Source organism: Euprymna scolopes, chromosome 4 (genome assembly GCF_053919585.1).
Source record: "Euprymna scolopes isolate OS-2025 chromosome 4, ASM5391958v1, whole genome shotgun sequence".
Classification (NCBI taxonomy): Eukaryota; Metazoa; Mollusca; class Cephalopoda; order Sepiida; family Sepiolidae; genus Euprymna; species Euprymna scolopes.
This window is the reverse complement of record NC_136485.1, coordinates 175346800-175418888: the sequence shown is the minus strand read 5'-3', so window position 1 is coordinate 175418888 and position 72089 is coordinate 175346800. Positions and strand designations below refer to the sequence as shown.

Here is a 72089-nt window from a genome sequence, read left to right as displayed (position 1 = left end):
AAATTCGTTTTTGAATATTGCTATTACTTAATATAGAGTTAGAAAATTAAAACATGAAGACAACTCAGCGGTGAGCCGCACGAAAGTGGCTTTTAAGCCCGGCCAAACTCAAGCATTCTCTGGCACAAATGGTGCAGACACAAGCGCCACAAGCAGCACGTGCTGGACAATCACTTCTTCCAATAGTCGATGTCCATTGACATACATTTCCTCGTAGTAGTATGATGATGACTGGGACCGGGTTGTGGTGCCCTGAGACACCTGCCAGGCCAGACCCTGGAAGTTCCAGAGCCCTTATTGCCATTGACATTCATATCTGTATTAGCCTTCACTGAATGTTTGTTTTCCGTTTTAGACTTCAGCCAGCCTTTTTATCGAGATAAACACTTATTACAAAGTGTGTATTCCATTGCATATCAAGTAATGCCTGTGCTTGAAGATTTTTATAGTGAGGAAAGACTTTGTACCGAGCGAATCCCACTCTCTGAAAAAATGCAACATTGAATCAGAAAGAACAATTCAACATCATTGGGTGCAGCAGACGCTGCAGGTTTTATATCAGGGTTTTCCTTCTACTAGAGAGGTTATCTTCACCATGGCTTACAGGAGCCCTCTCCTGCCCTCCCCCCTCCATACCATTAAATCCATGACTGGGTCATTTGGTTGCTGGGCAACAGAGTATACTCCACATGCCGGTGGGTCATGTATGACGCAGTTGACAGGGTCTAAGGTGAGGTAACTCTAACAGAAACCTCCAGCTTCTGTTAGGGTTACCTCACCCTTAGCCTTTGATTAAAAGAACATTGACCTACAAGGGGTGGGTGTCCAGTTATATGGTACATGACACTCGACATTCATCAGAGCCCCATCTGCATGGCATTGGTCACGATGTGCACGTGGGGTTGATTTGTCTGGGAGAAGCACAGTATCACGCTAAGACATCAGTGTGCTTTTAACATATGTCCATACCAGACCTTGACCACCAGTATATATATATATATATATATATATATATATATATATTACAGCCACTACCCTATCTTGCCATATACCTTGTAAGCTCTAGCTGAATTTATTTTCATTTATAAAAACATAAATATGACTTAAGACAAATTTTAGTTAATTAATAAAACGAAAATAATTGATTTGAGAATTAATTAAAAAAATAAAAAAAATTTCCAAAAATAAAAATCCAACAACTTACAATAATTAACATTACATATGAAACCAACATTTTAAGATGCTTAATATGATGAGATGTTCGTCCATCAGGACGATGAAGGTTATCTGATCATCCTGGCTGCATGATGGATAACATGTGCAAGGGTTGTGTAATCACTAGGGCTAGGACAACAGCATATTCTTTTCATTGTTTTGACTCTCGGGTGTGTATTCCTGGATATCATATATGTTTTTAGATAGAGCGATGTGGTTCTCGGTTGATTAACTGTGTCTAACTGTGTTGGATATATACTCGAGAGTCAAAACAATGAAAAGAATATGCTGTTGTCCTAGCCCTAATAATCAGTAACCACTCTTCTTCTGAGTTGATATTGCTTGATTCCAGTTGTAAGGAATCCAGGACTACTGGAAACAATACTGAGATAGGCTGAAAGTACATATACGGCATCAGATATTCCCAAATGGTCACCCAATTTAGTATTGATTAGACTCAACGTTGCTTAGCTTCTATAAGGGAATCGGTGAGTTGCCGTGATTATGTAACATGACGTGATAATGTAATAAAATTTATCTTGCAGGACTAAGTCTGCTGTTAATTGTTAACATCTCTCTCTCTCTCACTCTCTTATATATATATATATATATATATATATATATATATATATATATATATATATATATATATGGTTGTTGTTGGTGTTGTTATTGATTTTTTAAACGATATTAAGGCTCGGAGATCCAATGTTTTTCTCATAAAGTCGCTCATTTTTTATTTGGACGTATTTTTTATTTATTTATTTATTTATTATTTATTTATTTATAGATTATTTTATATATATATATATATATATATATATATATATATATATATATATATATATTTCTATGGAAATATATTTTCTTATAATATATACCAATCCTTGTTTAAGAAGCTCAATGTAATTACAGACCAATATAGTGAATACCGGTTCTACTACTTCCAACATAGGCACCCACTACCATGTCTCCTTCTCCAACATCAGGGGTCTATGTTCTAACCTTCCAGAGGTTGAAACCCAATTACAGGAGACTAAACCAGACCTTTTATTTTTAAGTGAAACTGGCATTGGACAAGCTATTTTCCTAGAAGAGTTCGCAATTAAAGGATACTCTAACATAACTTCTAAATCTGACCCCCAAGATCGCCATGGGCATGGAATATGTGCCTATATTAAAGATGACTTTCCATGTGGTAGGGACATCTCCAGAGAAGATCCTAACTTACCCTATATGTGCTTCCGGGTTGCATTAGCTCACACTACTGCATTTATATTTACTCTTTATCGCCCCCACAACAGCGGAGTTACTATCTTTAAAAGCATATTTGAGAAAATTGACCAAGTCCTATCTGCTTATCCATGTTGCAGACCAGGATATAAATACCCTAAACTCGCTACAAGAAAAAATAATGAAACAAATTGAATGAAGGAAACAAAGAACTCAAATGCTGGAATAAAATAAACATGTCGTTTATTTTATGTTGAGAAATGAAAGTCTTGGGTGTACACATGTTCATTCGGCCATTGACGACTACACGCGTGGAAGGAAAGGGGAATGCAATAGAGAAATGCAAAGTGGCAAGCCGGCTTGTAGAAAGAGAGGGTTAAGCTCAGTAGAGAGTCGCGCACATGTCTGTTTTGATGGATCAAAGCTGAAGGGGAGATAGAGTGAGAAAGTCAATCCAGTTCATGGAGAGAGAAAGCGTATAAAGTGTGCGTGTGCTTATCCTACATTACAGTAGCAGGGAAAGTGACGTTAGGGCGCGTGGTCGGTTCGTCGACTCAACAGGTCAAACGCTGGTCCGGACGAAAAAAGGGAAGTTGACAGGTTTTGTTGACTTTTATACTGGAGTTAGTGTTCTGGGTGCACATGTCCGGTTTTCACTTAAAAGGAAGTGACGTCACAGCTCAGGTGTGTGTATGAGGCTGTGTATATGCATGCGTGTGTGCGTGCGTATGTGCGTGCGTACATGTGGGTGTGTATATGTGTGGGAAAACATGTTCGAACATCCTTCAGCTAACATTCACGTACGTGGAGACTTCAATGTTCACAACGTGGAATGGTTGACCCACTCAAACAAGACCGATGATGAGGGGAGGTTCTGTCATGATTTCTCCATTGCTTATGACCTCACTCAGATTGTTCACGAACCCACCCGTGTGCCCGACAATGACGGCCAGTATGCAAGTCTACTAGACCTTTTTCTCACAACTTGCACTGAACTCTGTTCAGTTTCTGTTCTGTCTCCTCTTGGATCTTCTGATCACTCTATCAATTAAGATAAAGATGAAATGTAATAAGTCCCCACACGTATCTCTCCATTGTACATATCGATACACTAAGGCTGACTGGGATAGCTTCCGTACATTTATATTGGATCTACCTCTGCATTCCATGTTTAAAAAGGATGTGTCCTCTATAGTATCAGACTGTTAATTGCAGGTATAGACCGTTTCATACCCTCAAAAAAGTTCCAGCAAAAACCTAACAGCCAGCCATGGTTCTCTCCAGAATGTGCTGCTGCCATTACACACAGAAATCACTTTTTCCACTGCTTCCAATGTAATAGATGTATGGAAACTAAAGCCGCTTTCAGGACTGCCAGCAACCATTGTAAGAAAGTAATAAAGAACACAAGAGAGTTGTATGCTCAGTCTGTCAAGTCCAAAGTAGCTGAGCAGCGGCTTGGTTCCCACCAGTTTTGGCAAATTGCAAACAGAATCCTGAACAGAAGCGTGTGCTCTATCCCAACTATCATCAATGGACCTGAGTTAATCTCGTCAGCATCAGACAAAGTCAAACTCTTTGCCAAGAACTTTGCAGCTAATTCTACCCTTTGCAACCAAGGCCGCCAACCCCCAATATTTCCTCCTGTATCAGAAAACACGCTATGTGATATGCATATATCTGTATGTGATGTGGCCAAGCTAATCAAAAACCTTGATTCCAGTAAAGCAACTGGCCCTGACGGTATTCCAATTATAGTACTCAAAAAACTTCAACCAGAACTAGCGCCCATACTTACAAAACTATTTAAGTGCTGCCTTAAGGAGAAGTGCTTTCCGACTCCCTGGAAGACGTCATCAGTTTGCCCTGTATTTAAGAATTCAGGTGATAAGTCATCTCCCTCTCAGTACAAGCCAATAAGTCTCCTGTGCATCATGAGTGGCTGGAATCTGTGTTTAATATAGAAGTAATCAACCATCTCAACAAAAATAACCTTCTTAGTGATACTCAATATGGTTTCTGTTCTTCTAGATCTACAGAAGATGTGCTTAGAATTATATCTAATTGGATTAGCAAATCTCATGACAGAGGCAACCTTTCTAGGGCAATTGCCCTTGACATATCTAAGGCCTTTGTAGGGTATGGCATAAAGGTTTACTTCACAAGATCTCAAGCTATGGTATAGCTGGAAATATCTCCTCAATTATTAAATCATTTCTTTCTGATAATAGTTGAAAGGCAAAAATCAGAAGCTCACAGTATTAATGCTGGAGTCCCTCAAGGGTCCATCCTGGGCCCAACTCTATTCCTGATCTACATTAATGATCTTCCAAATCACATCCTTACATCATTTGTAGATATTTATGCTGATGACACTACCATTTATGGTAGCACATCTAAGACAGTAAACGACCGAGTTCTCTCCGATTCTCTCTCCTTTGATCTTGAGCACATGGTACAATGGGGAAAGGAGTGGTTGGTTACTGCATCTAAAACCAAGCTTCTCTCTTTACATCATCAACACTCTGATCCACATCTGGCATCAATTGAAATGAATGGCTCTCGTCTTCAGGAGGCCTCAAGTTTTGACAAGCTTCTGGGCTTGACCATTACTCCTGATCTTAAATGGAACACGTACATTAAATCTGTTGACAAGGCCGCTGGAAAAATGGTGGGATCTTTCTATCGATCCAGTAGATATCTCACTGCTGATGCTATTCTCTATTTATATAAGAGCCAGGTACATCCAAGGATGGAATACTGTTGCCACATCTGGGCAGGAGCTGCTAGAAAAGACTTGTCCTGCCTTGATAGAGTTCAAAATAGACTTTGTAGCCTTGTAGGAGATGTCCTTTTATCTTCGCTGCAACCTCTATCTCACAGAAGAGATGTTGCGAGTTTGTCTCTGATGTATCGTTATTTTCATGGAAAGTGTTCGACTGAGCTTCAGTCTATGGTCCCCCCTCACCAAACTTTCACAAGAAACACTCGTCTAGCTGAAAACGCTATCAATAATTCCCCTGACTCTTTATCTGTGCCTAAACCTAAACGTAGATTCCATGAACAAAGCTTCTTTCTCAGAACTGCACGCCTGTGGAATTGTCTTCCGTATTCCTGCTTTCCGGCTGACTACAATATGGTTGTCTTCAAGTCTAACGTAAACAAGTTTTTGATGAGGCTTTCCATATAAGTTAACAAATTTACAGAATTGATTACTATATTGTCCAATTTCTACTGTACACTCTTTAACCCTTACCCTCGAGTGGCCTCTTGGCCTTGATAAGTGGTGATGCCTGTGTAAAAAAAAAGGCTATATTCCAAATTCATGATGTTGACGATCTTATAATTTATTCCCTTAATTCAGTTGACATTTACAATTCTTGACACTATCTGTTTCGTTGCGCAAAATCAATCACTTAATTATTATATCAATCAGGGAATCTGTCATGCCCTTTATTCATCAGAAGAAATAGCAAACATCAATCTAAAGTGCGTTTGGACATGATTAAAATCCAAAAATTGGAAGAGAATTGTATATACCTTATATGTTTCCATTACGCCATTTTGAATTTTTTAATTTATATATATATATATATATATATATATATATTTTTATAATATAAAGCTGAATGTGTGTGTGTGTATGTGTGTGTGTGTGTGTGTGTGGTCACGAATAGGCTCCTATATGGTCGACTATTTTAAAAAACTGATTACATATAATGATAGAAGATGTATCGAGGCACAGGAATGGGTATGTTTGATCTGGCAGAATGGTGGTTCATTTAAACCTCCATAGAATGGAAATAGGCACAAACTTTAATAAAGACTTTTCATATCTATCTGCGTAAGTATACTTCCATAATTATGTTTCAGTTTGAAGAAATATGGTATAATAAAATTATGAGGTGTTCGTTCACACCTGACCTCCATAGAATGGAAATATGTCACAAAGTTTAACAAGGTTTTTTAATATAGATCGACAAAATATTGTGATAAGTGTTTCAGTGTGAACAGGTATGGTATAATAAATTATGGGGTTTATCTATTTTATTTTTACTTTCATCATATTTTGCTTTGGTTTTGATACCCCCAAATTCGAAGCTATCTCTTTACAACCCTTCCTTTTCATAACCTATCATAAATCAGAGTCCATTTTCTGTAAGCTGTTTTTGAACCCAGTCAACAACGGGTAATTTTGCTAGTATATATATATATATTCCAGATGAAAACGGATTAAAATATTTTCCCCATGTCTGAATATTTTAGATACATTTCAAATTTGTCGATCAAAATTTCATTGAGTATATAGGTTGAGAAGCGTTCTCACACATGCACATTCTCACTTTTATAGATATATAGATATCTATATAGATATATAGATAAAACTGAAAAATATGATGTAAGAGATTATTGCAGTCATTTTTAATGAAAGGAAAAATATACATTTTTTATTGAATTAGGGTGTTGTTGGCTTGTTGCCAATTCCACTTATAGTTTATATTTGAGTAAAATTGGATTGGTTTCAACAGAAAAGAGGGAATCAACTAATGAGCTTCAAAATCAGAAAGAATTTGGTTCAGCTAGGATTTGGCACCGCTTGTCTGTGACACACTAATAAAGTATGATCCTATCACAAGATACTGTTGGGCCACTATGGGTTAGGTGAGATGGGGATAGGATTACAAACCCCCACGCCTGATCCCAGGTCCATCATATCATCATGGTTTTGTTAGAACCCTAGCATTTTACATATAACTAACTGCACCTACCCGATGTTGTCTGGGAGTCATTTTCTTGCAATATTTTGGGCATTGTAAGAGGGTGTGACCACAAAGATTTAGGCGATTATATTTATAACCATGGGTAATAATGTCATATATCCACTGCAACTGATCGTCAAATGTGTTTTTAAGTCTATTTAATTTCTAAGAAATTCAACCTTTGTTATTTCTTGATATGTACACTTGTTGGCGATAATAAAATACACATAGCTGGTTATAAAAATATTTTGTTTATTCAAAATAACCTTTTCCATTTTCGAATGTCAGTTTTGACATTAATGACAACATGCGGAAAGGGGTTGATATATGGAGAAAAACGTGGCCGTCATGGTTGCTCTTCTCTCTCTGTTGTCTGCTATCTCTTTTACTGGCCCAGATGACGTCAACATTCTAACATGCATTGTCTTGAAAATCTAGGTCAATCTCGCTGACCCAGTCTCAGAGTATTCTACGTCTCACATTTTGACCTCATTTGACGTCACTCCCGGGCATTCATCCAGGCTGCTAATCAACTTTCCTTTTGATGTAAATCTGAGGGAAGTTGATTATCCAACAATAAAAAAACGAACCAATCAGACGGCAGAATAGCTTTATAAAATATACTGAATTCTTCAGTGATAGTTTTCCGTCTTGACTCTGCTGATCTTGACTGGATTAATATTTTATCTGGAAAAGCTTCTCTGACTGGATTTATGCTGCCATGTTTTTTTTTGTTTTTGTTTTTTTTTTGCTTGGGGCAACTACATATTTTTTTTATTACAGGAATGGCTTTACACTCATTTTACTTTAAATTTTTTTTATTTTGTTCTATTTTTTCTTTTTTTCTTTTTTTTTTTGTGCTGATTCAAATAAATCATTATGACATTCTGCTTCAGATATTTAAATGCTCCAGATTTGATCAGAAGATATCAGAAAGGTCATTCTCACAAAGGAGACATAAAATAAATTTTAGCCCAAGGCTGTAGCCCTGATATAAACGAGGTAGTTTTGTATTCTCTCGGTCTCATCTTGTGACATAGATACAAAAATTAGGCATTGGACGCTGGGATTTTACCTCCAAGTGACTATCTATTATCTTTATTACCTTGTTTTAGTCAGTTGTGAAGAATCTTTAGGAATCATTTCTTTTTTTTACAAAGGAGTCACTACTTATCAAAGCCCAGAGGCCACTCGAGGATAAGGGTTAATAAGTGTACAGTGGTCAATGGGACAATGTCGTAGTAATTTTTAGTAGTGGAAATTTGGTAAATTAGATTACTTAAGAGGAACTTGTTTACATTGGACTTGAAGACGACCATATTATAGTCAGCCAGAAAGCAGGCAAATGAAAGAGAGTTCCACAGGCGTGCAGTTCTAAGAAAGAAGCTTTGTTCATGGAATCTACGTTTAGGTTTAGGCACAGATAAAGAGTGGGGGAAATTATTGATAGTATTTTCAGCTAGACGAGTGTTTCTTGTGAAAGTTTGGAAATTTGGGACCATAGATTGGAGCTCAGACGAGCATTTACCATGAAAATAATGATAAAGCAGAGACAGACTCGCTTCAGATATTTATATGTCTCTTCTGTGAGAAAGAGGTTGCAAGGAAGAGAAAAGGGCATCCCCCACTAGGCTACAAAGTCTATTTTGAACCTTGTCAAGGTAAGATGAGGTCTTTATAGAAACTCCTGCCCAGATGTGGCAACAGTACCCCATCTGTGGCCGTACCTGGCTCTTATATAGGTAGAGAATTGCATCAGCAATGAGCTATCTACTTGATCGATAGAAGGAACCCACCATTTTCCCAATGAATTTGGCAACAGATTTAATGTACATGTTCCATTTCAGATCAGGAGTAATGGTCAAGCCCAGGAGCGTGTCAAAACATGGAGCCTCCCCAAGATGAGAGCCATTCATTTCAATTGATACTAGATGTTTTTTTAACTTAATGATCAAACGATGTTGAAAGGATTAGATTTTGTTTTCAAAACTCCTACTAAAGAAAGAAAGAAATTGATTATATGCAAAACAAAAATGAAAAGACTCAGATAACACCATGTACAACTACTGAATGAAAATATTGTCTATCAATATTAGAGTGCATTATTCGGACTACTTTTCTCATTTTACATGTGGCCCAATGGATATACATACTGATTGATAATCAGTTCTAAGTGACACTCTTCTGGAGGTTGATGGTTCAATCTGCAGTGCAGGTGATACTAAGAATACAAATTAATTAAAAACTTTTACCGAGTTATGATTGACAGAACAAGGGCAAGTTACCACTATGGATTAAATAAAAGATTCCATTCAAAATTCCATACAAATTCTCAGATTCGACATAAAGATTCCTGAGTTTTACAGGACACACCTGAAGAAGGTCGGAGGTTACATTGGCCGAAACGTTGTGAGAATAACATTTATATTCAAACTATATTAATTGTCGGTGTGGTTGTTATACACAAAGATCCTATCATCATTTAAAATGGCCTTTACCAAAGCCAAGGACCACGTTACATCTGCACTAGTTATAAACATTGACATTTGTTTTCATTTAGCAAAGATCAGTCCTATCACATGATAACCAATCAGGGTATAAAAATTTCGACCAAACCTTTTAGAGGCTCCATTCATCAGTTTGCAGAGAAATCAAGGAGCTATGAGACCACCATGAAGAAAAACGTAGATATTCTCTTCTGATTGGATAAACACTGAATGCAGCTATTTTCACTTGGACATACTGCTCCAATAAAAGCTTTTCAGCAGTTCGTACTTATAAACTTTATTTCTTTCAATTTACTGTCCTCGTTACTAGCAAGCTACACCAAAATGTGTATACCCTATAAATAAATTTATACTAGATTTTTAAAAAACGGGCAACATGTCAAATTGATGGTTGAATATGGTTTAATTTGTGCTCATTTTTGCATTAAATACTAATCCCTATTAATCCCCATTAATATCTACTAATCCCTACCTGTGCATTGAACACCATTATACTTAGTTCACTACACCTTAGCATAACAAAGGTCCATATAAAATGTCAGCCAGATCGGTCCAGTAGTTTCCAAGAAAACTTCTAAGATAAATGTGATATTGTGGTAACTAATCCATATTAATCTCTACTCAACCCTTGCCACGATTTCAACCAAAAGACACCACTCATCAAAAACAGGATCCCAATTCAAAACCACAGCCGACGGCCCTTTCGACAAGCACTTCGACGTAAATAATGATCCTGTGGAACTCTGAATAGTCCCGTTAGAATAATATTCACAACTTTCCCAGCTTCAATTTGATATGACACATAAATATAAACCTCAAACAGATGACTCCATAAAGTATGTTAAAAACACAAAAACAAACACAAATCAAGAACAAACATGACAACCAGCACCGCAAGCAGCTTTCGTCTACAATTACGTCCACTGGACAAGTATAAATACAGCAACTTTTTTTTAACAAGCGGTCAGTCAAGGCTAGATCGCCGCACAGCGAGGTTGGGCTGTCAGCGGCCCAACCCAACTCAGCAGCAGCAGCAGTCATGTCCACACAGAATGGTTTAGACTACCTCCTCGACAACAGCCGAACCCAGTAACAGCAGCAGCAGCGACCACTCACCATTGACTCGCTTGATTTCCAGCAGCCCAGCATCCCAAGTTAGCACATATGATCTGTAGCCACTGGAGATGACCTCAGAGCTGTTCCAGTTCAAATACCAGCTGGACTCCAACTCTCAGCCTGAGATCTCCTACCACCATTCAGTTTCTTTTTGGAAAATAAACCTGAATGAATTTATATTCTGTTCACGACAGTACCTACTGCGTTTGCCATCTCTTCTTTGCCATTGTCGTTTTTCATCTTTTTCTTGCCTGTGTCGTCTTTTCGTTGTAGGGTCGATTGCCACCCACATTCGGCCCCGCAACACCATAACTGTACAGCAAACAAATACCATAATACTTAGTTCGCTGAACCTTATAACAAGGATCCATACAAATTTTCAACCAAATTGGTCGAGTAGTTTCTGAGAAAAATGGAGCACAGACAGATGAAGAGAATTTTATATAAACAGAAACATTCTTTCTGTACAGATTGTTATAAGAATAGTGTGAGATGTGAAGATTAGCTCCTATAAACCTCCAACTTTCATTGTATTACACAAACTTTCTCTTTAAATGGTTGAAGTTTTGACAAAAACTTAAAAATAAAAACTAAAGTAAAATGGTGGTAAAAACTCACCTGATAAATGTCATGGTAACATTTATTGGGTGGGTTTTTATCACCATTTAGCATTATTTTTATTTTTAAATCTTTGTCAAAACTTCAAAACTGTCGCAGCCAATTTTTTCTTGTTGGCTCATAGCTCTTAACACGACGTGTTTTTTGAACCGAATAAATATTTTACATTAAATAAAAGCACTAAAAACTTATTCAGTTAGGTAGAAAAGTAACTTATCTTGCCTTTGATTACATTTATTTGTTATATATTTGAACTTTTTCGTACCTCTGTGGACTGTAAAACAAACCCTAGTTCCATACACAGAGAGATAAATTTAATGACAGCTTGTAGCAAAATATGATTTGTTTAAACATGACTATAACAATAGCATTTTTGAAAACACAGTTTCAAATTTTCACCTTTATTATTTTTAGGATTTTAGCATCACTTCTATTTATTACTAAACAATTTAAAATAAAATTCCATCCTGATAACACATGCTATAGCTCCACAGTCTACGTGAACATTTTTACTGTTTGTTGAAATATCAAAAGTACATTAAATAAAAATATACTTCCCCCAGGAAATTTCTCTATATTTTTGATAAAGCTATTTTCAAATTTTGACGTTTATATTGTAAACTTTCGTGTTTTGGTCGCCCACAATAATAACAAATAATATTTGTCTTTTTCTAGGGGGAAATGATTGTTCTTTAATTAGTTGAGATTTTTATTCAGAGGAAAATTGTAATTTGATTTCATCGTTTTTTTGGTGAGCATTTTTGAATTTTATGATGTTCATAGATTCTTTATTTTCCTTGACCATTTTTTTTAGGTTTCTTCATAGCATTTTAGTGCTACTGTGAATTGACTGAAAATAAAAGGTTTATCTGTTTGGTTATTACAGTTATAAACGCTTTAAAGTCGACAGGTAGTCCTTTCAGAACCATGAAACTCAATAGACTATCATTTATTATTTCACAAGAAAGTTATTAATGCATTTGTTCATAGTGTGAATTTGCAGGAGCAAACACACAAAACAAATACAAAAAATAAAAAATCCAGGTCGACATTTTTTTTTTTTAGTAAAAACATTAATTACTGTTACTCTTTTGTCTCAACATCACTTTCTAAGTTTCTCGCTGCCACATGCCCATCTAACCTGAAATGCATTTCTCTTTTTTCTGACCGCATGCTGGCCCCATTATTGCCTCCACTTTACACGTCTGTCTCCTTTGGCATTGACTTTTTTCTTTCTGATCACGCGGTGTCCTTTTTTTCTTTTTCTTTGGACACAAGCCTGAGCACACTTACCAATTTGCATACGCGTTCAAACGCTGCTCCTGCTGCTAATACAATTGCTTGTCATCCATCTCTTGCTGTGCCTAAATCTAAACACAGATTCAATGAACAAAGCTTTTCTCCCAGAACTGCCTGTGAAACACTATTCTGCTGTTCTGCTTTCCAGTTGAATACAACATAGTAGCCTTCAAATCCAATGTAAACAAATTTCTGTTGAGCCGTCCTCATAAATAATCCAATTCTACCCAATCTACACCATTAATGATTACTAAACTACCACCTTACGTTCATTAACTCTTATCCCCAAAACGGCCTTCAGGCCTTGATAAGTGGTGACTCCCAAGTAAAAAAAAAAGGAGATGCAAGTAAACTTTAGCTAAAACAAAAAACGAAGAACAAACACATTTTTTCATCTTCCATTCATTTAACGCCATTTTTCTCTTGTTCTGATATCAGACATTTTCCGATATTTTGCATGATCACTTCTCAGTTCTTATAACTCAGCGGGTCAGTTGTCACTAAATGAAAGACTTATACCCAAGCTATTGCTAAGGTTACTGGAAAAATGGTTGCATCATTCTATCGCTCCAGAAAGTACCCGATTCCTAATGTAATCCTCCCATCTCTGTCCTATCCGACAATCGACAAAATCAATGGGAAAAATATTCTTTTATGTTTTCTACAACTCCCCCACCCATAAATAACACAGCTAGTCTTTTTCTACTCTATCGTTATTTCCATTTAACAAACACATTGAGGTAATTGCCAAGACTGCTGAGAGGAAAGTGGGTTCTCTCTACCCTGCTAAAAGGCTACTCACCCATGAGAGTATCCTGTATCTCTATAAGGCCATGATTCACCCATGAGAGTATCCTGTATCTCTATAAGGCCACGATTCACCCATGCATGGAGTATTGTTGGGGTCAAAAAAAGAATCGCCAACCTAATAGGTCCTGCACTATCAACTAAACTCCAACCTCTGTCTCATCGCTGAAACGTGACATCTTTGTCCCTAATTGGGACCAGATTTGCAGGGATACTATTTAGGGAGTTGGGAAGTGAGATGTCTGTTCACATTACACTTGAATTTCTGCAATAAAGGCAGAGAAGCAGGGGCCCGGGACGGAAATTCCAAAGTGCAGCAGTCTGCGGAAAAAAGTTTTTGAGTAGAACGCTTTACGGCATCTAGGGATCTCTACAGTGTAGGGGTAGGATTTTGTTGTTTGTTAGGTTTGTCACGAGCATTGTCGGCGAGGGGTACTAGGATTAGAGTTTCTCAAAAAAACAGGCATAAGAATGTCACATTTCGGTGATGAGACAGAAGTTGTAGTTTAGTTGATAGTTCAGGACCTATTAGGTTGGCGAGATTTTTTTTAACCCTGTCTAGGAGCGAGAGACTAGTCGCAGATGCACCATCCCAAATGTGACAACAATACTTCATGCATGGACGAACCATAGCGTTGTAGGACTACAGGATACTCTCAGGTTTGAGTAGCTTGTTATTGTTGGCATTCGTTCCACTGATATCTTTCTAGTTAGAATTACAGGGTTTTGCAGCTTGTGTTGTTGTTGAGCATCATTTATTTTTTATGGATCAGTTGATTATTGTTGCATTTGTTTACCTGATATTTTTCTTGTCTGTGAAACAAACTGGATTCAAACTTGGCACTAGTATTGGGACGATTAATTGGAATTAGAATCAGGAATCGGAAAAATCAGAACTTTTGTGGATATCAGATTTGGAAAAAAATGTGCCAATTTTCCAATGCAAAAAACGATTCTTTTAATTTTCTTTTTTATTTGATTTTGCTTAAAGAAAAATCTTCCGCTGCTGATAGTTATAATAAAATAAATATTTATTGATTTTAAAACTAAAATCTATAGATCTTCCATTCCCTCTGAAGTGTGTTTCTACATTTAAGAAAATATCTGCCCATTTGATGTGTGTTTTTACGGTAATCAAGCAAAAATAACAACTCTATAGCTAAATATTTAGAAATTTATAAAGAATCAGAATCAGTAATTGTATCAGAATCGGAAAAATATTGGAATCCCCTCACTACTTGGCACACTAAGATTATCAGCCCTTGTTGTTAACCACTTAGTTATCATCACCTCTCTGATGATGATGACGACGACAACTACGACGACGGCGACGACGTCGTTATTCATTTATTTCAAACAAATCGAATGATTATTATTGACATTTTTTCCCCTGATATCTTTCTAGAAAGACATTTTGCCTGGCATGCAACTTGCTTCTATCCTTGACCACATGGTGTATGTTTTCTCCTTTTCTTGTGATGCAAGCTCGTGTACACTTGCTAATTTACATACATGCTTTAACGGCTGCTGTTACAACTAATATTTTTGCTAGCTAGCTATTCTACAGCTGCTGCTGATGTTCTCACACGCACTTATAAATGCTCTGTTACACAAGTAAAAACTCTAGTTGAACAAGATTACTTATAAGTGCTCTGTTACACAAGTAAAAACTCTAGTTGAACAAGATTACTGTTTCACAGCTAGACAAATTACAAACGTTCTTAACATTTCTAAATATAGGGTTCTGGGTAATGTTCGTTTATCATGATATCATTGTTACAGTGTCTGTACACAACTCCGATGTTTACAAATCTTACAAGATTCAAACACGCTTTCTTTAAAAGCATAGATGAACGATACATCTCAACACCAATACAATATATGCAATTTTGTTCTGCAAACTTACTTGCAAACCTTGTACATCTTACTGCGACCATAGTGTATCACTGATCTTCGTAATTGAAGTTTTGTTCATTAACTTCAAAACATGAATGACACAATTAACAATCTGCAGACTCGTGCAGACACATTTGCCCTCACTCATCATGTGCACTTAATCGTGCAGATTCACGTGCACCATTGATTTCATCTACGCTGCAGACACACTTGCACTCATCATTCTGAAAATCTTTGCCGATAAATTTTTCATGCCTCTGCTTTGCTTCATACAACTCTTAACCATATTGTTGTGTTTAATTTATTATAATCAATTTGCAGGGAAACCTGAAGTCGCCCGGGATTAAATGATAATCAATGAATGTTTCATTGAAATCGGTGAAATCGCCCATTTTTCAATGAAATCAACTGATTGCCTGCTCTAGTTCGGAACCCTAACCTGGTGTACCGTGAGGAAGCGTCACATGCCTCCCCGGAGTGATTTAGTCCACAATACATTGTAGTTTACTGTACAGAACCTACTGTGGATTAAAAGAAATAGTTTTATATATATAATGACTTGAATTTAAGTTTAAAATGCAAAAGTCAAGTATTATGGTTCTATTATGCTCTAAATAAAAGCATTCATTTCAAACGCGCCCCTGTCATATCAAAGAACCTATTTTTGATTTTAGATACCAGACCTTTCTGCTTGTGCGGTAATAAAACTTCTCCAATACACTAGTAATGTTAGGCTATATAAGATGTTAACTTTGGGCAAAGTCACCTGTTCCTTCTCTCATCATATTTTTTCTATTATCAATGATTGATACTTATCAAAGACATTCCAATACAGAACCTATCTAAGAATACTGCCAAATACATGAAGTACATTTGTGTGAAATTTTATGAAACTTGGCCCTGCCATTTCGGAGTCTATAGGGGAAAAAATCTCTCTCTCTCACACACACACACATATAAACACAAACTTCCTTTTATACTATAGTAGAGATTATCAAGAGAGAAGGTTTCGTTGCAGTGTCTGTACACCACTGCAATGTTTACAACCATTGCAAAATTCAAGAACACTTTCTTCAGAAGCGTAGGCATTAAGCCATGCTCATCCCCCCCCCACAAAAAATTTCCATGGAAAAGTATACGACTACTGCAGCTTAACAGAACAGTACAAGGTTGTTCGTTCTTCTGAAAAATCACAAACGTCCATACGTTATGACTTTAACATCCTTTTTTAACACTAAATCAAAACATTTGACTCCAAGATTTTTGTAAAGACAGTAAAATTACCCCACAGAAATTTTTTTTACCGCAATAAAAGTATTTAGTTCTTTCCCACTGCAAGAACTGTGACACCAAGGTTGGAAAGTGGAATTGAGAAGTCCCCCCCCTCCTCCGAGGAGGGGCACTCTGACCTGTAAGGAGTGCCTGGGCAGCCCCGTCAGCATTCACAGTAAGGGGAATTAGCAATAAACGAACCTTTTCTCAAAAAGAGAAGGCAAAGCTTGGGAGGGTGGTGGACCTCCTAGAACTACACAGAACCAGCATTACACCACAATCAACAGGGACTAGGTCATTACAGGAATAGCCTAATCTCTGCTGATTTTGGCGGCCGAGGATAAAAATTCAGCCATGAATTATTTACAGTTATCTGTTATCTAAACCCACCAAACATGCTCCTCCAGCAATACATTCATCAGTTTCTTCTTCAATCCAGAGCTACAGCTGAAAATTTTTCCCTCGGCGCGAGTACCATCAAAATCTAGGCTATTGTTGTAATCACTTTTCCTCTGTTGACAGCGGTATGTTGTTTATCTTGTGCAGTTCTAAGAGGTCTACTCGCTCAAGCTTTGCCTTCTTCCTTTGAGAAGAAGTTAGTTTACAGCTAATCACTTGAGGCTCTTCTACCAGGGAATGTCGACAGGGCTGCCCAGGCATTTTTTGTAGGACAAAGTTCTCTTCCTCTAGAATGCTGGCTCTTCAATCCCACATTTCAACCCTTGTGTCACATCTTCCCACATTGGGAGTGGAAATTAACGAGGAACTGCAGCAAAAGGGTTTTCTCTTGGACTCAAAGCCACTAGAGTTTGGGTCACTGTTGAAATAGTGTATTCCTTGTTGGCTAAATTTAAGGCATGGCTGATTGGTCTTATGCAATTCTAGAACGTAACCTTCTCTTGGCCTTGCCACTCATCATTGCTTGCTGCCTAAGGCGTGTGGAGATCAGAGTTAATGATCTGTAGAGAGCATCAGTATTTCGTAGAAGCTGTTACGTTGAAGGTCGAAAGTCGCTACTTGTTGAGATATACATTTTGCATGATCAAAAAAACAGTCAACAATAAAGACCAAGTTTACTGAGTACATTTAAAGAAGAGAAACCAAAAAGAAACATGTTAAAGCAGAGTTACATATTTACATATGAGGAATATTTATTTACAGAGAAAAGTTATGAACAGTACAGAGTGGGATGTATGCATATGTATTTTGGCAAAGAACGTGTTAGTACGAATGGTTGGGTTTAGTGACTTTATTTCTAAAATTCAAAATGGCGTAATGGAAACATATTATAAGGTATTTACAGCTTCTCTTCCAATTTTCGGATTTTAATCATGTCAAAACGCATTTTATTTCCTTTTGATGGATTGCTTGTTGCTATTTCTTCTGATGACTTAAGGGCATAATAGATTCATATATACCGGATTAAAGGTATTCAAGAATAATAATTAATGAATTTAACAAAGTTATTAAGAGTGCTCAATAAAAGAAGAGCAAGATGCATTTTTATTAATATAAACAAATTTACATTGCTAATAATTCAGACAAATGGTCAATTAAAACTACTATGTTTATATTAATAATATATATACTTGAAAATGGATGAGCTCATAAAGAATCAATGGTAATTGTCAATGACCATTCATCCTTTATGACGTCATTTTGCTTAAAAATGGATGGCACCAAAACTTTGTGCTTTAGAGATGTGAGATGCAACTTTATATATATACTAGCAAAAGTACCCGTCATTGACTGGGTTCAAAAACAGCCTACAGAAAATGGACTCTGATTTATGAAAGTATGATAGGTTATGAAAAAGAAGGGTTGTAAATTTGGGTTAAATTTGGGGGTATCAAAACCAAAGCAAAATATGATGAAAGTAAAAATAAAATAGATAAACCTCATAATTCATTATACCATACCTGTTCACAGTGAAACACTTATCACAATATTCTGTGGATCTATATTAAAAAACCTTGTTAAACTTTGTGACATATGTCCATTCTATGGAGGTCAGGTGCGAACGAACACCCCATAATTTTATTATACCATATTTCTTCAAACTCAAACATAATTATCAAAGTATACTTACGCAGATAGATATGAAAAGTCTTTATTAAAGTTTGTGCCTATTTCCATTCTATGGAGGCCAGGCGCGAACGCAGACCCCACAATTTTATTATACCATCCCTATTTAAGTTAAAACATATTTATCAAAGTATTCTTATGTATATCTATATCAAAAACACTTGTAAACGTTTTTTTTTAATTTTTAAATTTTTTATTTCCATACTTTGTGGACCAGGCGCGAACGCAGACCCCACAATTTTAATGAACCACCGTTCTTCCAGATCAAACATACCTATTCCTGTGTCTCGATACATCTTCTATCATTATATGTAATTAGTTTTTTAAAATGGTCAAATAGTCAATCATATAGGAGCCTATTCGTGACCAGACACACACATGCACACGCACACGCACACGCACACGCACGCACACAAACACACACACACATTCAGCTTTATATTATAGATATATTTTTTTAACTCATGTTCACCTCTAACAAGGTATATTACCACTTGGACATAAGGGGTTACTATTTGGGATCATGCCTAGGAAAGATTAACAAAATGTTGGTTTGCGTTACATTTAAACTCCTGCATATCAATACAGTCAAGGAAGCAGGTAGTAGGAAAGGAATTCCAAAATCTAGTTGTTCGAGGGAAGAAACTATTAGAGTAGAAAACTTTTTGGCATTTAGAGACCTGAACAGTGAAGGGGTAAGATTTTGTTGGCAAGTGGGTTTGTCGTAGATATGTACGTCGAGGGAGCACAAGTGCAATGAGTTCATCAGAGCACATTCCACTAAAATATCTGTAAAACAGGCACAGCGATGCAGCATTGCAGTGATGGGACAGGGCCTGGAGCTTAGTAGACAAAGTGGGACCTATTAGATTGATATTAATAATAAATGAAAACGTAGCATGGAAAGAAAAGGAAAAAGCTTCTTTTAAAACAACGAAACAGTTTATTTTCATTGCAGAAATTTGGACAGTTATCGAGTGAAGAAAGTTGAAAGTTATTTGAACAGTTGCAAGCTGATAGCAGTTTTCTTCTGTGGAGATCGTCAATGCTGGAGCGTCCAGTGAACAGAGACAAGAGAGAGAAAGAGAGAGAGAGAGAGAGAGAGAGAGAGAGAGAGAGAGAGAGAGAGAGGGGGGGTGTCTTTCTCAATGTTTTTTGAGTAACCATGATTCCTACAGAGCAAGAAGAAGTTCCTTAGGAAGCAGATGAAATCAATCCGACCTGCAAGCTGATTGGTCAGTGTGTGGTCAAATCATGGCATTTATTATCAGGTAAAAATTAGGTTGATTAGAAAGTTCTTGCAAAATTTTAAATTTTGATTTCAAATGATGAATTTTCAAATAAGTTGCGTTATATGACCTTTAATTTATATACCATTTTAAAAAGCGTTTTTTGCTCTATGTAATCATTTAAATTACAATCGTTTTAAAACAATTATGACTTCTTTTCAAAACGTTGAATATAAGATGGAAGAAAGCAAATTTGCACAATTTTCTTATTTCAATTCAAGCTAGGTTAAAAAGCTGCCAAAACAGCTCACGATATCAATGAAGCATTTGGCCCAGGAACCACTACTGAACGCACAGCACAGTGTTGGTTTAAGAAATTTCATGGTGGGAACAAGAGTGTTGAAGATGATGAGTGTAGTGGTCGGCTATCGGATGCTGACAACGATCAATTACGAACCTTAGTCAAAGCCAATCCATGCACAGCTGTTCAAAAATTTGCTTCTGAATTAGATGTAACGTATACAATGATTTCCAACCACTCGAGAGAGATTGGAAAGACAAAAAGACTTGATAAATGGTTGCCTCATGCATTAAACGACAATGAAAAGAAGCACTGTTATGAAGTGTCATCTATTATTCTTTTACGCAACAAGAATGACACATTTCTCAACTGGATTGTGACTTGCGATGAAAAATGGGTTCTTTATGACAACCAATACGCTCAGCTCAGTGGTTAGATACCGTTGAAGCTCCACAACACTTCCTGAAGCTAGAGTTGCACCAAAAGAAGGTCATGCTGATTGTTTGGTGGTCTGCGACCGATCTCATCCATTACAGTTTTTTTTAATGCAGGTGAAATAATTACGGCAGAGAAGTACTGTCTACAAATGGGTGAAATGCATCAGAAACTTTGACAACAACATCCAGCATTAATCAACAGAATCAGAAAAGGCCCAATTCTCCTCAACGATAATGCCCGATCACACATTGCTAAATTGACTCTGCAGAAGTTGAATGAATTAGGCTATGAAACTTTGCCTCATCCGCTATGCTCTCCAGATCTCTCACTTATTGACTACCACTTTTTCAAGCATCTCAACAACTTCCTGCATGAGAAATGCTTTAAAAACATAAGCGATATCAAAAACGCCTTATCGACTTCATCGCCACCAGAACGCAAGATTTTTACGTTACTAGCATAAATACACTTGCTGTATGCAAGCAAAAGTGATGATTGATTCTGATGGTGCAAAAATATAATGATCAGTTAATGGCAAAGTTAAGAATTTATAATTAAAAAAAAAAGGTAATAATAATAATAATAATAATAATAATAATAATAATAATAATAATAATAATAATAATATATATATATATATTAGGTACCTTCGATGCGAGACGCAGATTTAACCCTTGTATATATAAACGCTATAATTGTAATTTAATTTAGGTACTCTTGCATAATTTGACCCGAATTCTCGTGAATTCCCGAGATCAGCAATCATCGGTGTCAGCCGAGAGCGCGTTGTACAAATGTTGAAATGCTAATTCAACTTTTTATTTTATTTATTCAATTTTTTTTTCTGTTATGTTTTTAGTAATTTTTAAGGTGATATTAAGGGGGCGGGGGTGACTTTTTATTTCCTGATTAGTTACTTATTTATTATTATTTTTTAATTGAATTTTAAGAGTTTGATTAGCCAATGAAAAAGCGCTATCTAAATGGAAGCAGACGACATTCCAATTGGAAGAAAGCAACTAAACCAAAAAACCAAAAAAATAAATAAAAATGCTGACAAACAAATATATTTTAAAACTCGCCAAACAGGAAAATGACAGGCAAGAGAATAAATCTATACATGTTAGAAAAAGAAATGAAAACATCGATGCAGGCAATCTCATTATCAGGAGAAGAAATTGCTGTCCCAAAAAATGAGTTGCAACAATTGTAAACACAAATGTTTACTTAAAGAAAGATCGTGTATAAAGGATGGTTTCTCCTGGAGATGTACAAATCGACAGTGCCGCCAAAAGAACTTGACTCTAACAACAAGCCTTGAAAATAAAAATACAAAACAAGAAAAAAATACGGTTACAAAAAAAAAAAAAAAAAAGAAAAAAGAAAACAAACAAACAAAAACAACTCGTACTTACACCTAACAATTATACGGTTAAAAAATATTTGAGAAAAAAACAAACTTTCTGTTGATAAATATTTTGCAAAAAATAAACAAATAAATAAATAAAATACTAAAATGAAATAAACATATTTTCATTTTTCAAGATAGATTTTTTTGTTATTTTTTATTATTTGCATTTGTATTTTTTCCGCTTTGTTTAAAAAAATTTTTTTTTTATTATTAGTCTGCGTCTGTTACGACGCTCGGGCTCGGCTGACACCGATAATTGCCGGTCTCGCCCGATCCATGCTTGACGGGAATTCAAGAGAATTCGGGTCAAATTATGCAAGAGTACCTTAATTTAATATTATCATCATAACTTACTATTTAAAACAAGAAACGTCAAATAAACTAGTAATTTTCATTTAATTTTAATTTTTATTTTTACAGCGTGACCCAAATCGTGTTTACATTATCAGCGCCTTAAAACAACGTCCCTATGTAGTGATTATTTTGAAGCCGTAAACCCACCCATGTTCTAAAATAAATCTAGCAAAAATCAACTAATGGTCAAATTTTCATGAAATTTTCGATATATATTCAATTTTAAAGTAACTTATAAATTAAAAAAGAAGTTTCCGTTAAATATGTAACGGGAAATAATTTTGTTTTTAGGTGTTATAATCTCATAAAATAGTTATTTACGGACACACACCTATATAACAAATGCTGACAAAACGAATTACGAATGGTCTCGTTACTTCTAAAATTGTCTGTAAGGAAGAACTTATCGGCAGTCCTCTGAGTCTTCTTTTTGCGGAGGTAATGGTAATGCTTGGGAGGATTTTCTGTCTCGCGTCTAAGATTACGCAAAAGACGCAGCCAATCGGATCGTTTCGTTTTTGAACCAGTCGCCGCGTAAGCAGCCAATGAGATTGCGTATCACGCGGTGACGTCATAGCGTATATAAAAACGTCGGCTGTTGGTGGAAAAAAAGCAGAGGTGAACAAAGAAGCAGAAAGGAGAGAAGTAAGAGAAAGTGTCCAGTGACCGTAGGGTCGCGTTATTAACATCTTAAGTGTAACATCAAACAGCCATGTCCGACACTGAGAAACAACCGGAGGCTGAAGTCGAGACTACCGAGGAGAGGCCTGCAACCATTGCAAAGAAAATAATAGGTAAAAAAATATATGAGTAATAAATCTTTTATGGAAAAGTCATTTTATTTGAGTAAAAAAAAAATCATTTCGTTGCGTTCTCGATTCTGAACTAGGTCACCGCGTGGTTAAGTTTTTTTTAAATTAACGAAATTAATATTAAACTTAAAATATTTAGTTTGACTTATAATTAGAAACTTAATCTATTATTTACTTGTATAACTGTAAATAGCTAATTGAATAATAGACCTCTCTTATTAGTAATAATGAAAGCTACTGTATGACGTTGATTGACGTACGTGACATTGTGAAATTGAGTCTATTAAAAATGGAGGAATTAAAAATAAAAATTGTTTATTTATTTTAATAAATCGAAACGTTGTTTATTTTTTTCCAGCCTCCAAAGTATCAGGGACAGTAAAATGGTTCAACGTAAAGAGCGGATATGGCTTTATAAATCGGTTAGTATTTCTATTTCTATCTAAATTTGTACCAGTTTTAAAGAGAAAAACACGTTTATAGACACCAATAAATATTAAAATAACTATACAATTTTTTATATACATATATATAATCTTTTCTTGGTGACTTTTCTGAAATCCATAACACTATCGTTGAATGGGTGTTATCAAAGAATTTTTTTATTTTGGAAATTTCAAATCTCTTATTTCTAATATTACGTGCAACTTGTGTATTTCTATAAGATGATCATTGTGCACTTATGTTACCGTGCTATTTTTAAAAATCGTATATTTTCAAGGTAAATTATCGTTTTACGATATCGTTATTAAATTGTTAGGTGAAAGTACAGAATAGTTACAAAACTCTCCTCCCATGTTAAGAATGGCTTTTTAAATGTTATGTTTAGCACGGTTAACATAAGTACATAAGTACCAAAAATTCAAAATTAAGTTTCATATCCACCTAGCTATTATTTAACTCGATATTTTTCTTTTTTTTTTTTTTTATACCCACAAAATACAATTTCCCAATTCTTGCATTAACCTATTTTTAATTTTAATATACAAAAACAAAGGTAATAGTTATTGCCTGAGGCACACTCACTAAGGAATGCCGACATGTTGGAACATGGCTAATTTTATATCCGTTCAGAAGTATTTTCTATTTTAAGGAGTTTTAACTCCCTACTTTAAACTCTACCTCACGTCACACCCAGTCTTGGTAGCAATAAAAGTCTATTTGGTACCTATAAAATATGGACCGTGCTATTTTTTTTATTCTTTAGATAGGATTTTCCAGTTTCTTTACGTTATTTTTGTTAGGTGAAAGTACAGAATATTTACAAACAAGAAAAAAACGCCCTTCCCTCTCCATGTTAAGAATGGGTTTCAAAATAACAGTATTTCAACACGGTCCGTATTTTGCAGAGCATTAAAATAATCTCAAATTCGAAAGCATTTCTAAAGCCTTTAAACTTTGTATTTGAAATTAATTTCTTGTTTATATAAGTAAACTTTAGTCTTGATGCAAGTATTTTTGTTATAAACAAAATACGTATTTATCGATCGTTCTTCTAAAAGAAAATTATTTAGAATCTAAAAATTATTAAATCCACTTTTCCACGCGAACTGAACGACCGCTTTTATAATTTTTTATTTTAATATCCTTTAAAAAGGGGGGGGGGGCAAGAGTAACACCCATTTTCGAGGCTGGAATGTTATTTAGTATTTAAACCGTTTTAAAGGTTATTTATTTTCCTCCCTTTACTCTATTTCTAGTTTGTTTTTCTTCGAAATTAGAGCATGTTATTTGGCTATATAGTAGTAACCTACGAAGTCTTTCTCTTTTTCCCCGAACCTGGCTGACATGTTGGAACTAATATGAATTCACTTTATCGAAGACTTTTTCTTTTCTCCTTTCGGCATATTTTGACACGTGGCAAAACCGATTTTTCGTAGACTCCCCACCCCCACCCCCTTATCATTATATACCTATTATATGGAAAATCGAAATAGTTATTTTTCACTATAACCAAATCGAAATCACTTTTATAAAAATAATCGAAATAATTCTTTACGCTTAGTAATTGGTCACTATTTTTTTTTTTTTTTTTTTTTTTTTCTAATTCAAGTTTAATTTAAGTTAGCGTAAATGTTTTTATTTGTATATATTATCCGTTCACCTATGTGTTATTATATGAGAGATAATGGAACACGTGGTCATGGGAGCGGAATTCTAGAAATGTAAAGCCGGCATCGATTTCTTCTCCACTCCTTATATAGTGTGTTTGCTGTTTGCTATATTTTTGATGTTGCGTGTGCGGATGGCTCCCGTGCTATTCATACACACTGAAGTACACCAACTCGGTAGTTGTAGTAGAGCTAACTAAAAACAAAACTAACTTTCTGACTTTAATCACGAAGAAAACTTTTTTTCTTTTATCTTTGAGATTGTTTACTTCATCCATGCTTCCATATTTGTCTCCCCACGAGGGTAAAGTTAGGTACAAGGTCGGTTGTTGATGTAGAGATATCCAGTTCTTCCAAAAGAGAACACCCTGTAATTGGATAGAAATTACTTCAGCCGAGAACTAATCTAACTCTGGATGAACAACTATTCTTTGATCTGACTTGGGCTACGAATTGACCCCACCCATGTGCCCATTTTTCCAACTAATGTAGATGATCACACCAAAATAGTTTCCTCCACTCCATTTAAAAAAAAAACAACAAAAAACGGGTAGTGGGTGTTATGAAATAGTTTTATTACTAAAATTTACTCCCACGTACTAAAAATGTCCATGTGGCTATTAAAAAAAAAAAAAAAAAAAAAGATACTAGATTTTTGAAATGACGTCATATTTAGAATATTTAAAAATAAAAAAATTTAACCTATTTTTTTCCTGCCATTAAAGCATGTAATTTTCAAAAACTTTTTCAAAATGGTGGAGGATTTTGTTTTCTTTCCTCACACGTCGCGCCTTCTTTTTCGCCTCGGTTCGTTGGGTAGATTTGAGAATTATAACTTATAATAACGTTATTGAATGAAGGGTTCGTTGTATCAGACTTGTAAAGCCCCTCCTCTCTTGCCGAAATGCACACCAATAATCCCTTTCCATTTCTATTGAAGATATCCCTTAAAAACAAATATCGATTTGACCCCGTGTCCTTTATAACCCCTCCCCCTCTTAACACATTTTTCAGAAGCAAAAAAAAAAAAAATGCTCGCGACTAATCCTGTGCCTTATAAATCTTATGAAGTTTTTTTTTTTTTTTTTTTTTTTGATAAAGAGTAACGACTCAACATGATTGAATTCTACCTCGCCTTATTTGGGCCTGCTAGAAAATGGGTGCTTGTATAGATTACTCCCCATGGTTGCTGGCGATATTGACTTGGTGAAACCCAATAACTACTTGAAATAGCTAAAATTTAATTCGTTTTTTATGAAAAATATTTACATTATTTCTATAACTATTGCCTTTTTCTCTCTCTCTCTCTCTCTCTCTTTCTCCCCCCATTCTTGCATTTCACGCAATTTTTTTTTTGGAAATTATGAAAACATTTACGGAAAGAAATACAATGCAACTTTTTTTTTTTTCTCTTTTTTTGAACCCGGGTTTAATTTTGTATGGTTGCTTTTCGAATTTTTTACTATTTGCTTGATTTTTATACTAAATGTACAACCATGAGGTGAGCGATCTGTTTAAAAGCACCAAAAACATTCGTTAAAATATTTTCTCATAATTCTCTTTCGACTTGAATAATTTTTAATCAACTAAATGGAGTCAATTAGAAATTTTTTTCTCTTCAAAATAAGAAAACTGAAATGTCTATTACCCTCAAAGATTTCCTATTTTTAGCCTCTTCAAAAGTTCCTAATTTGGTTCGTTCTTTCCTCTCCAAGACTTGAATCTCTTTGCCATTGTAAACTTCCAACGTAATCGTTGCATCTTTACGTAAATTCGTGGTTTTTGCGGTTTGGATTATTTCGCGTTGCCCAGGCGGTGGAAAATCTTCCAGAAAAATTAAAACATTTACTTTAAATTTCTTTTCTTTATAGGAATTAAGTTTTGATTTATTCGGTACTTTTGCAGAATACGGACCGTACTATTTTATTTATTTTTTTTTTTTTAGATAGGACTTGAAAATCAAATTCAATTTTTATGGCTCGCATGTTGAAATGCGTTTAAAATAACGTTATTTCTACACGTATTCAGCCTATTTATCAAAAGAGGCAAAAAACGTGAGATTCAGTTTTTTTAACTATTTTATTAGACACATAGGAAGTTTTGCTAAAAATTCCTAGAATTTTATTTACTTCATAAAAATTTCCTGTATTTGAAATCTTGGTAAACTAGAAAAGTAAGCGACTCTGTCAACAAACAGTATTCTGTCAAATTCAGGTTCTGAGCTTCAGCTTCACCCGCAAATGTAACTTACAGCGAGTTTAAGTTTCCCAAATTTGTTAGGTGAAAGTATAGAATAGTCCCTTTTCCATGTTGAATGGTTAAAATTTTGTGGTACTTATGCAGGGAATGTACCGTGCTGAAATAACGTTTAGCAAGCCATTTTTAACATGGGAGGGGTTTTGTAACGATTCTGTGCTTTCACCTAACAATTTAATAAGATATCGTAAAACTTGAATTTCAGGATATACTATAAAAAATAGCACTGTATTTTCTCCGTATAAGCACTTTTTGTAAAAAAATTTTTTAAAATAGATAAAAACAGGTTTCAACTATTTTGTACTCGCGTAACAAAAAAATTAATGCAAAACTTGTTAAACCAGAAGAGTAAGCGACCCAAAACGGGAAGTTGGAACTGAATCTAACAACACTTTTGCCGATTTTGAGTGGATTTTTTTTTTTTTTTTTTTTTAAGGGAGTCGCCACTAATTAAGGCTCGAAGGCCACTCAAGGATAAGAGTTAATGTATGGTAGTAGTAATTAATGTGAATTGTGTAGAATTTGGATTTAGCGGATAATGGCTCAATAAGAACTCGTTTACATTATACTTTAAGTCTGACATATTATCTTCAGCCGAGAAGCAGTCCATTAGAACAGTGTTCCACATGCGGGCAGTTTTAGGAAAGAAACTTTGTTCATGAAACCTTCGTTTAGAATTAGGCACAGAAAAAAGTGGGGAAAATTGATTGTGGTAACTAGTCAAGTGTATTTTTGAAAGTTTGGCAGGTGGGGCATAGATTGGAGCTCCGACGAGCACTTGCCATGAAAATAACGATAAAGCGGATAGGCTCGCAACGTTTCTTCTTTGGGAAAGAGGTTGCAGGGAAGAGAAAAGGGCATCGCCTAGTAGGTTTTGAAGCTGGTTTTGAACTCTATTAAGGCAAGATAGTGCATGCCAAGCAAGCACTCAAGCATTAAGCAAGCAGTTCCTGCCCGAATGTGGCAACAGTACTCCATTTTTAAGACGTATTTGGCTTTTATACAAATAGAGAATTGCATTGGCAATGAAATACCTACTGGAGCGGTGGAATGATCCAACAATCTTTGCAACAAATTTGATGTGTTCCATTTCAGACCAGCAGTGGAGATCAGTATCAGTTCCAGAAGCTTTTCAAAACATGGTGCTCCCCAAGACTAGATCTAGTCTCATTTTCTTTTTTCTTTTTTTCTTTTTCTTAAGACTAAAACCCCCCAAAAATTAGTTTGTAGTCAGAATGTTAAAAACTTTTTTATTTTTTTAAATATTAAAAGGTTCAGCATAAATTGTCTTTGTTTCCCTGCTTTTTGCTTGAACAAAAGGTATGTTCTGATGCTATACTTAGTTTATTGTGAAATCTTTCTAGACTGTTCTAATTCAGAGTACTCCTTTTTGGAGCTGGGTTTCCCCCATATTAAAAACCGATCGTGTTTCTAACTTTGCCCTTGTGGGGAGGCAAATAAATCTGAACAAAAATTCATATTTTGGCTGATGTAACCTCTGCATAAAACGTGACTATAGCAATACCAGTTCAATCAATCCTTAGCTGAAACAAAAAACCAAGGCAAATTTGTCTGCATCTTCCCCTCCCCCGCAGCTGATTTCAGATTTTCGGATGTGCTGAATCCAAAAGTCACATTGGTTTTGCTCAACCAATGCAAGTTTTTATTCAATGTATGTGTGGAACATTTTAGAAGTTAGTGGGAGTAAAATGCCATGTTTTGATTAGAAATGATTTTAATGACAAGCATTCAGATCTGATAGTTCTGGGTTATGTCGTAAAGGAATCAGTTTCAAGTCATAAAAAACTCATTCTAAAAATTGCTCAGTGAAGAAAGAACAATGACGCAATACTTTTCCCAGTGCTGCGCATCCAGCTCAGCTTAATCAAACAGTTCAAGGCTCTGGACAAGGATTACTGCTTCCCTTACTTGTCAGACGTTTCCAGGATTGGCCATGAAGTTCAAAGCTGGCATCTGTGACGGTCCTCATCCAGCAACTCATCAGATCCAGAGTTTGATAACTCCGTGAAGTGTAACTGGAAGCATTGGAAGACATTTGTTCAGGTAGTGACTTTCTTGGCAACAATAAGGCCAGAAACTATGCCAAATTTGTCCATAACATGCTAACTGCTTTCAGAAACCTGGACTGCAAGATGCACTACCTATTTTCACAAAGGGACCGGTTTCGTGAGAACTTGGGTTCAATAAGTTACTAGCAGAAGAGATTCCATTAATTTCTGAAAGAGATGGAGACCAGATATCAGGGTTGCTGAGATGCAGTCATGATGGCTGACTACTGTTGGAATCTGAAGAGACCTCTCTGCTGCTGAGCATTTCAGGATTTTGAAGAAACAGAAGTTTAAGCCGTGGAGTTTGAGCAGTGATGAAGCAACATTTAATTTAGGTGTATTTTATCAATGCGTACGATCCAGTTTACAGTAATTGATGTTTCTATAAGATTCAATATATTGTTGCCAAAATAATTTTTCTCTTTAAAACATTTGACAAATCGGCTGATAATGCCACCAAATAATTTTGTCACATGATACGATTTTTGTTTTTAAATGAACTTGGCACAAAAACCTGATCTGATGGAGAGAAATGGATGTCATTTCCTGATTCAGCAGCGCAAAAATATCAAATCTGTTGCAGAAAACATTAAAGTGTCCCGTGTAATCAATCTTTCTCAGATTTTTTTAGAATAAAATTTTTCTAAAAATTAAGTTTTTATTCTTATTTACCATGTTTCTATAACTGTTAAGTGTGACACAAGGTTTAAATGTGGGCAGTGTCTAGTCCACTTATCTCTCGAGAATAACTTTCTGGATGGGACAAAAATAAATTGTAAAAATACTTGCTCCTGACTGGATAGAATTGACTTTAATTTTTATTTTTTAATCTTACAAATGAAGCACAAGGCCCTTAAGTGTGTCGTAAGATGTGTGGGTGGATGGCTATCGTTGTCCTATGATTCATTTTCCCAAGTTTTGTTCCTTTCATCAGGTGTTCATTATTTTCGCTTCAGCAGTGACCACAAAACCACACTTCCTCTCTACTCAGTATCAAGTCTATAATTTCACTATACTTTAAGATTTATTTATACAATAATAAAAAAAATACATTTTCTAATTTCGACCCGGCCATTCAAAAGTGAGAATAGGTATCATTGGTCATCTTACTCTTAACTAGAAATATTTATCACCATAATACCGGATTTATTCCAGGAGCCACCATACTTACGATTTCCAAATCATTCCAAAAATTTATTGACAAAAAATATACAATTTATTGACAAAAAATATACAATTTATTGACAAAAAATATACAATTTATTGACAAAAAATATACAATTTATTGACAAAAAATATACAATTTATTGACAAAAAATATACAATTTATTGACAAAAAATATACAATTTATTGACAAAAAATATACAATTTATTGACAAAAAATATACAATTTATTGACAAAAAATATACAATTTATTGACCAAAAAATATACAATTTATTGACAAAAAATATACAATTTATTGACAAAAAATATACAATTTATTGACAAAAAATATACAATTTATTGACAAAAAATATACAATTTATTGACAAAAAATATACAATTTATTGACAAAAAATATACAATTTATTGACAAAAAATATACAATTTATTGACAAAAAATATACAATTTATTGACAAAAAATATACAATTTATTGACAAAAAATATACAATTTATTGACAAAAAATATACAATTTATTGACAAAAAATATACAATTTATTGACAAAAAATATACAATTTATTGACAAATTGTGTAGTATGAGAAGCCATAATTTGGTTCTTGACCCCAAGAGGGGCAGGGAGGGGGTTGCATAAGCACCAAAAAATCTGGTATCACGTTGGAAGGTGTGGCATATATTAACCATGATGGGAAAATGATGACTTAAAAATTAGCAATAGATTGTAATTTCAATTGTTTATAGAAATATTTAAAAATTATTTTGTAATTTATTTCTACAGAAATGTTTTTACAATTCACCTAAAAATACTCAATAGTTTATAACTTTTGATTTGTTAATTTTACTTTCTGATCTCTACAATTTTATATCCATAAAATACAAATGAGTTTCTTTGGTTATTGATGAATCTAGATTGTCTAGTTTGTGTACGTGCACACATGGTCACTGACCATATGACTCATTATCAATCACTTGCATATTTTTTACTAATGTTAAATATTTTACTAACTTTATAATATTTAATTTGAAGTATATCTAAACTCGTGTATTTTTAGTATTAACTAGTAGTCCTTGCACTTAGTTTTTTTGTATAATGTTAAAAAAGACACTATATTTAAATTATAAGCAATTCAAGCATGAATGAAAAGGCCTTATCGATCTTACAATGAGTTTCAAAGTTAAGTTCTAGTCTTTTTGTATAAAAACCTTATTTTTTGCTTTCTATAATTAGTGAATATCCATTACCAATGAAAATTGATTTCATTTTCAATATTTGAAAACATTTGTCACAGCAATTTAAACTCAATTTTTGACTAGAAATAAAATCTCAGTGCATTCAAACCAAAAATTTAAACTTCAAATATCACACAAATGTAATACTTGAAGGTCTTAACTGCAAACATACAGCTTGATGAAAATGCTGACATGAAGGGCCTAGGAGAGCTGGAGCAATATAGAAGAAAACGATTCAATTCAGCATGACGAGAGAAAAAATTGGCCATGAATATGTTCTATCCTGTGTAGGTAAGTTGTGTAAAACGACTGCCATCGACCAACTTAGCCTGTGACAACATACAACTTTGGCATTGTTGATTATCCACAAAAAAGACTAGGTACTAAAATGAAAAGTTAACATTACACAGGATAATACGAAAACCAATGTCTGCCAAGATTAGCAAGAAATATGAATTTCTCAGATTGACCTTCATACTATCGTGAGCACTGAACAATATTTGAGTTCTCAAACTCGTGCATCATGAAATAAGAACCAGCAGAACGACCTCTGACAAGACTCTTACAAATATTTTGGACAAAACTCTTACAAATGAGATAGAATCAACAACTAAGTCTGCTACGTAAATAGCTCAAGAGTCAACAAAACTACACATAACTTCCGTTGCAAAAAGACTAGAAGAATGGGTCTACAAACAGCATGCCAAGTATTTTCGGGTGAATTCTCTCTGACTGTATAAATTTAGTGTGTAAATATTTCTATTCAATCCATAAAAAATTGAATATTGGATGCAGCAGAAAGTCTTTGGAACATACCAGAAAGGACAGTTGGAAATAAAGTTGTACATCAACTAGTGCTATGCAATTCCCACAGCTACGTACCTGGAAAATGGAGCTATTAAATCTGACATAGTGATGGGTAAGAATAAAGAAGCAACCTTCGAAGTTTGTGTCCGCAATCGTGTTGGGTTAAACAGATCTATCATTCCAATAATTAGAAGCAACTGAACTTGTGAAAAATAAAGTCCACCTAGCAAATATACTTGATGCACCAAGTGATGGTTAGAATCATAAAGATTTGTTGCAATATGATATTGTGAATGTTTGACATCCTATAGGGTGCCCTATCACCAGCTGAACCAAACTGGTAAAATTAATTTTAAATTAATTACAACATTATCCTTTTTAATGTGTGCATTTTATATAGCAAATTTTATTTAACTTTTTTAATCTCATATTGATCTGCAAACAAAAAAAGCGTATGTTCAGTGATTTATGAAGTAAAGGTTGGATTGCTAATTATTTGTAACTAAAATTTTAAACTTTGTCTGCAAGGATTTTAAATTTTTTCATCCTGCTTCATATTTTGTCAGATTCGATGCCTGATGACCTTCCCAACATATGGTGGTAAATAAGCAGTAAAAATTGTTTTAGTTCTAGAGGATTCTTGCGAGACATTCAAAATAGCTACAAACTTTGACCTGATAATAAATGAACTTTGATTACTATCAATCATTTAATAGAATAATATTGTCTAGCCATAGTTTAGTTTTAAACTGATGGCCTTGATCGCTCGAAATGTGGATAAAAGCTACATCTGTTGTGCAACCCTATTTTTATTACGATGACCTGTTTGTTCAGTATGTTATGGCTAGCTATGGAATAGTGAGTATATTAATTAGGGCAAAAATATGTGCTTGCGTGTACAACAGCCACTATTAACATAAGAAATTACATTGCTTAATATCTGGAAAACTATTTGCAGAAAATTTAAATACGATATTCATTTTCAACATACTGAAAACATTCAAGACATTTTAAAGGAAAATGCTATGGTGGAAACCAAGTAAAAATTTACCAAAACTATTTGCTTGAAAAGAAAGCTACATTGTATATTTAGAATTTTTATTTTAAGTTTAGAAAAAAAAATTGAAATGTAAACTGGACTTTAAAATAACCTTTGACCTGATCTTTATTCCTTTCAAATCCTCATCACTTCAATGGTTTTTTGTTCAACTGATCCTACTATAACTTCTGTATATCTACTAACCAAAGAACTCCCCATTCTTTATGACTAAAACAAGTTTCCAGTTATAAAAAATGGGTCCATTATTTTCTGTGATCTAACAATCACAGAATATAATGGACCCATTTAAAAAAAAAAAAAAGAAAAAATCCTAGTGAAAATGTATTTTTTGTAAACAAAGCATTTTAAGTTATAGTTTTAAGTATTAAGAAAAATGCATGGATTTTTCTTATGAAAATAAAGCATTGTTTAATATTTAAGCAATATAATGGAGAAGCCCTTAAAGTCTGTTAATGAAATTGATATAACTTGAAAAAATTCTCAAACTATCAATATCATTGAATTAAGTATTGTTTAATCAGTATTTTTTATTTACCAAAAACTGCAGAGCATAAACGGAATTAAGTTTCTGGGGAAATTTTTAATGCAATATTATTTCCATTGTATTTGGTAATGTGTAAAATGTAATGTGTAAATATTAGTGCTAAAAAATTATGATTTTGTAAAAAAAATAATTAAAAATGAGATTAACAATTTGAAGTATGGGTGAACAGAATAGCAAAATAAATTTAATTTTGTTTGTAAATAAATTTCAAACTTAAGATCTATCAAAATTGTTTCAGCTTAATTTAAATGAATAAATCTAGTAATGTAATTGCTAGACTTGAACATTTTTACAAAAATTTTCGAGGAACACATTGACAAATAATTTTATTATTGAATAAAAACTTGTGGCAAGTTAAATATGAAACTCTTTAGAGAAAAAGATTGTAAATTCAAAATTATTCTAATTAAGCATTTTCTTTATTACAACAAAATTATTACAATTTGTTTACATGAGTGGAGATGCTTTATAAACATTTTATGATTATACAATTAAAACGTACATTTTCCTCAATTTTAGTGTCTTAAGACTTTAATTTATTATTTTCCTAGAGATTTTTTTAAAGGTGATTTATTCAAACTTAAAATTCAAATGAATTTTTTAACATTTATCATTGTAAGTTCTTCCTTTTAATGACTTAGTTTGATCTTTTATCTTTCAAACGCAATCAAGATTTAAATGTAAACTAAAATAATAACTATAAGAAGCATAGCGATCTGACTTTTTCGTCCACTTTTGCCCATACCTAAACAATACTCTCCAGATTCTGCGATATCAGATTAAATCCTTTTTAAGACTCCCATTCGTATCATTTCTCGCAACAGGTTTTAATACATCACATTGTGTGTGTACATGTCTGATATTAATCAACAGCAGAAATGCTGGTTAGTAATAATTACAGAAATTTCTGAACTTCTAACTCTTGCAATCATATCAGCTCCCTGTTGCATTATAATAAAACCATAAAATGGCAATGAACTAGTTAATCAAAATAGTATGTAAAAAAAAAAAAAAAAAAAAAAAAAAAAGTCCAGAAAATTCTTGACGAAATGTGTACTTTTTTTTTATACAAACTTGTTTGACCTTCTCCTGATGTGAAGTGTTAGATCTGTACCCCCCCCCCACCAACAACAAAATTGTCATAAAATACAGTGGCAAACTACAAATTCCAACGGTTCGAAAAGAAAACGTGAAACATTGAACTGATTGAAAGCAAAACATGAAGTAGTCGGAATCAGACTTATCTTTAACTAGCAACACCAGACACCATAACGTTCAGTGCTGGAAAAGACGCTCACTGCTACTTAATTTGACACTGTCTTTAAATAAGTAGCAAGTACATTTCTCCTACCTCCATCAAAATAAAACTTATAACTGGATTCACAAAATTTTAAAATGGTATTTTAATATTTTTGTTGTGATTTGTATATTCAAAGAAATCGCTATTTAAATGCTAAATGTTCAAATGCTATTTAATAGCGAATATAATATTAATTTCCTTTGTCCTAAAATAAAAGAATTGGATAAAAATTTATGCACAAATCGATATTGACAAACGCATATAAACATGAGAATATTTTTGTGCTGAGACGCACACAAAATCTATAAACAAAACATTCAACTAACTTACAACCATAAAGTATTCATTTTTTTTATTTAGAAAACAAGTTTTTAATTATGGAAAAGAAAAGTTTTTTTTTTTTTTTTTTTAAGAATAACTGACAATGTAAAAAATTTTTTTGCTTGGTTTTCAAATTGCAAATAAAACCTCAAAGTTAACGTTTTGTAATACAAAGATATAAGCTGTTCAAACACTAATAGCGACTATTAATTTTTGTTTTGTCTGAAAATTTGGAGAGAATTGGATAAAAACTTATGCACGAATTGATAGAAATATTGACAACCGCATATAAATAAAATTTTTGTGTGCCGAGATGTGCACAAAAAATATCTAAACAAGTGTTCGTCAACTAACTTATGAAGATAAGTATTCATTTTATTTTTGTTATTTAAAAATGAGTTTTTTAATTATGGAAAGGTAAAAAAAATTTTTAATTTCTTTGAAAAATGACCGACAATGACCACACTTTTAAATGAGTTAAAACATACAAACCACTTATCCAGTTAAGACAAACTTTTGGGTTTGTTTTACAATCTAGTTAGGAAAAAAGTTGTCAAACAAATATATACTAAATGTTATCAAAGGCAAGTTACTCTTCTACCTACCTCGATAAATTTTTGGTGTTATGTTTATTCTGTTCAAAAAACAATTAATATCAAGCGTTACATGAGAACAAGAAAAAAATGTCTGTCTTGACGTCTCCAGTGACTTAAAAAAAAAAAAAAAAATTATACAAAATGATAGAAACTCATCCGGTGATTGTCATGGTAACTTGAGGATGTTAAAATGAAATTTAATTATTGTAATTAGTTTTTATGTATTTGAAAACAATTGTAATTTGTACAAAATTTCCTTTCATTTTATATGCTAAAAGCAATATTTTAATTTTTTTTTTTTTTAGTGTTGTGGATAATGTCCATCAGAATGTTTCGCTTGATGATAAAGCCTTACCTCTCATTTTTTAAACTGCTTCTACTTAAAGCCATTAAAATGAAACTTAATTATGCTGATTAGTAGGCTAATTAGTTAAATGATGTACTTGAAAACAATTCTCTACAAAATTTCCTTTAATTTGATATGCTACAAGTCATATTTTAATTTTAATTGTCATGGTAGCCATCTTGGATTTTTCATGTTATAATGGCATCTGATAATGTCCATCAGAATAATATTTCCTATGAAATACCATTTTTTTTTTTTTTTTTTTTTTTTTTTTTTATAGCTGTTAAAATGAAACTGGAATATGCTAATTAGTTTGTAAGTTACCAAGTGAGCTGGTCATAAATAATGCCAACTAAACCTTCATGGTATATGGTCAAAATTTCATATTTTCAAAGGATTTGAAGATACAGCCTTTTAAACCTGGATTAATCTGTAAATTGTGCAAATTTCATTTTCAGTCACAAGCTTATATGCATTTGAATTAGACTGACTTAACGCAAAATGTCCAGTGAATTACATTTTTTGCGACTGAATGGTCGTAACTACAGTTCTAATAAAATTAAAGATATTTCCTTGTTTTTTATGCTCTTTTCAATAATGCTTAGAGTTTATTCTATCTAAAGAAAAAAAAATGGTGTGGTATTGCTACTTCAACACCTGATCAAGTATGTTATTCTAATCAGCTGTAAAAAAAAAAAGAAAATGGTGTGGTATTGCTACTTCAACACCTGATCAAGTATGTTATTCTAATCAGCTGTAAAGAAAAAAAAAATAGTGTGGTATTGCTACTTCAACACCTGATCAAGTATGTTATTCTAATCAGCTGTAAAAAAAAAAATGGTGTGGTATTGCTACTTCAACACCTGATCAAGTATGTTATTCTAATCAGCTGTAAAAAAAAAAATGGTGTGGTATTGCTACTTCAACACCTGATCAAGTATGTTATTCTAATCAGCTGTAAAAAAAAAAAAATAGTGTGGTATTGCTACTTCAACACCTGATCAAGTATGTTATTCTAATCAGCTGTAAAAAAAAAAAAAACTCTGCAAGATGTGCTGTCACATGTCAAACTCGACTATGCTGTACAAAAGTGTCGCCATTTTTATCCGATTATCTCCCTTAGGTTTCACAACTGGAGACGGCCTGCAATTGCCAAGCTTAGCGGGTTTTGAGAATTGATCCCATTCATATTTCATTGTTTAAAATCTTTGGTTTGCATCCAAGCTTTCTTAGATCATCCAACTTCCAACCCTCCACTGTAAGATTTTTTTTTTATCAAAGAATTCCTCAACATCGTGAAACCAATGTAAACTGATCATTAGTTGAAGCATTGCCTATCTGTTTCCAGTTCATCTAGGAGAAACTAAAGAAACTTATAACTTTCCAGAATTTTCTACATCTATTGTATGGTACAAAATGATAATGTAAAACAAATCTTGATCCCAATGTTGGAGACAATTGGCAAGTGATAAAAATATTGCTTGTTAGGAATGTGCTATCAAAAAATTGCCTTCAAGTTTCCAGACTTTTTTCATATAGGCACTTTTGATAGTACACATGAAATTCTAGTCTCCTTCAAAGTAATCTCCTCTGGCTGCAATGCACTTGCACCGTTTTCAACAGCTTCTGGAAGGCCCCACGGAAGTCCTCGTGTGGTCATGTCAATGACCCTCATCACAGCCTCTTTCATCTCCTCAGACAGTCTAAGGTTTTCCTTGAACTTAGGGAATAATCAAAAGTCAAAGGGAGCAAGGTCTGAATTATAGGGAGGGTGAGGAACTGTCTTGATGCTCATCTTGGTCGTGACATCTTTCTCTCTGATTTTCTGAGCACCCTTGGGACAAATTTTGCAAATCTTCCACATCTTCAGTTCCTCAAATAATTGTCCTACACTGATAGCAAACTGTGCACTTATTGTCTCTAGACATGCAATCATTATCCATGAAATTCTTTATTTGGCCAATCAACTCTGGTCGTCTGCCTTCCTTGAATCTCTTATGCCACTCAAAAACTGATGCTTGATTCATGCAAGATAGTCCAAAAAGTCTGAAGCATTCCATGTTTCTGTGGCATTTTTCCAAGTTTGTAAAAAATTTTATTGCATATCTTTTTAAATTGTTCTTGCATCCAGATTTAGAAAATTCACTGGTTGTGACAATGGTAGGGTGTATTCCAATTCCTGCTCTAGCTGTTCATTTGAACCTGAAATCAAAGTGGTCGGTCATCTCATAGTATGTATAGCAATAACATACTGAATTTTCAAGTCTACGACAATTTTAAATGTCTATACAAAAGTTTGGAAACTTATGTAAGGCACTTATACATTGCATTTTCATCAAAAAATTAAACTAAAATCTTCAGATTTGACTACATTGTTTTGAATGTTAAATGTAGTGGCCTTTTAAGATGTCAAACTATAATAGGTTTTATTTTTCTGATTTGGCAGCAAAACTGTAACATGTCTAAAACTCATTTTGTTATTTCAAAGTTCTGGAAATTAAGGATATTTATCATAGTGACACTATTTTAGTGTTAGAAACCACAAACTAGTTAAAGTTTAGTCAAATTAAAAAAACTGAAATTGTTTAATTAGAAGAAGCCTCTCTAACTACTGATATCCATGACAAATTAAATCCTACCTGAGAATTCTTTCAAACTCCTTGGCTTAACATTCACAGGCAATATGAACTGGAACAAATACATTGAGGACATTGCGAAGGCTGCTGCAAAGAAGGTGGGTTCCCTCTATCGCGCTAGAAGACCACTCACACCTGAGGGTATCCTGTACCTTTTATAAGGCCATCATTCGCCCATGTGAATTGAGTACTGTTGCACATCTGGACTGATGCATCTACCACTAGTTTCTCTCACTTGGATAGGGTCCAAAAAGTCTTCGATCTAATAGATCCCACTTTGTCAACTAAGCTCCAACCTCTGTCCTATCGCTGCAATGTTACACTCCTGTGCCTGCTTTACAAATATTTTAATGGAATGTGCTCTGAACTTATTGCACTTGTACCTCCGTGACGTACATGTCCCAGACAAATCTGCTTAGCTACAAAGTCTCGCCTCTTCACTGAGGCTCCTAAATGCCAGAAAGCTTTCTACTCTAATGTTCTTTTCCTTGAACAGCTAGATTTTAAAATTCCCTTCCTGCTATCTGCTTTCCTGACTACTGATATGCAGAAATTAAATGTAACATAAACCAACATCTTGTTAATCTTTCCTAGGCATGGTCCCTAAATAGTAGCCCCTTATGCCCAAGTCATGATATGCCTTGTTAGATTTTCCCAAGAATAAACTTTTTTTTTTTTTTTTTTTTTTTTTTTTTTAAGAAAATCTGGTCTAATTTAACAATCACGACAAAATTCAGACTGACCTCTATCACAATCTTTAAAAAGGTCTGAAACATAATGTAATTTGACGTTCAGTCTTGGAGATATTTTTGATTAAATTCCCATTGGGTTTATCTAAAGGATGTAATTATAATTTTGTAGTTGTGACGTTCTGAATAATATCTTTGCTTTAAATTGTCATGGGATACTGGCCATTTCTAAAGTTACATAAAATGTCAATTCTTCAATTAATGAGGTGTTCATAAGATGATTCTTATAAAATTTTGACATTTTAGAATGTAAATTATGTATGAAGAATCATCACTAAGATCCTATGAAAGCCTCGGAATTATTTTTCATAAAAACAATTTTCTTGTTCTAATAGATAGGATTAAAACATTACCAACCTTTGAAACTGAAATTAGTTTTACCTTTATTTATAACTAGCATTGGTGCCCGGCGTTGCCCGGGTATTTGGAGGTGTATGTGTATGTTGAGCAAAAAAAGGTAATTTTTTTTTAACTTTGACCCCTATTATGACCATATTATGACCCCTTAACATTGTTTAGGGCTCAAATCAAGTTATTAAGTTAGATCCATGTCCAAGGAACCTAGATCTAAAATTTCAAGTATTTAGACCCCAAATTGTCTGAGTTTGGTAGAGTTCTCAAAGGTCAAATTGTTGAACTTTGACCCCTTAATCAACAAATTTCTTGCCGAAAACCGATCACAGGGATTTTCCCAAATCTCAGTACTCTGTATATCAAATTTCGAGCCTGTAGACTAAAAATTGACAGTTATTGTGAAGGGAAATGTACAGACACATTCACTTTTCTAGATATATAGATTGGTTTTGTCTTATTAGTTCTGTACTGACAAAGATTGACATCTAGTAGAACAGGTAAAAATGGGGAATTAAGTTTTTCTATTTAAATTGATTTTACTTTTCTATAATTTAATTTCAAATATTATTCTCTTAAATATTTTCTCTTTGTAGGGAAGATACAAAGGAAGATGTCTTTGTACATCAGGTAAGTTTAATCTAAATTATATCTCCACATTATTAAAACATATATCTTGATAGAATAAAAACTAAAATTCCTCTTGCAAAACTTGTTTTAGCAATAAAATTCTTAGTGAAGATGTAAAAAAGCAAAAAAAAAAAAAGAAGCTATCCTCTTAATATAAAGTTTTGTTCTTTCCAAATGAAACTCTTGATGATTAACAATGTTTAAATCCATACAAATGACTGTTCATAAATTTTATTATATTAGCAATTTTTAATTCTTACACAATTGTGAACTTTCAAATTTATGTTCATTAAAATAATGGAACAATTAGTCTAAGAATGCTAATAAAGAACTTAGACCTTTTGTCTAAACTTGAATTTTAGGCAGAAATAATTTTAGAATCGTGCATAATCAAGTTGACTTTGTTTTTATTTTATTTTTTTATTAATCTTTCACATTCAAAAATGATTTCTGAATTTTTTAAAATGCCGATATAATTTGTTTAGAATTAGGGAAGTTGGGATTAAGTATTGTTAATTTATGCTTTTAAAAACTGAATCTTCACTCGTCTAAATGTTATGGGAAATGTTTTCTCCTTAAATAAGTTCCATTCACTTGAAAGTAAATCTAAAATTGACATCAAACTTTTTTTTCTTACTCAACAGACAGCTATAATCAAAAACAACCCTCGGAAATATCTGAGGAGTGTTGGAGACGGTGAAAAGGTCGAGTTTGACGTCGTCGAAGGAGAAAAGGTAAGATGACTTTATTTTTTTTTCTGATTGAATAATCTGTAGTCCCCCACCTCCTCTCCTTGCATCATAAATCAGTGTTGGGCTTTTAGCAGCTTTGTATCCTTCCTATTGTCATTTTAGTTCTTACATTTCATGATCAGTGTTTTGACAATAGAACTGCATTTTTTTTTTTTTTTTTTTTTTTTTTTTGTCAGTTTTGAGTGGGTACATTAATTCTCATCCTCAAGATGATGCTTCTAAATTTATTGGAAGAATTTAAATCCAGAACTGATTTGTATAAAAGTAAAGTATTATTTCAGAAATATGTGTATACAGTGATAATTTCATATTAGTTCCTACATCACCATAAGTAAATAGAAACATTGGTGGGTGATGACAGATGGTATGTAATCAAACGATTTACCAGTAACTGATTTTGTTTGTTCAGTCTCTCCACTATTAAAAGAATGCAAATCACTTAACTGAAGCGAACTCTTTCAGAGAACTTGTAGATTTGGGCCTATCATGTTTTCGTCCAGATTTGTGACTAGCCACAATGAAAATGTTCATCAGGTGAAAATGTTTACATTTGTTCAATGTATATATGTATGGCGTGTATAGAGATGGAAATGATTGACTGAAACTTGGGCTGTTAAGTTGGGTAAGAAATTTGTCAATTGTATACTAGCCAATCCAGTCTTATTGGGGGGAGGGCGTTAGATGCAATAAGTTTGAAATGCAAATAAACAAAACTTTTTTTTTTTTTTTTTTTATAAAATATTGACATTTTGTGACTGATGGGTGGGGAAATACCATCAGTCGTGTTTTTACAGCATTGCAAATGTGGACGAAATTTTCATTAAAAATATTTTTACAAATGTAAACTTAAATTGTTTAATTGCAAATTTCCTTTGGAATACAATCGTTGCCACTCTACCTGTTAATTGGCAAGTATTCCAAATAAAAATGTTTGAAACTTATGAGCCCAGAAATCTTTGCCAAACTTACATTTAATTTATTTTGGTAGTTAATTAACTATTGAGACTGTTGGAAATTACAAAATTTGCTATCTTGTGTGCCATGAGTTCAAAAGTCAATTTTCAGCATATTGCAAAATTCAAATGCGTGAAAATTAATCCTAAAAGGAATTCAATCAAATCCAGCCAAACATTGAAAATAACCCAAATACTTGTTGAAAATGTGATGAAATTGGACTTCGTTTCAACAACTAACGCTTTGAACTTAATGATTCATAACCATGATAATGGATCTAGTTAGATTATTTTAATACTAAACGAATTTATAAAAAATTCTAGCCTTAAAACTTGACACAATAGAAAGAAATGTACATTGTAAAGAGAAAATTTTGTTTATAAAATAAACAGGATTGCAAATTGAGGGATTAGGTTATTCACTCTATTCGATTGAAGTTCTAAGCAAAGCTGATAGATTTCTTCAAATTTAAAATATAGGATGCATTTTCAAACAATTGTTGCTAAATATAAAAATTTTATTTTAAATAAGTTTTGTAGTGAGGACAACACAGAAGGCGAATGATAACCTGTGAACAAGGCTTTATTCATCAAGAAGTACAGGTATTTAGGCTGTAACGGAAGGAAAAAAATTGTTAAAAGCATGCAAAACAATGAACGATGTTAATGACATTCACCCCGGGTGGAAAATGTTCAGAGTGGGGTTATGGAATGATACACAAAAGTTCTAGTTTAAGCATCTCTATTTCTCAGGTGGTAGGGGTGGACACGTTGCTTACGAATAAGTTGTGATGGGTTTTTATCGGGCGCTATATCGGCGGATGAAATTTCCCGTGATTCTTCAGATATGCAAAGTTCTAACGAGGTATCTGGTTGTAGCGGTTCAGCTTCCTGTGATTAGTACCGTCATTAGTGCGTCTGTGTATCTTGCGGTTTTGGAGCAAGTTGTCGCAGCGACACTGTTTCCTCTCTCCCAATTGGGAGTCTAACGTGGGCATATTGAGGGTTGTATTCCAGCAACTCGACTTTGTCGACAAATGGCTCTTACTTAGATAACCGTAGTTTAAGTTTCATCAGGACTGAACCTGGATTTAAAAGCCAATGGAGAAGAGAGGTGCCAGATGTTGATTTTACGGTTGAACTGGAATATCCTCTCGTGAGGTGTAGCGTTAATAGCAGTACACAGTAAGGAACGGATGGAGTGTAAGGCATCGTGTAGAACTGTTTCCCAATGAGAAATTGGCAACTTTTTCGACCTCAATGTTTTCCATAGGGTTGCATTCAGTCATTCCACTTGGTCAGTAGTTGTTCACTGACTGAAAGTGATCGAGAAAAAGCAACTGGACACCCATTCTCATTGAGGATGGCAGCCAGAGCAATGTCAGAGGCATCGGTTTCTACAGTAAGGGGTATGCTGTGATCGATTGCTGTAAGGGAAGCGTGTTCAAGTTCTTCTTTGAGGTTGGAGAAATTGGTTGAGCAGGATTCTGGTAGAGGGAAGACTCGATTTTGTCTGAGAGGCGAGGAATCCATTAAGCATAATATGAAAACATACTGACGACCCGCTGCTGTGATTTCGCATTTTGTGTTAGAGGTAGATGTCTTGAAGCCCAGAATCGTTCAGGGTCTGGCTTTACAACTCCCAATGACACTTTATACCCTAAGAGGGTGATTTTCTCTGTTCGTATAATGCTTTTGTTCTCGTTGAAACTTATTGTTTCCTAGCAACATCTAAGAAGTGATTAAGATTTTCATGTTCTTTCATTGTACGACCACACAGTGATGTTATCGACGTATGCGAAAGTGTCGGTGATCTTCTCCCATTTTATTAGGTTGTCTATAGACGGTTTATTACACCGAATGGAATGTGGCAGAATTGGTATAGGTTCCCACAGGCTTCGAAGGCTGTGAATTTTTTCTCTTCTAGTATCCGTATCTGATGATACGCATTCCGTAAGTCAAGGGTAGTAAAAACCGAATAACAAGCAATTTTGCGGACTAGATCATCGATTCTTGGTAAAGGATAAGCATCATGGTAAGTGAACCGATTGATGGTTTGGCTGCAATCAATGACAAGGCGGCGCTTGCTTGGATCGTTGGTGGTTACTAGTACCTGTGCTCTCCAGGGAGAATGAGAGGGTTTTAGATTTTGAATTTCAGCTTGAATAAACTGTTGATTGATCGGTGTCTTCTGGATTTTGTAGCAATGGGCTTGCAAGCAGGTGCTAAATGTTCAAATAATGGTGGGGAAATAAGACGGGATGCCATTACGGCGCATATGGTGAAGGGATCTCTATGACCTCCCAAAGGGTATTTCTACTTTGCAATGTAGTTTGAGAAAGTCATGTCCAAGTAAGACATCTGAACAGAGGGAAGCGAGGACTGAAAGTTTAAAACGTGGGTAGATCTTTCATATGATAATGTCACATAGCAGTGACCTAAAGTGTTGCTTGACGCCATTGATATCTTCCTGCAGGAAGTTTGCTTTGACCAACCAAATTTATGGATGTTTGATATATAGCTTTCTAAGCTACCAGTATCCACAAGGGCTTCTAGGATTATCCCATTCACGGAAAGTTTGATTATAGCTTTTGATAGGCAATCGGGTGATGCAGCAGTTACTATGGATGCGAGTGATAGTTCGCAGGCCGAGGTTACTTTCCTAGGGACATGGTTTGATCAACAGACAAGCTGAAAATGCCCCTTCCTGCCACAACTATTACAAACTGCATTACGAGCAGGACACAATGCGTGGATGTCGTCGATTACCACAGAAGAAGCACTTCTCTCCAGTCACAGCAGAGGTTTTCTGAAGTAACAGGAACTTGCCAGACACTGAAGGTTCGGCGATGGCGCCACATGGTGTGAGGTTGATATAAGATTCGGCTTGTCTCTGGGCTGTTTCTAGCGAATGGGCTAAGTCAGGGGTGTCTTTTAATCTAAGTGTTCCATCTAAGTCTTTGCCAGGTTGCCTGAGAACGGATACCTGTTATGAGGGCGTCGCAAACTGCTTGATCACTGTGTTCATCTGCAGTTACTGCCTCGAAGTGACAATTGGCAGTTAATAAGTCCAGTTTCTGCAAGAAGTCATTAATAGTTTCACCCGATTCCTGCTTAGAACTTGCCAGAAGATGCCTAGAATGTATATTTGAGGGTTTTACAAAAAGAGATTGGAATTTTGAGATGGCAGCTTCATAAGTCACAATTTGCTATTAGTTTGTGTGCTGGATGTGGAATAAAGACATTCAGTTTGTCAGTGGGTTGGCAGTTGATTGCGTTTAAGAAATTAAATGTGTGGAGCGAATGGTCTGAAGAATCAGGTGCTGAAGGGCTATCATCGAAACGCTGTGGCTTCAAGAACTGGTCCATTTTTAAGTTGGATTTCTTGAATAAATTTGTGAGGACAACACGGAAGGTCAATGATAACCTGTGAACAAGGCTTTATTCATAAAGAAGTACAGGTATATAGGCTGTGACAAAAGAGGATTGTTAAAAGCATGCAAAACAATGAACGATGTTAATATGACAAGTTTTTTTATCTGCATAACATAAAGCTTATTTTTCATATCTAAATTTTTATTTTATTTTAAAAAATTTTTTTTTTTTCCTGAAAGTGTTTCAGGAAAAAATGTTAGGTGTTAGCCACTTTAAATCTTGTGTAATCACATTCGATAATTATCAATGATTATTTCTAATAAGTGTTAATCTGAATAATTTTTGTTACAAAAATTTCAAATCTCATTAAAATTGTTAATTGTCTAGTTTGAGAATGTTGTGTATATTTCACCATATGCAATGGTATCACGTGTAGTTTGATACATTGAATAAGTAGTAAATAATAAAATTATGGCACTGTAAACAAAAAGACAATCTTGGGGCTTAATCTAGTTTCTATTTAATAATTAATTATCCACCTTTTTCTCCCTGCTTCATCTCCGATTCATTGTTCCCCCTTTTTCTTTTTAAAACGTAATTTAGCTCGATTTTAGCTCTGTTGAACGAGCTTCGAAACTGGTCAGCTGACGTATTCATTTTTATTTTTAATTTCATAATCTAAAATGTTTTCAAACGGGTTTAAATTTGGTCTTTAACATAGTCATAAAATTTTGTACCCCCGCAAATATATTTAAATAAAATGTTTTAATAAATTTAAATGAAGACTTGTATTTCTATTTTATTTTCAATTTTTGTTTAAACGAGTGTAACATCCCACCTTTTAATAGACTTTTCAAACTCCTGAATGGATTTCGAACGGAACCCTCATGAATGGAAACTTGTACAGAATAGTGAATTAACCTGTTATCAATGGGATAGATATTTGTTAAATGTTATTGTCTATAGTTGGGATTTAAACATGCTGCCTTGTTGAATATGAGAATAGTAATAGAATATTCCAAACTGGAGTTTTTGTTATTTTGCCACATGAATCAGTCTTTTAGATCAAACAAAAAAATGATCTTTAAGAAATCCTGACTGGAGACAGGAATGGCAATTCTCTTCAGCAACAGGTGCTTTTTTTATTGGTAAAGAATTTTGTGTTTGAATAAAAAATGTTTTCAAACAAAATTTGTAATTTGAAATGTGTATTCATATTGTAGGGCAATGAAGCTGCCAATGTCACTGGACCTGGTGGAAATCATGTGCAGGGTAGCAAATATGCTGCAGATCGACGCAGATATCGACGGCGGTGGTGGAATAGAAGGCGCCGTGGTGCTGCCAGGGAGGTAATGTGTTGCAACTCCTTTTGATTTTTTTTTTTTTTTTTTTTTTTTCTTTTTTTTTCTTGTTCACCCACACAAGGCATTGGATGTAAAGGGGCTACTATTTGGGGCTGTGATATGAGTGAGACAGCTGTTCACATTGCATGTTAAACTTCTGTTAGGTTAGTACAGTCAAGGAGGGTATTCCTAAGTCTAGCAATCTGCAAAAAGGATCTCTACCCCTTCAAGTAATTTTCATACTTTTCTTTAGCCTGAACTCTCAAAAAAAAAAAAAAAAAAAAAAAAAAAATACAATTCAGAGGCTCCCTTTCTAGGGCAATTGCTCTTGACATATCAAAGGCCTTTGATAAGTATGGCATAAAGGCCTACTTCACAAGATTTCCAGCTACAGTATAACTGGAAAGATTTTCTCAATTATTAAATCTTTTCTCTCTGATAGGCTCATAAGAGTAATGGTTGATGGGCAGAAATCAAAGGCCCAGAGTATTAATGCTGGAGTCCCTCAGGAGTCCATTCTAGGCCCAACTCTCTTCCTGATCTACATCAATGATCTCCCAAAACACATACTTAAATCATTCGTTGACACCTATGCTGATGACACGACCATCTATGGCAATACATCTAAGGCTGTAAGTGACAAAGTTCTGATTCTCTCTCCTCTGATTTTGAGTGCGTGGTGCAATGGGGGAAGAGGTGGCTGGTTACTTTTAATGCATCTAAAACCAAGCTCCTATCTTTACATCAACGCTCTGATCCCCATCTGGCATCAATTGAAATGAATGGCTCTCGTCTAGGGGAAGCTGCATATTTTGATAAGCTTCTGGGTTTGACCTTTACTCCTGACCTGAAGTGGAATGCGAACATCAAGTCAATTGCCAAGGTCGCGAGGGGAAAAATGGTAGGATCCTTCTACCACTCCACAAGATATCTCACTACTGATGCAATTCTCTATCTGTATAAAAGCCAAGTACGTCCAAAGGTGGAGTACTGCTGCCACATATGGGCAGGAGCTGCTAAAAACAGCCTATCCTCCCTTGACAGAACACAATAGGGTCCGTGGCTTAGTGGGGGGATGCCCTTTTCTCTTCCCTGCAACCTCTCCCACAGGAGATGTTGCGAGCCTGTCTGTTTTATCGTTACTTCCATGGCAAGTGCTCGTCTGAGCTCCAATCTCTCATCCCCTCTCGCCAATGTTTCACGATAAACACTCGTCTAGTTGAAACCATTGTCAAAAATTTTCCCCACTCTTTAGCTGTGCCAAAACCGAAACGTAAGCTTCTTTCTTAGAAGTGCACGCCTGTGGAACTCTCTTTCGTTAGCCTGTTTCCCACCTGACTATAACCTGGATGTCTTCAAGTCCAACATAAACAAATTGCTGATAAACTGCCCCCTTAAGACCTCTATCAAATCTCGAATACTAACGATTACTACGATACTATCCCATTGATTACTCTACACACAATGACCCTTATCCCTGAGTTGCTTCTGGCCCTTGACTACCTTTTTTGTAAAAAAAAAAAAAAAAATACTGTACGATCAAAGAAAGATTCATAAATAAGATTTTTTTCTAAAAAATGTCATTTTAAATAAAATGAATTTAATCTTGTGAAATCATTTAAATTGTAGAATTGTATAGATTCTAGTTTTTAAAAATCATTGAAAGAATTTTAGATTAGATGAGTTTTAACTATTTGATTCAGTTAATAAAATTAATACTTTAATTATACTTAATTTTCAAAATTCTTTTTAAAAAGTGAGATTAAAAAAGTTTATGCCTTTTTGTAGAATTTGTTTTTTGACCTCAAATTACATTTTAGCTTTTGATTCATTGAAATGAAATTTCTCTGGAGAATAGCATGGATGTTGACGCATGTCAAATTGCAATTTATCATTTTATTGTTGCAATCAAGTTGATATAGTGACCTTTACATTTTTGTGACAATTGGCTCTTTCTCAAGTTAATATATAAAAAAAAAAAATTTTTATATCTTGATATTGTTCAAAATGTTGCATACTGATATTTTCATCATTAGATGGCTTTCACTCACTGTTGTCCAATGAGTTGACTGCAGATCTGAATCCAGGTTTCATCCATTGTCACATGTTGACATTTTGTGTTGAAACCATGCTCAAACTCAGATTGTTATCTAAACAAATGTGGCACCCACTTTGAACACTTCGTTCTCATTGACATAATACAAAATGTTGAAAATACACTTCTGATTTCTTCAATACCTATCTCTTGCAATTTCAATTTATAAGCCAAAATGAATTGTTTTCCAAAACTGCCGAATTTGGCAACTCGCATATTCAGAATCATTTGTATGTATGGCTGCATTTTAAATCTGCTTATTTCATTCTGCAGACTGAGCAGTCTGAATAATGCTTAAACCATTGGTTTGAATAAACAGTATTCCCATCCAAATTTGCATAAAAATATGCAAATTTTGTAAAACTGCAACAATTGCTTCACTTTATACTTTATTGTAAACTAATTTGATTGGCCTCAAATTTTGAAAGATGCCATTTGAAGGTTAGTGTACTTAATAAAATCTTGGATTTTTAATTTGTAGTACCACATATCATATAAACTTTTGAATTTAATTTTATAAACTAATGAATGTTTTCATATCTAAATAACAATTACTATTAGTTTGTTTTATTAGACGTTTAAATTGAATCAAATTGATTCATGAATGCGATGGCGAGTTCCAGTTGAACGTGACCCTTCATTTTTTTTTTTTTTTTTTTTTTTTTTAATACCATATGTTATATTTATATATAAAACAATCTTTTAAAAATTTCAACAAATTAAATTTTAAACTACATTTTTAAAAATGTAAAAATCAATAACATTTCACTGGGAAAAAAATGGAGGCACAATAATAAAATGACCCTTTATTAATAAACAAATCTGCAATTATCAGGAAGTTTTATTGAATGTCCTGGTGCCTTGTCTTTTCATTTTCAGTTCTTTTTCCCTTAGGGGCATTAAAATATGCAAATTGCACCTCTGCTGATGGGTAAGACCCCCTCCCCCCTCGACCACCAACATACACACCCACACACATGGGGCCCACGTGTTAGCCACAAATAGCAGCTTGTGGTGCTTGAGGATTGCATCCTGATGCTTTATTGATTTTTAGTTTAGAAATTGAAAACCCTGTAGAGTTTGTATCTTCTATTCTTGCAAAATTTTCAATGAAAACTCAAGTTGTTAGATGGCCTGCATTGTATTCAGCTAGATTTTACCAGTTGTTATAAAACTATTTTATTGATATTATTGATCTGGTGAGCAGAACAGGGATCGTGCTATTGTCATAATTATCCGGGCAATTTACGTAACCTGCTGGAAGGTAACAAACAAAAATTATATATATGAGAAGAGTAAGATGATTTTTAATTTGTAATTACAATTAAAAATCTTTTACAAGGAAGAACAAACAAAATCAATAAATTGCACGATCGTTTCGGAAACGATGTTTTTATTGAGATAGACAATAAGTCTTGAATAAAAACAATTGTTTCATTTAGTTTTTTGAAACCGTCTCATCAGCAAAAGTATTGGGTGGGTTTTTCTTTGTTTTTAAGTAAGGCAGATGTATCTTTTAATGGTTCGCCTTATAAAGGTCTTAAGTATCATTGTCAATGCATTCATTGGGATGTTAAATGTAATTTTTGAATGCTTGAAAAAGTTGATACAAACTTGCAAAGGAATTAGTGTTACTAACGATTTTAACTGGTAATATTCTATTTTCGTTTCCTTTGCAAGTTTGTATATATCAACTTTTTCAAGCATTTATAAACTACATTTAACATCTCAATGAATGCATTGACGATATTTGCGACCTTTAAAAGATACATCTGCCTTTTAAAAAAAAAAAAAAAAAAAATGCTAGTTTTATTTTTGGTCTTAAAAACACCCAATATTTTTGCTGATGAGGAGACTGTTTCAAAAAACTAAATAAAATTATTGTCCAAGACTTATTGTCTATCTCAATAAAAATATAGTTTCCGAAACGATCGTACAATTTATTGATTTTGTTTGTTCTTCCTTATGAAACCGATTTTTAATTTTAATTATAAATTATCAATCATCTTACTAAATATTAAAATAGCTCTAGGATACATATGCCTATTGAGCTTATATATTTACATTACAACGAGCACTGTTTTCTTTTATTTTAATTATATTAATGAATTTAGTAATACATTAAAATATACTCTGCTCTTTAGACTGTTCTAATCCTCTTAAAATTATATATATATATATATACACACACACACACACACACACACACACACACTGATAGTAAATGCTTTAAGTGATGTTTGTTACGGAGATATCATTGGTTCAGTATTTTGGAATCTTTCTGCAGTTTCACGTACACTGCCTGGAAAATTCCAACTATAGCACAGGCCTTATTCTGCATCAGTACTGTATTGTTAAAAGTCTCAAGATTTTTTAGTTCTTTTTCTCCCAATTGTATGAGACCTTGTATATTGTGTGCTCAGCTAAAATTGACTTTATTTTCTTTGACAGGAAGGTGAAGAGGCAAAAGATGACGTTGATGATGGGGACAGTGGTGAAGGAGGTGGAAGTGGAGATGATCGCAGCCGGCCACCAATGAGGCGTAGACCCTATTGGAGACGGCGACGTTTTTTCCGTGGTCCAAGGCGTGGCATGCCATCTCGTAGCATCCCTCAAGATGAGCATGGTGGAAACACTGGAGACGGTGATTCTCGGATGCATGGACAGCCCCCCTTCCGTCGGCGACGCCCCTTCTATCGTAGGTTTTATCGCCCACCCATGCACCGTTACTCCCAAGGAGGTCCACCACGAGATGGTGGTGACTCACAAGATGATGGGGGTCAAAGTGGACCTCCTCCTTCCCGGCGACGACCCAGGCGTTCTAGAGGTGGTGGTAGCAGCTTTAGGCGAGGCAGATGGGGATCACGGGGTGGGCGTACAGGTTCTGGGCAAAGAGATCACTCCGAAGGTGAACCAGGAATGAATGACAGTGGTGGCCATAAAGGAGACGATTCTGGCCCAGGTAAATCCGAAGAGGGTGGCAGTTCTGCCCCTGCCCCATCTCAGTCAACAACCGAAGTGACCCCAGCTGCTGCTCCCCAGGTTGCTGCTTAGAAGACTTTAACGTCCCTTTAGTAGCAAGGCTTACGATGACGTAGCAACAAAATAAAATGGGAAAAACAAAATAATTTCCAGTCTCTAGGAAGATCTACTTTAGTAAATGCTCTAAAATTTTCCCTTGTAAAGTTGAATGAACGCCATTTCAAGCAGCTTTTTTTCTCTTTTACGGGAATAACATCCAAACAAATCACCTCCACTTACCAGCAACAAGTTGATTGGGGTGGCGATCATTCCTGATTGAATGCAGTTTGTGGGGTGGTAGGCCTCTTTCCTTTTCTCTTGGAAAGGAAAAAACAAAACAACAAAAAAACCATGATCCAACTCCATCATTTCTTAACCCCCATTCCTTAACATCTTTCAACTTTTCTATCAGGGCAGTGTAAGGCTACGTTTATGAAATAAAGTTCCATCTTCAGCAATCTGACTTTTTGTTTAATAATAAAAAAAAACAACTTTTATCATAAATTGTCTGATTTTACCTAGAGACTAGAAACCTTGCAGTTATAACAATTCAAAACCTAACTTTATGAAAGAATTGAATGTTGTACAATAAAAATTAAAATGCTCAACATAATTTAAATCTTGTTTCTGTATCTTTTAATAGAATTAGTTTTTTTTATCCATTGAGAAAACAAATGAACAATATTCAAGTACGTCACCAGAGAAATAAGTATACAAAAATATGCATGAGCAAATTTTCAAGACCTCAGTTTAATATAATAGTTAAATTTAAAATGTATCTGTAAACCTTTATTTGGATTAGTTGACTACTATTCTCATATTGGTTATTTTCATTTATGTTTGGTTGATGAAGTCTTTTTTTTTTTTTCTCTCCTCAATGAAGTCTTTGACTTTCTGATCTATCTTTCCAAATTATCTTTGTCGAATTTTGGAAACAAATTTTAAGCAGAACTTGCTATTTCATGTGAGTAGGTTCTCGTTACTGATTTAGTTCTTGTCCAGAATTCGCCTGTATATTAAAAATAAAGAAAAATCTGTATAATGTACATATTCATGATTTAAATGAAAACATGTTCCAAAAATCATGTAAATTGATTCTTATTTTTAAACAAGAAAATCAAATGTCTTCAGTGACAGGAGCAGCCATTTTGTCTCATTGTTGAAAAAAAAAAATTATAATGCATGTGAATTCTCATTAATCACTTGTTTTATAATTTACTTGATCAATTGGCATTTTTTTAAATACATTTTTGTTTCACCACAGGTACATACATAATGCAGGTTTGTCGTTATTTTTGTTTAATATAAGGGCAATTCTGGACAAGAACTAATATTACACGTTTAAAAGCAAAATAGGTTTTAAAACTCCTAAAGACCATAGAATTGCCCATATATCATATGAAGTGGGTTGCATATCAACCAGTTCTAAACAACGATCTCCTAGAAGTTGCATGTTCAAATAATAAAACTTGACAATCTACCTCGTCGGTTAAATAACTAATTCAGTTAGAAATGGTCTATAATGCAGAGTCTAAATATGCCCTTAAATATCATTTTAGGTGATGTCTACTGAAACGTGAAAATAACCAAAATGAGAAGTAATTTGAGTACAAATTATCAAAAATATTCTGAAACTATTTTACATGAAAACTAAATTTGATGTTACGTATTGGAATAGAAATGTCTCGAAACTGGTGTCAGAAAAATGACCGTTTCCACTAATGCACTTGGCTTGGAATAAATTTAAGTTAATGTATACAAATAATTGCTACTATCTTTTATAAGGAAACAATGTATCTACGTATGTGTGCGTTTTTCATTAAATATAGGCAATTCCTGTCTACATATTGTTTCTGGAAAGAACTGGCTGATCTAACTGCCATAGTTGCCTATTACCCAGATCCTTTCAGATCAGTCATCAGAGATGATTACCAATAAATGTTAAAAATAATTTTTTTTTTTTTAACAAACTATTAATTGCTTTTATTAAAGGCATTTAATATCGCTTGTTGGGATTTTTAAATATTTGGTTTCTTAGCTTAAATTAGTACTGCTTCTAGTATATCAAGTTTATTGTTAGTTCAAAAATGTTTACAATTTGGAGAATATGTTGTCTTGGTAGACAAAATATTCTCAAACCATTAACCAGCAAAAACTTGATATACAAGAAGCATAAATAATTCTAAGAAATCAAATATAAATCAATAATGATGTTCTGAAATGCCTCAAGTGACAGAAAACCTATTAACATGTTGCGCAAACAAGAATCACTTATGAACAATTCAAAATCTTTACTGGTAATCATCTCTGATGGAACTGGACGAAATTACATGGGTCAATGGTGACGATGACGGCTACATTTAACTAGAAAAGATCAAAAGCCAAATATGTAGACAGAAATTTATCATTTGATGAAATCTGATGTATATATATTGTTTCAGTACTTATTTCAACCGTGCTACTTAACGAGTATAGCATTAATAGCAATATCAACATTTTTGCAGCAAACAGTAACATTTGCATTTCATGAAACGCAGACTTTTTGTGCATCTATTTTTGTACTACTCATATAAAAACTATTTTCTTCAACTAGAATTTGCAGCAATCTTAAATTATTTGAAACTGCCATAATTATGATGCAATCCTAAAGATTCTTTGAATCATAGGAACCATCCTATAATATAAGAAAATATAAAATCTGGAGACTGCTTTCTTCCTCATACTGAAATGTAATATACATTTTTGTAATCTATTTTTTCTCTTTCATCACATATATCCATAATATTATTAGATATGTTCATTTTTTTTTTTTTTTTTTTAAGGTGGGAATGTTATATTGAAGAATGTCTTCCTATTGAATTTTTATTTGAAATTCAATTGTTAAATTTAGATTGTACACTATTGCATTTGCATCCTCTTATTTAAGGTGATTGTAAAATATTGAAACAATCTAAATAATAGAACATGGATATTTAATTTAAATTTTGTCTTTCATTTTTTATCATCTCACTTTTCAATGGCTTTTAGTCAATGCATGGGCAAATTTCCATTCTGGTCTTATAAATTTTTTACACTTGACCTTAATGGATCAAGTGTAAAGAACTTAAACACTTGTATTTGAAAACGAGTCTTCAACATGGAATTTTCTTTTACATCCATAAGTGTAAAATATTTTGAATTACTTCCATTGTTTTTGCTTAAATCTCTACAAGTTTATAAAATGTTAAATTTGCACAAGTTAAAATGTGATTTAAAATTTGCACGACTGAAGTCTTTCAAGTGAAAACTTTGTCAAAAAATTTGCAATCGTTCGTGCTAGTTTGAAACTTTTTTCTGCAATTTGAAAATTCTAAATGTATTTCATTAAAAAAATTTGAGTGAACAGTCTTGAAATTTTACATTTTATTTATAAATCAAATCTTTGTCAATACGGGAAAATATCCTTCAACAAAAAATCTGAAAGTAGGATCCTTCATCTCATAATTTGTATTCATCAAATGCTGTAATAAATGAAGTGATTTTTTTACCTAATTTAAGTGTTATCCCATTTTATTTTTCTGCATTTATGTGTATTTATATTTGCCAGTGTTTAGAGGATGAACCAGCCATCATGGCCGATAACTTTTTAGAAGCAGTGTTATTTCTTTGATTGCCTGAGTACATTAGCAGAGCATGTTGAAATGTAACTGATAAATTGTTCTTTAAAATGGACCGATTTCTTTTTTTTTTTTTTTTTTTTTTTTTTTTTTTTTTTTTAAGATTGGCTTGCAGGAGTGCCATTCAGTTTTCAGTTGAGAAAAGAACGTTTATTTGCTAGAAGTAGAAAAACTATATTTAAGAAGTTTGTATTTCAGTTTAATTTTTAATACCAGAATTCTGAAGACCTGAACTTAAGTTTATAATTTATTATAGAATAAACAGTAAAGTTTCAATTAAAACTGTTAGAGGTGTAAGTGTCCAATATGAAAGACAATCTTATCAAATTTGTTCTATTGGGTCATTTGAAAACAAATCTAAAATATGCTAAAAACAAATTCAATCCATTTTTCTATAGACTTTGTTATACAGGGTGACCCCCCCCCCAAAAAAAAAAAAAAAAACACAGGACATTCAATTGTTTTTCTGAGCATTTTACAGTCAACGGAGAAAAAAGTCCAAAGACCCTAGTGTTTTGATGTGATGTTTTGAATATAATAAACTAGTTATGACCAAAGTTTACTTTCATTCAGACAAAACACTAAGAAACAGGCCCTAATTAGAGTTGGGGCCCGCTTTTTTTTTTTTTTTTTTTTTGTCACCCTATACAACTGAAATTCTTTTGAAAAGTTAGGAGTTCAGTCCCCCTTACATTCAGAGTTACTTACCCTGAATTGAGTTTAAATTTGTAGCTGAATTAGGTGGGTGGGTATTTATAACTCAACATTTAATGAAACAATGAGATTTTTTCTTGTATAATTTGTATTCTGACTTCAAATCAAACTCTTTTTTATTTTATAATCTCAACTTTTTCCTTTTGTACAATTTCAAATGCTACATGGATTTTGTCAGTTTAAAATTAGAGAAATATCTCAACTTCAAATCTTAAAAGAAAAAACGATATATCAAAAGTTGACAGCTTTGGATATTCTAATCTAATTTATAAAACTTACTATGTCTGTCTCTTTTCTTTCTTCCAAAGTACATCTGAGATACAAGGTTGCAAAGTGAATGATTGCATATTTGTGGACCATTCTTTTTATGGGTTTTTAACTGGTAAAACTCTATAAGGGGTAAAAATGGGCACTTAACAGGCATAAGTTGACTTAAAGTGCGCTTGGATGCATGTGCAAATATACATTTATACGTTAAAGTTATATATTTTTTTTATCTTATCAGTCTCGTCATTTGCAAGTATTTCGTTCTTGTCTAGAATTCTCTTCACATTAATAAAAAAAAAATTAAATCTTTTCATGTTAAAAAAAAATTATGTAAATTGATAGTTTTGAAACAATCATTTTTAAATGATTAATGGGAATTCATAGGCATTATAACATATCTAATAAATATGAATTATTGTTTTTTTTTTTTTTTTTTTTTTTTTTTTTTTTGCTCTCATTAAAATCTGTATTTTAGGTTTTAGAAAATAATCATAAATATATAGATACTTCTATTGTACCTGTAAGGTTTGCAAATATTTTATGGTAAGTTTTTTTTTTTTTTTTTTTTTTTTTTTTCAGCAAAAAGCAAAAAAAAATCAAATGGTCTACAAATTCTTAATATTGAATGTAGATGCTACTGGTCAAATTAAGATGCGTATTCACTGAATTTAATGATGCAACTTAGGAGTTGCTTGACATGACACCTGCGATAGGGTGAGCTAGCTCCTTTCTTAAACAGTGTCCTTGATGAATACAAGCTATGCACAACTGTCCATGGCGGTCAAGATAGTAATGGACAGGCAGTAAATCCCAGAAGCTGCAACAAGTAAACCTATGGACCAAAGTTAGGTTTAATATCAGCTTTGATGTATAATTTTTGTGTGTATATATATTTTCAGCTGCCATCCCCAATCTGAGAGTGGTTTTGGAAGCAATTTTCCTGAATTGCAGAGGGCAGCATAGCTGCACTAACAAAACCTCTTAACCCTGTGTTAGTCCCATTGGGTGTTTTGTCATCACAATTTTGCTTAAGTGCTCATAATTCTTGGTTGACAACTTATTTCTTTTCTTCCCTCCCATTACTCTCCTGACATGTGATATGGTATATCTTTTCCTTGATATATGTTGCTTTGTCCTTCTGGAGTGACAAGTCACCCCAGCTAACTAACATAGGTATGATTTGTATTTTTCCAGTGGAAATGAAAATTTGGAGATATAAGCGCCTATTATGTATCAATAGGCTAATCTGTAATATTTAATATTGAATTAATGTTTCGGTATTTTCCTTATAATTTTTTGATGGGATTATTTTATTTACAAATTATTACTCTTTCAGTCTTGTAACTATGAGCTTAGCTAACGTAATATCTTAATTTTTCCTTAGTTTTATAATTTATTTTATATCAACAAGCTACAAGTGATTCAAACTGTTCAACAGGGACTGTAAAATATATCATGAACCAGCAGGATAACACCTGCTGGTTCATGATATATTTTACAAAATAATACTGTACGTTTTGTATTGGGATGTATAAGCACCCCATGGGAGTAAGCATGTTTGGAACACCCAGGTAACTAACACAGGGTTAAGCAGATTGGTTGATGAGGATGATCCTGCACCATGTTTCAGGTTTGAGATGGAATGGTGATTGTGAGCCAGCAGAACTCTTGTGCTGTCAATGTAGGTTTAACATTTCTGGTCTTTAGAGATCTGCGGCTCTTATCGACCAGATTTTGCTGCAGTAGCAATTGAATGATCACCTGAACGCGTATATAACTACAAATCTGTCATTTTGGGATCTAAGATTAAAATAAAATTCTTTATCATTTGGATTCTTCAGATTACTATTCTCATGTTGAGTTATATTTTCATGTTTCGATTGTTTTTAACCTGTGATAGTCTTAAAGTGTATCTTGTCAAACTCTGGAAATCTGTTCTTTTGTTTGCACTTTTCTCAATAACCAGACCGTGAGTTTTTAATTTTGCAGTCCTGGTGAAAGTTTTTCACTGTTAAGAGGGGGACCTTGCATGCTCGGCTTGTTTTTCTTCAAAGATTTGTGAAATGTATGGTGACAATGCTATGAGGAGAATCAACTGTGCAGAAATAGTTTGCAAAATTCGAAATGAAATGAAAGACTCAAAATTTGATATTGATATTTTGAAGATAAACATATAAAATGAAAAAAAAAAAAAAAAAAAAATGCAAATATTACAACTAGAGCAATTACACAAGAGTTGAAAGTTCAAAAAATTCATGAGCATTTTCATTAAATATTGCTAAGGAGAAATCTTATTTTTATCCTTTGGAACTTTCCAGAAAACCTAATTTACAACTGTATTTTGAGTGTCAACAGTACTGAGGATAGGACCTTCAGAACAGTAACTTTACAATTGAATTTTACTAAATACTTAATCACTATGCCATGAATCTGCAACTTAACTGCCAACCAAAGTGTGAAAATGGTAGTCTGAATAATCAATTGTCATCTCCAAAACTAAGAACTCTGGTCTGTATTATTCTTTTACAAATCATTCTTAACTTGTGTATTAAGATTCCTTTTCAAGGGAAATTGAATCCATTCATTCTGAAGAAATATATTATAGAATACTGAACTGTGCAGCAAGGGCTAATTCTTGTATTGATATAACATACTAGTGTATTTCTTGCTACTAGCGCCGAATTCCATTTTACCAATAAAAGAGGAAGAAAATGACTCAAATCAACAGATAAGTATTGTCAAGATTTGGAATATGGCACAATAATAATTCATATTTCTAACTCCATGAGAAGATGAAGCCTCGTTTTGTGTAGTGTGTCAAATCTTAGATGGTGAAGCATTTTCTAACAAATTGTTTAAAATAAAAAAGCATACATGGTGCCTTTAAATAAGTTTCTAGACTGTCTTACTGATAGTACGCGCATGGAACTTTAGTTCACTTCAAATTAATCCCCTTCGGCTGCAACACACTTATACCGTTCCAACAATTTCTGAAAGGCCCCATAGAAATCCTCGTGTGAGCATGTCAATGGCCCTCATCACAGCCTCTTTCATCTCCTCAATTGTCTCCCTAACAATAGCCTCTATGGTTTTCCTTGAGCTTAGGGAATAACCAAAAGTTGCAGGGAGCAAAGTCTGGACAATAGGGTGGGTGAGGAATTGTTTTGATGCTCATCTTGGTCAAATAGTCTATGACAAGGATGGAGTTGTGAACTCGTGCATTGGGACAAACTTAGTGCAAACCTTCGCATCTTCAGTTTCTCGCGAATAATTGTGTGTACAGGTCGCACCTAGACATAAAATTGTCTCTTTAGAAACACGACGGTCCTTATCCATAAAATTTTTTATTTGGCGAATCAACTCTGGTGTTCTGACTTCCCACACCTCATCATCCCTCACAGACACCCCCCTGCCTTCCTTGAATCTCTTATTCCACTCAAAAACTGATAGTCCAAAAACAGTCTGAAGCATTCCATACGTGTCTGTGGCATTTTCCAAGTTTAAAACAGAATTTTATTGCATATAGTTCTAAAGTGTCCTCACATCCAGATTGCATTTTTGAAATTCACCATCTGTGGCAATCAGGCTTTAGTAGGGTGTATTCCAATTACTGCTGTAGCTGTTCATTTGAACCTGAAATCATAAAATTGGTCAGTCATCTCATAAGATGTATAACAATAACATACTGAATTTTCAAAAGTTCTCGACAATTTTAAATGTTTATACAAAAAAGTCTGGAAACTTATTGAAAGTACCTTGTATATATTAAAACTTTTGTTGTTTTTTATTTATTTTATTTTTATTTATTTATTTATTTTTTTAAATTGCTCCAGATAACGTGTGAAGCCACATAAGTAGCTAACAAGAACAAAAGCTGATTATAGCAAAGACAGGAGATGCCTATTGATTATATTCTTGAAAAGAATATGGTTCAAAGGTGGGAGCGAGGTCAGCAGGAAGAGCATTCCACAACCTTGCAGTTCTGGGAATAGGAAGCTGTATTACAATGATGTATTAAAACAGTGAATTGATAGAAACCAATGTGTCAAACGAGGTGGGAAAAAGGAGCAGAGAACAAATGAGACAATTCTAAAAGCCTATGCCATAATAATATTCATAAAAAAACAAACAATTGAGACTAGCAACATCACGTCTGTGAAAGAAAATTGCAGACAAGGAGATAGAGTAAGGCCAATTAAATTACAGAAACGTTTGTGTAAATATATGACTGCATGTAAGTGTGTGTGTGTGTAATCAATAGTTATTCGTTTGGTCATTTCATGCCAAAAAGTGTCCAAGGTAGAAATGCAGTTAAACTAAAACAGTCAATCAGTCAGCTTTTCATTTCTGTTACTTTCGAGTTTTCAGAACTTGAAATATGACATCTTTGCTAAAAAGAAATTCGGCTTTGTGATTTGCAATTTCATGCCACACAGTAAATGAGCTGATGGCATGAAACTGCAATTAATGCTAAATTTATTGCATTTTTTTGTTCTGTGCAGAATTTCCTCTATATTAAAAAAAAAAAATGAAAATAAAGAAAAATATATATGATATACATGCCTATGACTAAGCGAAAATATCATATTCCAAAAATCACATAAATTTATCAAGTAGTTTTTAGTGATGGGACGATTTCAATATTTTTCCCAATCCTGATACAATTACTGATTCTGATTTCCTATAAATTTCTAAATATTTAACTATAGACTTATTTTTCCCTGATTACTGTAAAACACGTTAAATGTGGTCAGATATTTTTTTATATATAAAAACACAATTCAGGCGGATGATCTATCGATTTTAATTTCACTAGTGGTTAAAAATCAATGTTTATTTCTTCCATCATTATTGCCAGCAATGAAAAATGTTGTTTTTACACAAAATCAAGTAAAAAAAGACAAATCATTTTGGCATTGGAAAATGGGGACACATTTTTCTGATTCCAATACCCCAAAAGTTCCACTTTTTCAAATTCCTGATTCCGATTAATCGTGCCAACACAAGTAGTTTTATTTTTAAATAAAAAAAATCAAGTTTTATGAGCATCAAACGAATGACTGCCTTATTCACTATTTTTTAAAAATACCTCGGAAACAAGGGAGGTAACTCAATAATTTATACAATATATTTACATTGTAAAGCTTACACATTTCCATTAATTGCTTACCAATGATTTTCCTTGTAAAAATAAAACTACATAATCAATTTCTATGAATTTTGGAATATAATATTTTCGTTTTGCCACAGATATGTACATAATTAAAAAAAAAAAATTTAATATGAACGGAATTCAGGACAAGGATCGTTTTTTTTTTTTTTTTTCTTATAACAAAAATGTATCATTATATATACACCTCTGCAATTTTTGCATTGAACACTTAAACAAAAAAAAACGTCCCAATCTGTTGCCCACTTTTTACTATCTTTTCATTTTACAAACTTTTGTTTACATTTATATTTGATCTCTGTCCAAGGATGCAATTCAAAACCCAGCCCTATATCAAGATCAGACATTTTTTTAATATAAAACTTCCAACTGTTTGTATCAATTGTATGAGCAGTTTTACTGCGAGGTCTATGTTCTTTGAGATGTCTACGAATAGTTTAGTTAGCTTTTAGTTTATTTAAAACTTGAAAATTATAGAAATTAAAAGTAAAAATCTGGGAACTAGAAGTGCATGGATCCCCGATTCTGAGATCATATTGGAGTGGGGCAGGGGTATATATAATTTTATTTATTTATTGTTATAGTCAGCTAACGTACTTCCTAATTTCCAGCATAGTGCTACCAGAAGTAGTGACAAGCCAAATCAGTTCCTTTACTTTTTTTCTCTCCTGCCTATAAATCATTTGTCATTTTGATTTCAGTAGTTTTATTTTTATACTTTCATAAACATATATTTATTACATAAATTCAAATAAAAAAATTTATTTTTAAAATTAAAAAAAAAAAGACTTATTTTTATAATTTCATAAACATGTACATTTTATAAAATTTCAAATAAAATAAAACCTTATTTTTAAAATTTTATTATTACAACTAATTGATATGATGTTTGCATATTTTTGGGATGAAGATTGATAATTACTTTTTGTATCGTTTGGACTATTGTTCTCATCTTGTTTTTTCCACAACAATAACATTCAGTGTGAATGCACCTGAAGATGGTTGGAGGTTACATCGGTTGAACTGTTGTGGAAAAAACAATCAAGATGAGAATAGTAGTCCAAACAATACAAATTGTTATGTGGAGATAGGTAACCAACTCGGAACATTCTACATAAGGAATGGAGTCACTGGATTCACCAAATTTTTTTAACAGAGACTTCTTTATGAACGTGAACACACTTTATTTGTCTCTATGTAAGTACGTAAATAAACTTCTCTTTCAGTATTCAAACCACAGTGTATATTTATTTATTCGTTTCACGGAATACTTTATATTTGATTGTCCATATAATAGGCCACCTTAGGATATATCACAAATAATACAAAATTTTTATCTGCATAATTTTGTGGATTTTTATTGCATGCTTTTTGATAATGTCATTTTCTTATATTTTATTTCAATAAATCGCTTCACAATAGAAATACTGAAGAACAATAAAAGTGAAGAAACTGATTTGCCTTGTCACTGCTTCCGGTAGTGCTATGTCGGAAATTAGGAAGTATATTAACTGACTATAACCATTCCCCCCCCCATGTATTACCTTAGAAAGTAACTGTATAATTATTTTTTTATAAGTAAAATTAACACAAACTCAAAAAAAAAAAAATTACTGACTATGACAAATAAACGACAATGTCATGAAAAATCAACTATAGTCAAAGATGACCCAAAGGCTTCCCTTACATCAGTTACTACACTGAGGGGTGGAGAGGCTGCCACTACTTTCTCAGGACTAGTTCGCTTACCATTATTTCTGCCTAATAATGTCGAGTACTTAAGTATGGGGTCATCAAGTACTTTTTTTATGACTTGATTAGTGATCGAAGTCCCAGCTCATTACTGAAGACTAACCATTATGCTAAGTGGGCTGATAAAATATTGACCCCCCCCCCCCAAAAAAAAAAACAAAAAACAAAAAGGGGGCTGGAGAATTTTAAATATAAGTTAGAAAAACTGAACTAGTTTTCACACCCATAGAGTGAAGCATATTACATTAACATATTTTTAAAACAAACAAGGGTGCAATATGGCGGCGAAAGGGCAGGCTTGTTAGTGTGTCACTTATTAGACTTTTTTTGGACTGGTTGGTACACCAGCCCAGATGTGAATGCATGGGTGAATGGTGGCTTTATACAGATAAAAGATATTGGCAGGTGTGAGAAGTTTTCTAGCTCGGTAGAGAGAGTCCACCTTTCTTTGCAGCAGCCTTGGCAATGTCTTTCTATGTATATGTTCCAATTCTTGTTACCTGTGAATGTTAGGCCAAGTAGTTTGAACGATGACCTCTCAGATGGGTGCAATTAGCCATGGTAATCGGTGGTTTGCAAAGATTTCTTATAATTGTTAAAGGAAAGAAGTTTTATCTTAGTAGCATCAAATGTTACCATTCATTAATGTCCTTATTCCACTACATTGTAGGTTCAATTTCTTAAGATTCAGCAATTGCCTTGAATATGTGTGCATTCATTTTTCCACGTGTCATAAATAGTGTGGTGTCCTCAGCAAATATACCCATCTCGAACACAATTGCATCAAGGACAATCATCTATAAAGATCAGAAATAATAAGTTCAAGGATCAACCCCTATGGTACATCTGCATTAATATCATATTGTTTAGATGTGCAAACCATCAAGGATTAACTGGATCCTTTTATTTTTTTTGGGTGGGGGGGGCGGAGGCTAAATAGGATCTAATTATATTAAAAATTTGTCCAGTAATCTTTACACATATAAAATTTAGGTTTTATATTGGACTGACATGGATATTAAAAACCTACTTTTACTATTTAAAAATTATTAAAACAAACTTCTTAATATACTCTGTTATGGAGAGCGACTTCATAAAGGTTAACTAATTTGCATATTCCTTCGAAAAACGAGCCTTCATTAATTATTCATTGTTCATGGTTTCTTATTGGATGATTAGTTTCATTTAACTATTATGCTCAGTTCTATTTATGCATATTTTCTATATTGTGCATAATTGCGTAGCATTTAAGGTGAAAAAATTGTAGTACATGCACATGTATGTATGTGTGTATATATATATGATCTTGTCTGTGTGTGTGTGGAATGGTCTCTACCAAATCTAACGAGTCATTTTTTTAAGGGGGGTCTTTTGAAATCATTACTATAATTTAATTACAATATAATAATCAATAGTATTGGGTACAATATAATAATCAATAGAGTATTCATTGTATAATAATAAATACAAAATCTGCATGAATTAAAATATCATATTTAAGTGTATTTTACGACCGGGCAACGCCGGGCGGCCAGCTAGTAGAGTACAAATTAATTTTCATGAGAAAACCTTCATTTCAGATCCTGTCAAAAGCCATTGCCCTGACTTCATTAATTTTAACTCCTGTAAAAGAGCTAGAATGGCCTGGAAATGAGGTCATTCTACAGTAAATATCATAGGGGAGGAGCAGTTTTGTTTATTTATTTTTTTTACACTAGAAAATCACCATTCATGAAGGCCTGAAGGCCATTCGAGGATAAGGATTAATAAGTTTCGGGTGGTCAGTGAGGCAATAGCAAAAAGATTGCTAATGGTGAAACTTGAGTAGAATTTGATTATTTAAGCGGACGGCTCAACAAAAGGTGTATACATTTGACTTGAAAAAAACATTTTGTAGTCAGCTGAAAAGCAGACCGGTGGTATTATGTTCCATAGACAGGCAGTTCTAGGAAAGAAACTTTGTTCATGGAATTTGTGTTTAGATTTAGACACAAATACAGAAGGGGAAATTGACAGCATTTGTAGCCAGACGAGTTCTGTTGCATAATTGTGGGTGGTGGGGCATCATTAGTAGGGAGTTTAACAGACAGATTACGTTCTGAATATTTTAGATGAGGATTGGTTGTTTATATTATTTCGCCCACACTGAGAATTGAACTTTCAACCTTCAAAAGAATATCACTTTTACAATTGATTTTGCCAAGTACTCTAACCACTGTGCCACGAGTCCTTGCAGAAAGTTCTAGTACGCCAGTTCTAGTAGTGTGGGCAACTGAAAAATACAATTGCGAATTACTTAGGACCTCTATCCAGTTATGGCTGACAGAACAAGAGCATGCTACCCCCGTGAAGAAAATTAAGGGTTTTGTTCAAAATTCTGTCCAAATTCCAAAATTCAACAGAAATATTCCCAAGTTTGGCAAGCTACACCTGAAGAAGGTCGGAGGTTACATCGACTGAAACGTGAAAACATTCCAAATGAGGACACTTATCTGACCTAGCCAAATAATATGAGATAGGAAGATTTTTTTTTTATGTACCTTAAAATCTGGTCGAAAAATTTAACATTAAAATCAACATTCACCATCCCTGCTTCTGCACCTTTTTAACCTTGAACTCTGACCTCTAGCAATAAGATAAAAAAAAAAAAAAAATCCTACTTCGGACATAAAGAATGTTTGCATGCCTTTAATTTTGTCTTCTCTCATTTCAGTTGCTGTTGATGTCGGCCTTAAAATAATGCCGGATTTGTCATAAAAGAGAAGGCAATAATTAAGTTCGTCATTATAAGCTACTAAATTCAGTCACGTCCGACATATTTGTTGGCTTTGTGTATTTATTTTTATTTATAGTCTCTTGATTTTCGTTTGTCAATTGTTGGTTTTACAACTGACCAGCGAGTGAAAAAGAAGACATTCGGCGTTTTTATATTTTATTTTATTTTTTTATTTCATGGATGTTAAACATGAAAATATTTTGAATGTTTTCATTTTACGATTAAAATTAGTGTTGGGATTAATTTCACCCTGAACCCCCCCCCCCAAAAAAAAAAAACAAAGGAAAGAAAGATTCAATTCTCACACGTGAGAATGCAGTAATAATTCTGTGGATAAGTTCTGAAACAGAAATATGGCGACAGCTTTTGTGAGAAGGAACACGACAAATGTATATAATATTTAAAGCAATTTTACTTGGTGAGCAAAAATGGCATATAATACAACAAGAGAAAGGTGAATGTCCAGAAACGAGGAAGATTGTTAAGTTTGCGAAAATGTGCTTTGCAAGAACTTATCTGGGTAAAGAGTTTGAGTAACCGGTTGCACGTGTGCGTCCCTCAATTCTGGTTCTTTTCGTGTGGACGTAAATATATATTCTGCTTGTTGGTCTTAGTCGCAATGTGAGCAAAAATTGGAGGATAAATAATGGCTATCTTCTTGTTGCCATCAGGGGTTGTGCTGAGAAGTAGTCACTGTTCAATGTGATAATGGTGAAAAAGAATGGGATGGCTTTCTATGACTGCTGTCGAAGGCTTCATCACCGAAATTTGGCTGCTGTCCTGTTGGGATAAAAAAAAAAAATAAAAGGCTGAAACGCAATGTGCAAGGTTTTTATAGGCTGATGCACGTGACCCCTAAGGGAGTTGTTGCATGAACAGCAACAAGTGTTACACCGTTTGGAGTAACAGCCCTTGTAGGTGACCAGGTAGGAAGATGTTCCTTGCAGACACGCTATCAAGAGCATATATCCATGGAGTGAACAGCGAAGATATGGACAATGAAGATGATGTCAAGGAAGCTGAATACATTCCTGTAACAGAGAGGGGGCTGCTTGAACTGCGTTCAGTCACAAAAGAAGACCGAAGCATGCAGCAGTTGCAGCAAGTAATTGTGGAGGGATGGCCAGACGAAAAAATACATCTTGACCCAGAGGTGAGACCGTTTTTTGGTATACGAAATGAAATGACTGTACAAGATGGGTTAATTTTCAGGGGTAATCGTGTAGTGGTTCCAATTACTCGGCGGGCTATACTGAAGGAGAAGCTGCATTCTACACACCTAGGAATAGAAGGATGTTGCAGAAGGGCAAGAGAATGTTTGTATTGGCCAAACATGAACAGTGAGATCAGAGACTATGTTTCAAAATGCCCCACATGCAGAAAATATGAAGTAGCCAATCCAGCTGAACCATTAATGGCTCATGAAGTTCCTGACAGACCCTGGGCGAAAGTGGGAGTGGACCTGTTTAAGTTTACAGATAGAGACTATCTTTGTACTGTGGATTACATGAGCAACTTCTGGGAAATTGATCATCTTCAAAATACAGAAGCTAAGACAGTAGTAACCAAACTGAAACATCATTTTGCACGACATGGAATACCAGATCAGGTGGTAACTGATAATGGGCCTCAGTTTAGCAGCCAGGAATTTTCCACCTTTGCTAAAAAGTGGTGTTTTATACATACACCTGTTAATCCATACAATAGCAAGGCGAATGGGAAAGTGGAATCTGCAGTAAAAATGGCAAAGAACCTTTTCCGGAAAGCGATGGAGGATAAGGCTGATCCATACCTAGCAATGTTGGATCATAGGAATACACCATCTAAGGGTCTCTTATCACCAGCTCAGAAGCTGATGTCAAGGAGAACAAAAACGCTTCTCCCAACTAGAGAGGAGTTACTCAGACCAGAATTGGACAAAAACCTCAAAAAGAGTGTCAAACGAGATAGCAGGAGACAAGAACAGTTTTTTAACCACAAAGTGAAACCACTTCAACCGTTACACCCTGGAGATGTAGTACGGATGAAACCCCACATAAAGGGTCAGAGAGAGTGGAAGAAGGCAATGGTATGGGAGAGACTGGATGAGCGGTCATACAATGTAAAAGTGAATGGGGAGCTATATTGACGGAATAGGGTCGACTTGAAAAAAAACTGCAGAAGAAGCACCCCCACTTACATCGTTGATTCATCAGCCATGCGGAGTGCAGAGCGAAAGAGTCAGGAATGAAGGTAACGACATAGAAGAGAGAGATGACACAGGCCAACCTGGGTATGAAGGTGAATTGGGAGAGGGAGTTAACCCGACACCACCCCCAATGATATCAAGCCCCGAACAAACAAAAGCAAGCCTACGGACAACACAGTCGGGAAGAGTAGTGAGAGATCTGTGAGATTCAGGGACTACGCGAAATAAAGTAGGGAAGGCCAGAATAATCCCTGTTAGGCAGGAGGGTAGTCTACCCAATGAATGCCTAGGTCACTTTTTTTATATATATTTTATTTTAATTCCGTTCAGACGTTTTTTTTTTTTGTTTGTTTGTTTTCTCCTTTCTTTGAGAAAAGGGAAGATGTTGCATAAACAGCAACAGGTGTTACACCGTTTGGAGTAACGCCCCTTGGAGATGACCGGTGTAAGAAGAGTATTAAATAAAGATGGTTGCCGAGTAAACACAACTACTGGTGTTATGTTATGTGGGCATCCTCACACATGAAACAGGAGTAGTGGTTATAATTCCAGCTAGTCAATTCAAGGGCCTTAAACGGACAAGGCAACAACTAATCAGTGAAGGAAAGGGTAGACATAAATAAATTCCAAAATTAGTGCTGAAGTTCGAAAAGACTTTCGAGAAAAAAAAAAAAGCAAAAATTTCGGGTTTGTATTACTGTACACATAGATTCGAAAAAGTTGTCAAAAAACAAATAAATGTTATCAAAGGCAAGATAAGTTACTTTTCTACCAAACTGGATATAATTTTCGTGTTTTTATTCAATGTAACATGTTTATTTAGCTCGAAAAACATGCAGTGTTTACTGATGTATTGGAAAATTTAAAATGGCGCCAGACTCTCTCTTTAACACGGTAAGTTTGGGAAAAGGTGTTATAAATAATGAACCAGACAAAATACTATTAATAAAACACCGAATATATGTCAAATTATGTCACGGTAACATATATTGAGCGACTTTCTAACAGTATTTTGTCTAGTTTATTATTTATATCACCTTTTCCCGAACTTACCCTGTTAAAGAAAGAGTCGGGCGCTATTTTGAATTTTCCAATACAGCAGTAAACACTATGCTTTTCGAGCTGAATAAACATGTTGCATTGAATAAAAACACGAAAAATATATCCAGTTTGGTAGAAAAGTAACGTATCTTGCCTTTTATAACATTTATTTGTTATATATTTGTTTTGTTTTTTTGACAACTTTTTCGAATCTATGTGTACAGTAATACAAACCCATATTTTTTTCAATTTATTTAAACAAAAATCAAAACAAATCTAAGTTTCTGAATTTTTTAGATGAGCATTGATTATTTATATTATTTGGATTATCCGGACTACTGTTCTCATCTGGAGTGTCATTTACACAACGTTTTCATCGATTTAAGCCCTGACCTCCTTCAAATGTATCTTGTCAAACTCTGGAATTTGCACAGAATTTCAAACGGAACCCTCCATTTAATCCACGGGGGTAGCATGCTCTCGTTCCATCAGCCATGATTGGGTAGAAGTCTTAAAGAATTTGTGGCGGGGCAGATAAAGCATTTAGTAAAATTCAGGTGTAAGTTACAATCTTCTAGAAGATGAAGGTTCAGAACGATCCTCAAAATACAATGGCAAATTACTTAGGACTTCTACCGTGGCCTTCTTGTCTTTTAAGACGGTCTTGCTTCTACCCAGTCATGACTGACGGAACAGATTCCCAAGTTCAATAAAGATTTCTGGGTTCAGAAAGACAAATCTGAATAAGGTTAGAGGTTACCTTGACCGAAACGTTGTGCGAATAATATGATGAAACAGTCGTCGCAGAGAGAAAACAATCGGCTTTTTTTTTCTTTTCTTTTTTTCCATGAACATTAAAATATTTGGATCAAGTAAAGATTAGATACCCCATAGCAGACGACAAAAATAAGCGAACACCTTGACATTGTCGTTAGGTGTTTCTTAGTAGACATATTCGAATGTTCTCGAACAAGATTTTTTAAAAATATGTTTACAAAACTTTTAAAGATTTAAAAGTAAAAATAAATATTTACAAAACATTTTCTTTAATATTAAATATTTACAAACTTTTAAGGATTAAAAAAACTTTTTTTCTATTTACACAAAACTTTTTAATGTAAGTGGGTGTCTTTCTGAGTACGTTCTTTTTATATATTTACAGAACTTCTAATAAAACTACTACTACTATTATTATTATTATTATTATTATTATTATTATTATTATTATTATTATTATTATTATTATTATTATTATTAATGATAATAATAATAATAATTAATAATAATAATAATTATTATTATTATTATTTTTTTAATTTTTTTTTTTTTTTATGACGTGCCCCAGTATATTATAAACACTCCAACCTTCCTAGTTTAAGAACGGCTTTCGGAAAAAAAAAAAACACCCCTAACCTCAAAAGCCATTCTTAACATGGGGAGGTTGGGATGTGTTTATTCCGA

At 33.9% G+C, this 72089-nt stretch overlaps 1 protein-coding gene across 1 annotated transcript; it reads left to right on the top strand.

Annotated features, from left to right (window-relative positions):
• The first annotated feature begins 23007 nt into the window (after positions 1-23007).
• LOC145270303 (uncharacterized) lies at positions 23008-53522 on the top strand. Its single transcript, XM_080125952.1, has 6 exons — positions 23008-23335; positions 23712-23775; positions 41492-41525; positions 42170-42259; positions 47829-47954; positions 52495-53522. The coding sequence occupies exons 1-6, from the start codon at positions 23254-23256 to the stop codon at positions 53095-53097; spliced, it is 999 nt and encodes a 332-aa protein (XP_079982078.1). The 5' UTR covers positions 23008-23253; the 3' UTR covers positions 53098-53522.
• The last annotated feature ends 18567 nt before the right edge of the window (positions 53523-72089 follow it).

What these genes read in the sequence shown, in the direction of transcription:
- LOC145270303 (XM_080125952.1), top strand. Translation starts at nt 23,254, where the DNA reads ATGTCCGACACTGAGAAACAACCGGAGGCTGAAGTCGAGACTACCGAG. An exon ending in CATTGCAAAGAAAATAATAG is followed by an intron (nt 23,336 to 23,711) that starts GTAAAAAAATAT and finishes ATTTTTTTCCAG; the next exon opens with CCTCCAAAGTATCAGGGACA. An exon ending in AAGATGTCTTTGTACATCAG is followed by an intron (nt 41,526 to 42,169) that starts GTAAGTTTAATC and finishes CTTACTCAACAG; the next exon opens with ACAGCTATAATCAAAAACAA.